A 64,074-nucleotide genomic window follows, 5' to 3' on the forward strand; every position below is an offset into this window, starting at 1 on the left:
CCAAACCTGAAATGGTCACCAAAAAAGCCTGTATGAATCGACCAGTGAAAAGAGAGACAGAAGGAGGTCAGAAGACTGAAAAAGAAGGAGGACAGAATACAGAGACTGAAAAAAGGAATGAACAAGATAAAGCAAGAAGAGGGAGTGAAGGAGAGGGAGAGAGGTAGATAGATGGAGAGGGAGAGAGAGAGAGAGAGCAAGACCAATAGAATATGAAAACCAAGCTTTTGTTCTACAGAACTGGGGCACATTTCATAACCTCCTACCACAGCCACCACAAGAAACTATCTGTGTAATGTGCAGATTCACTACCCAGTGCCGAGAACAGACACTGCTCCACAGAGAGAAGGAGAGAGAGAGAAAGATGAGTGTTTACTTCAACCAAGTGCACAAAGATGTTTCACCACAACACCACCCCAAGACAAACACTCCTGTCCAGAAGACAGAGAGGAAGAGGATTAGTGCAAACACCACAGGCCAGGCAGGCTAGGCAGAAGAGGTTAATTCAAGGCATAAAAACACACAACACCACTACTATGCATGTGGCTAGAGAACCCTGCACAGATACCCATGAACTCTATAGTCAAACATGCATGTACATGCATGTACATAATTGTTTGATTGAGATCCGCTGGTAGGTAAGTATTTAGCAAGTATTATTTGAGAGTCAAAGTTTCGGTCTGCTGGGGCCTGGCAATAAAGAGGTAGGGAGAGGCCCACAGTGCAAAAGGTAACAAGGGCACAGCACACCCCTCATGCAGACGGACTCACAGATCAGAGCCAATAACGTTCTCATTCCACTGGCTGAGTCGCTCTGTGGTTCTCACATAGCTAGAAAGAAAAAAAAGGGGGGTAAAGGCAAGTACACATACTGCGCTGTCGCAGTGGAGACGGTAGGTGGTTTTCACACTGGTTTGTGTGGAATCCGACGGATGTACTGCGGTGGTGGAGAGACGAGCGCTCGAGCTCACAGGACTAGCGTTGATTCAGGGGTGACTCAGACAGATACTTTCAATCTCTGTGCCTTTCAAGAGGGTCTGCCCTCATTCAGTCAGGTGAAATAACAGCAGCACACAACCACAATAACGCCTAAGGGCTTCAAATAAGTGTCAGCCAATATGGCCATCTCTGACGTGCTGTGGGAAAATAAAATGACAGATTTCTATAATGGATGGACACAAATGGGACATATGGACCGTGGCAGGAAGGGTAGTAGGGACAGGAAATAAAAGCATTTCTCGCGTCATAAGGCAGCAGGCACAAACAGCCATCAGAGGGGCTGGCAAGCAGCAGCTTAGCAGAGGGAACTGAAGCTTAACAATGTCATGACTGAGTGGTCATGTCAACAGTTGTTCATCTGTGGTCTCAACCTAAAACTTGATGAAGAACTGAACTAAGGGAATGCATCACTTCCTCAAAAGTGAACTGACGACTTTCTAGAAGATTCTACTCACGCATTTGAGGTCTGGACGTCCTGCCAGCCTTTGGTGAGGTTCTGTTTGAGCTCAACGAGAGGGCTGAGGCCTAGCTTCCTTTTCAGCTCGGTGGAATGCTTCTCTTTTGCCGAGAGCACCTGGCGCAGGGTAACAATCTCCTCTTCCACCTAGCAGAAGCAGGAGCAGATAATTATATTAACCAACAGGCCTAGGATATTTTCAGCATAATTTCAGTACTTTTACTTCTCAACTTCTATCTAGGTCAATATAAGAAGTAGCCATACATGTAATAGGTTGATTTTTTTTAGGACAGTCAGGGCTATCCAGAACTGCCATAATTTTATATGATATTACTTGTATACGTTTTCTATTAGCCTTCATATTAAGAACAAATCATTGGCACCATGACTTAGCAATTTGAAAAAAATATGTCTATGCATATGCAAAATTGGATATATTATGCAACAACAATTTTGCTGTAGTTTCAAAACCGGATCACTCAACATACACCATGCACAGATTAGCGACTGGCATCACGGTAATGGTGCCTCTTACCTTGGTGAGCTCTGTGCGCAGCTCCTCCGCCTCCTCCTCTGTCATGCCAGGAGGCAGCGTTCTTTCAGCATTCCCGACTGCTCCTTCAACGGGGACATCCGAGAGGTCATTTGTGCCCAGACCTTTGTTGGGGGAGTTAAGATTGATGTCTGTAATCATTGACCACGAACATAGAAAGAGAATGTGTTGTATTACAGTGTAACACACTGTGCAGATATGCAAGAAAGATGCTTGTTCATTTGAGCTATGCATCTGTTTAAGACAAAAGAGGAACAATTACTGAACAACAACAAAACTGACTACTGACATTTAATTACAAAGGGTTGAAAAAATTGTGCAGAAAGTATTTAGCGGGAATCTCTGGGTCACAACAGGGCTGAATAAGTCTGTGTTATAATCAGTCACCGCCGGACTGGCCATCTAACTCAATGCAACACTGAGCTATTGTATGCAATAGTAAATGGTGATGTTTCAGTGTAAATGGGAGATGACAATAGCTACTGATGTGGATAAACAGGACATTCCAGTCACACATCATTGCCAACATCTGTATGGGTGTTTGTCAACAGGTTTAAGGTAGGTTCCTCAAGTTTGCCACGCTCATGCTTTCGACTGGAGTTTAAACTGCTCTTTGAGAAAATCCTTCCAGTGAGACATATGTTGGTTAATGTCCCCCTTTATATCTTTGAATATTAAAATAGCTGCAATCGTCACAATACCCCTGACATATTAAACTTCCAACTATGAGGCGCCTCCAATGCTACCACAACACCATGGCCTTGCATGACGATGCTGAAGTCGAAGGCCCCTACAGGCGCAATTGCGTCATTGCAGTCAGGTGCACTGCATTTAAGGTTGAACAGAAAATTCGAATAAGGAGCTAACTTCAGCCTCGTCCCTCAATGAACAGAAATGGAACATAATTCTACTGTACGAGTCACTTCACAGCACAAGAGCCGATAATACAACACCATATTCCATATAATGTACGGCTGGATGCTCATCCCACAAACAAATTGGTCATCAAATACATTCATAATGAGAGAAGGCTAAGCACTTGCCTGATGCAATGGTCTACCAAGCTCGCTGGGTGACTGCTTTTATTACTGCCGGATGTGTCCGTGAGTACAGTAGGACATCTTATCGCTGTGTAGGAAGTGCTTGCTAATACAGGTACCTCAGAAACATATGGGCGTACGAAAAGTACGAAAGATTGCTTATTGTTAACCGCTGGTATTTATACTCTAACACCCACAGAGGTAACATCTGTCAAGACGGCTAAAGCAGTTTATCAGCTCTATGTTTGTAAACATTCATGATGCATTAGTATTTTTCTGATAAAGAATCATAGTTTATGTGGCAGAAAGTACGGAATGGTTTCTCTTGAAAAGCAGAATGTAAATCATGACACTATTCATTAAAGATTCACTGTTGGCTAAGCAGCACCTTAGTTCATGAGCTGGCTAGCGAACGCTAGCTAGAGAGGTGTAACAACATTTCACAGTAACGTTACTTGTGACAGGTTGGTGTTCTGGCATTACTCTCGACAAGGTTGTAGGTGTTCGTTTATCTGACAGGCTGTACACTATACAGACCTGATGTGAGCAAAAGGTTGGTTCAGTTGATAACTCGGGATTTGGCCGTTTAGATATTAAGTTTGCATTTTAAAAATGTCTTGCTAATGGTAGCTAAGTTAGCTAGTGTTCCTTAATGAAGATTTCATTATAAGGACAATACAATCATACATTTCCCATTCACCAGCAGGAAAACATCCATTATTTTGTTTCGTTTTATTAGTATCCGAAGTAATTTAATCTCCTTTGACTTTCCTTTCTCCTCCTAGTGCTATTGAAGAAGCTATGACAGGGCCCATTTTGCTGCCGTGGTATGCAGCAAGGAACCTTAGAGCACGGCCATCCTCGCATACGATTCCACCACAACTGAATAACTGATAACAATGTATCGGACATGACAGCTATCGTGTGGTTCATTATTTACCTTGATTGGCTGTGTCCATGGCGTCGAAAAAATTAAGAGACGTTGAAAACGGTTTCTGGGAATAAACAAAATATTCGGTTTGTAATATTCGTATGACCGAGATTTCACTCCCTCTTCCTCTCCTCCTGTACCCTCGACTTGCCCACAACAACAATTCGCTGAGACAGTCACGGCCAGGCACACGGACGAGACAGCCAACTCAGCCTGATGAGCCTTTCGTTACCACCCTTTCCGGCGCAAATGGATGACGTAGAGACAGAGCGCAAAGCCACACCCACACCGGAGGAGAAAATAATTCGTCGCTCTCCATAAAGTATAGATATGGGAGTTGATGGGGAAGTTTGCAGTTTTTAGTAGCATTTTAACACCTGGTTCAGAAGAAAAAATCCCTATGGAAAAATGAATGGGTTTTTGCAAAATTGGTGAAAATAAGGTGTAACCGAAACAACGCCAGTAGAAAACCTCAGCAAATTATTTGGTGAGTTAAAATGAGTTGGTCTTCTGTAACGATCTGTTGTCTTGATTCATAAAAATAAAGATGTTGCTACCAATATGCCAAAGTAGAAAAAGAATGGACAGTGGACAGAACACAGATGCACACCCCACGGTTTCTTATGAAACTTAATGTTACAACTGCCTAAAACATCTGATTTATTTACAAACGCTAAGGTAATCGATGTGTTTACTTTAGCTATGCTAAGCTATGGGTAGCTTCTGTCGGTAGGAAAACTGTATGATCAGGGAAAGTGTATTAAAACCGGATGTCGTCACTTTAAGCCGGTCTCTGGTTGGATAAAGCTTTTCAGCAGAAATGGACAAGGACCTTTACTTTTTAGTTGAGAAGTTGTGTTGATCGCCTGGCATGCAAACGATCGGTTTTCTTTAAATTATTATTATTTTTGTGAAGTTATACGGCTTATGTGAATAAAGCTATCTACACAACTTTTTATATGTCTACATTGACTCGTTTAGTTGTTCATGTGGTACACGTAGGTCTTAACTGAAGCTAACGCTTAGACCAACAATCCATTGGAACACATAGTAGCTAGCTAGCCTCGCTGCTAATAAGTCTAACGTTAGCATGCTAATATGAATAGTCCCATTATAGTCAGGTGGCTTAATGCTCAATTGACTTGTTGTTAACCGAACTTTTACGAAGTCATACAACTAAACACACAAGTGACTTGTTAACCGAACTTTTACGAAGCTATATGACCAAACACAAAGCTAGCACTGTTAATTCCGCTATAGCTAGCCAGGTCAATTAGCTCGCCTAAGATACTGCAATTTAAGCTAACCAATTACCTCATTTCCCCCAAAACCCATCGATTACATGTGTTTGTGATGTGTAACATATATCCTTAATCAGTCATTCAAGTTATTAACGTTTATTTACCGCTAGCGATTACACGACACAAGGGTAATTCAATCGCTATTAATGTTGAACTTGAACTTCAACAACGTCACACAATATTAAAAGTCAGGCATCGGCATGGTTCCTACAGAATAAATCAAAGGTCCTTGTCCATTTCTGCTGAAAAGCTTTATCCAACCAGAGACCGGCTTAAAGTGACGACATCCGGTTTTAATACACTTTCCCTGATCATACAGTTTTCCTACCGACAGCTTCTACTCACATTAAGCTAAGTGACTTGCCTTGTACTGTAGTCTGATCATTTTCACTGGTAGCAAAGGGTTAGCAACAGACATTTTTTAGAGATATAGCTAATGGGTCTACGGTCTTTACAGAAACACCATACAAGTGCATTTTAATGAAAATAATCGAATATGGGGTCTCTCAAGCAGTTATTTAACTGCCACGGGTGTTTTTAAAGCCAGAATGTGCAAAAATGCTAATCCGCCACATTCAAAATGACAATGGTCACAACCACACCCTATTGACTTTGTATTGTGTGAAGGTGCCTCCTTGTCACTTGGTTCTGCTTACAAAAATTAAAAAATGCTTGTGGGGTGGGATGTGCTAAACCAACATGGTAAAGAATCCAGAACTACGTTTTTATAAGCTCCTGAATTAAGCCTTTAAGGAGATTTAAGCTCTGTCAGCTCTTAAGCTTGGTGGTGGCAGTGCTAGCTTGCTAACACAGCCGAAGCGGTCTCTTGCAAACCATAATAAAAGTTGTAATAAGGTATAATAACTATCCCAAACATTTCCTCTACTAGACCATCCAGGGCCCTATTCTTCGTACCTTGCTTAGCGAGTTACCAAGATCATTTTCAGGATAAGATAACATAAGTCTGCCTTTTCGGTTCCACTAAGCAACTTTGGCAAAATCACCATAGCAACACATCAATAAACTTGAACCTGCTCAAGCGCAGGCTAACAGCTTAAGTGAGCTGGATAAGCTTGCCACTCCCCCGGGAAAAAAATGGCAGCTCCCTTCCTCAGAGATCCCATTGACGAAGTAGCGATATTAGTTTAAATTAGCGTTTAATAGGGAGAGAGTTCTTCGAGATCGCCAAGATCCGTTATCACATCATGATGACTTCCTATACGAGCGCTATCGATTCTGTCGACAAGGAATAATTTATTTACAAGACCTTCTCGAGCCATACATTGCGAACACCACACACCGCAGCCAAGCATTGACTGTCTCACAGACTGTATGCATAGCCTTGCACTTTTTTGCAAGATGTACATTTTTGTACAGTCACAGTGAAAGCCGCTGCATGCCGTGCTGTTCGTAAAGTTTATTTGGCGCTTAAGAAACTTATGGATGTGTACATTCCCTGGCCATGTCCGAGTAAATGCAATCAAAGAGGGCTTTTATGGAATTGCAGGTAATTGAGTTATTCAATATTTCACCATTTAATGAAAATAATAATTCATTAATAAAACACTAGGACAGTTACACACTTGGTAAGGCGGAGAGGGGAATCAAACTAGCAACCTTCCGATTAATAAACGACTCCTCTATACAACTCCTCTAACCCCTGTACCACTGTCGGACATGTCGTAATACATACATACATACTGATCCGCCCATACACAGAGTCATACAAACATATTCAAACTCCTACTACACATACATGTATATACACATATATAGTACATGATACATAAGCGCTTACAGTACATATATCCTCATAAGTATCTATTAATTCGTATCAATTAGATACTTGTTTTTATCTACTTATTCTGAAAGAGTTGAGAGAATTATTTTATGCCTTGCTATATGCTAAATGCTGTACATTTTCCTCTCTGGTAGACATAAGGTGCTAAAATAATCTTTTGAATATTTTTTTAGCTAGCTACAGGTATTTTCAACAATGTTTCAGCCCTTGGTTGCATAGTGTGGCACTGATTGTTTCCCCTCCAGTAGGGGTGGGTTTGTCGCTATGCTTTAGACTTTGTTAGGTGTGAAATGTGATACATTTCCCTCTCACATCTCTCCCTAACATCTTAAGTAAGCGACATGAATCACAATATAGCTTGGCACTTGGGATTTGCTATGGTGTTTTTTTTCCTCTTTTCTAGTCCCCATCCTTGTTTTTGTATTTGTTCAGTTTTGTGATAAATGACCAGTCTGTCCAGTATTACCATCATTTTTAAAAGGGACCCATACACTTCTTCTCTTCCATCTCTCCCTTCTCCACTAAATCTGTCTAATATCAGTGCACATAATGCCCATAACAAGCATCCTGCTAAACAGGTGTAGCTCTGATTTCATGAAAACAAAGATAAAAATGTTAAAATGTAAATGTAGTGATTCATTCGCTCTGAATAGTGTCCTCAACCCCATATCGTGGAAGAGCAAAAGTTTATGGTTCATGCCCTTTATTCTACAATCACTGAATGACATCACACATTCAACATCTTGTACTGATAGACATAAAATCATCAATGAGAGTTAAGAGAAAATGTGTTCAAGGGAACTATTAATTATCAACTACGGTGTATGTCTCTAAAACAACTGAAAAATACTGGCCCAAACAGTGGGCCTAGAATAGCCATAGCTCAGAAACATTGAGACATATTGAACACAGCAATCAAATAATACATCTCGGGGAAGGTGCAAATCCGTACCTAATAATAGTAAATGTGCACATTGCATATGGATAGCTAAAAACTCAAAGATGTCATTTTTCTAAGGTCAGTCGGAAGAATAAAAAAGAAATTATTCGATTTGACAATTCATAATAGAGGGCAAGAAATAATCTGTCTGTTCCACTGTCTGCAGAAAAGTACAAGCATAGACAGGTCTTCTTCAGAACAAGAACTGGCTGGAATCAGCATACTTTCACCTGCAGGTCTTCATTTACAGTTTGCCCTTCATGGATGTCTGTGCGGGGCATTGCTTGACACAAGGCTCTCACTACTTTGCCTTTTTGGAGAGAGCGTTCAGCCAGGAGAATGAGAAGCTCAGGCGTGCAGACTCACTGCTGGCAGGAAGACTGGGCCTTGCCTGCACAGGGTATGCCGGTGCTAAAGACTGCACAGAGAATGAGGAAATAAACATGCATGCACACAGGGAAACTGACATACTCACATATATGGACATGAGCACATATATGCAGACGAACTGGCATAGTATGAACAGTATACGAGCATGCACACACACATAATTGAATGATACTTTTATGGAAAACTGCTATCTCTAAGGAGCATGTAAACTGAGTTAGATGTCCAAGGGCCACACAAAACTGCTGGCAGACACTCATATACATGAAATAACTGAAATAACTTTTCTAAAATTTAATCTATACTGTATGTAGAGGTCAAGATGGAGGTCGCATGCAACTCCACAACATAGTGGTTTATGGTTAGCTGTTAGGGCATATGAAGTGCTCCTCTACACTACAAATCAGTATAGGACTTGACTTGGAATGTATTAGCTGAAAGCATATTGCTTACCACATTGATCCTATTTTGATACCTACTCTACCTCATGCAAGTTCACGAAGACTTGAAATACTGTGACAACCTGTTTCCTTTCTTCCAGCTATACTGACCTGACTGACCTGCCTGTCTGCCCTGTCACCCTACATGTCCAGCCACAAGGGGTTACCAGGGCTGGGGTCAGAAGCTGACCCAATGCTCTGCTCCATCACTCTCCCGTCCTGGGGTCCCACTGAAGGGGGGTGACCCTAGAAAAGGAGGGAGGGAACAGACATTGAGTACCTTTACCTTCTTTCTTTTTTCATTTTCTTCCTCCTTCTGTTTTTTCCCTTTTCCTGATACTGATGTATCTGTCTTTGTATCGGTTTTCTATATATCTGGCTGGTTTGGATCATTTGTGCAAATGTTTATACCCTCTGTAAAACCTCCTCTCTGTTTTACAATTTTTTGCTGAGTCATTGTCACAGATATCCAGTGTGTCTGCCAAGAGTTTCCTGCAGATTGAAATGGATTAAAGGGGAGCCATTTCAGAGCATTACAAAACACAAATACTGGAAGTGTAATAGGCAAAATAATTTATGTGCCAAGATTTCTTCACTGGGTTCTCCACTGTGGCAACAACACATGCAGTGTGTGATTTCTTTGACCAAGAAAAACAATCACAATACAACAATTCAGCTACAGATAAAATCCATACTATAAGCATGAACCTTTTTTTCAATAAGAAGAAAATGCCTGTGCTAGTATTTTGTTTTACATGCTAAAATATTAACTATGCTGGAAAAGCCTTTTTTCCAAATTGTTATTTTGGATTTTCATAAAGCAATAAGACTATGACCAGTAACACTTTCCTTTCCATGGCATAGAGACAGTTTTGTTTATCTTGGCCTGAATATGACTGTTTTGTTACAATGTGTCTGGTTGGGAGGTGAGAGAATAGATGTTTTGTCACAATGTTTAACATTCTATTGTGTTTCCGTTATGGTTCGTGCATTTCAATAAGTGTTTTTATTTCAAGTTGTCATTTTACAAATCAAGCCTTAACTGTCAATTCGCGTGACCCGTTTATAACTATAAATAAGACAAACGAACTAATCAGTTCAGCCAATTCAAGCGTATTATTTAATGTTCGTGTTATCTACAGCTAACCTGCATACATCTGGACCTTAACAAGGCATCGTTGGTATGTTTTATCCTTTGTTGTGAATTTTGTGAGATACAATATATGTTTATTTAACCTATCGTAACTGTATGCAATGACTATATGTTTATGCTAGAATTTATTTGTCTATGTCTTTTGTAAATTTCAGTTTACACTTCCTATCTATTATCATTAAACCTGTGGACTACGTACATCTTCAGAGTCGTGATTTGTAGGAAGAGTTTAGCTGGCTGTCAGCGTAGAGCTTACCGAAGACGGCAAAGTAAACAACGAGCTTTCAACAGGCAAGATAACGCAAGCTAACAGCTAACCGCCATGTCGTTGCCAAGGGCAACCACATCTTTAAATACACGCTCGGAAGCCCAGTGCTCAGTGAGATCCAGCGCATCATCCATAAGGTCTGCGGCAGTCCAAGCTAGAGCAAGAGCCGAAGCAGCAAAGGCACGTCTGCTCTACTTTGAAGAAGAGGCTAAATTGAAATTGAAGTTGGAATTGCTTAGGCATAAAAGAGAGGCAGCTGCAGCCATTGCTGAAGCGGATGCACTTGAGGCTGCTACTGATGAGAATAGTGAGGGAGACAGGTGTGGGCTAAACATGGACTCTGTCCCATTGGTGGCTTCAGAACGCACAAAGCGATATGTGGCTGAACACATCAAAGCTGAGTCGTATCTGCATCAGAACAACACTACTCCACATCCTCTCCCCTCACAGCAGCCTCTCATCCACACAGAAGAGTATATCCATGGGCCACTAGCCAGGATGTGTGAAGATGCTGATCCGCCTCGCGTCGGGTTCAGCGGTGAGCATGTTGATCCTGCACGCCATTCCAGGCCACATAGTTGCAACAGTCCTTCTCATGCATGTTATGCCATACCACCGAGCTCTGATAATGGCTATTCACATGTAAATGACTTTGTAAGATATTTAGCCCGCCGTGAACTTGTGGCTACAGGCCTACTTCATTTTAACGACAAGCCACAAAACTACAGAGCATGGAAACGCTCCTTTCTGAATGCCATCAGTGGCCTTAATCTGACACCGAGTGAGGAGATGGATCTTCTGTTTAAGTGGCTGGGCAAGGAGTCAGCAGAACACATTGAACAGATAAGAGCAATCCACATACACCACCCAGAAGCAGGACTGGCCATGACATGGAACAGGCTCGAGCAAACGTACGGCTCAGCAGAGGTAATAGAAAATGCTCTGTTCAAACGCATTGACAGCTTCCCAAAAGTAACAAGCCGAGATGGATCTATGCTGACGAAGCTGGGCGATCTATTAATGGAACTGCAGGCAGCTAAGGGTGAAGGAGACCTGCCCGGCCTCGCTTTCCTTGACACGGCGAGGGGCGTCAACCCAATCGTACAGAAACTCCCATCTCGCCTTCAGGAGAGGTGGGCGACAGCAGGCGCAGCCTACAAGCGTCAGCAACAGGTGAATTATCCTCCCTTTGCCTTCTTTGTGGATTTTGTCTGCCAGCAGGCATGCATTATGAACGATCCCAGCTTCAACTTCATCGCCAGCACAGACACGGCTCCCTGGACAGAGAAAACAGCATGGAAGCCAAACAGACAGCGAGAGGTCTCCGTTCACAAGACAGAGGTATCCCCCAGAGCCACATCTGACATGGGTGAGCCACCTACAAACAACGGTGATAAACTGTGTCTACTGCACAACCTGCCACACCCTCTGCGTAAGTGTCGGGCATTTAGAGAGAAGCCCATTGAAGAGCGCAAAACACTGCTCAAAGATAACAATGTGTGCTTTAAATGCTGCTCTTCATCGTCCCACATAGCAAAGTACTGCAAGATCAACGTACAGTGTTCTGAATGTAAGAGCGACAGACACAACACAGCACTTCACCCTGGACCTGCACCCTGGAAACAAGAGGTCGGCCATGCTTCTGAGCACGGCGGGGAGCAGGAGGGAGCTTCACCACAGTCTCATGTCAACAACAAATGCACTAAAGTCTGCGGTGGCGAGCTCACAGACCGCTCGTGCTCGAAGATATGCCTCGTCAAAGTGTATCCGACTGGCCATAGAGAAAAAGCAGTGAAATTGTATGTGATCCTGGACGAACAGAGCAACAGGTCACTGGCTCGTTCACAGTTCTTCGACGTGTTCAACGACCAAAGTCCAAGCGCTCCATACACACTGAGAACATGTGCTGGAGTGAAGCAATCAGCAGGCAGAAGAGCCAATGCTTATGAAGTAGAATCCTTTGATGGAACTGTTCGCATACCATTACCAAGTCTCATAGAATGTAATGACATCCCGAACAACAGAGAGGAAATTCCAACCCCCGAAGTGGCTCTCCATCATGCTCATCTAAGGTCATTGGCACACCGCATCCCAGACATCGACCCCCAAGCCCCAATCATGCTTCTCTTAGGACGGGACATTATCAGAGTGCATAAAGTCCGCAAACAGGTGAATGGCTCTCACAACCTGCCCTTTGCACAGAAGTTGGACTTGGGGTGGGTCATTGTTGGAAATGTGTGCCTAGGCAATGTCCACAAACCACTGACAATCAGCACGTTCCACACGAACACCACAGAGCTGAAACGCCCCACTCTCTTTGCTCCATGCCCCAACGTGTTCCATGTGAAAGAGAACTTCAGCAGCGTCAACATCACTGGTCAGCCCCCAGCGTATCCTGCTGACCACCTCACCTGTGAAGCCGATCACCTTGGATGCACGGTGTTCAAGCGGACCAAGGATGACGATCAGGTGGCTCCCTCCATTCAGGATGCCACTTTCATGAAGATAATGGATGAAGGCCTATGGAAAGACTCAAACAACAGTTGGGTGGCACCATTACCTTTCAAGAGTCCACGCCCACGGCTCCCAGACAACAAGCCACAAGCGCTGAGGCGCCTAATGTCTCTCAAGCGGAACTTTGACAAAAAGCCTGAGATGAGAGAACACTTTCTCAGTTTCATGGACAAGATGTTACAGAACAGCCATGCTGAGTTAGCTCCTCCTCTCAGTGAAGATGAAGAACGGTGGTATTTACCAACGTTTGGGGTGTATCATCCGAAGAAACCAAAGAAAATTCGTGTGGTGTTCGATTCCAGTGCCCAGTACAACGGCGTGTCACTCAATGATGTGCTGTTAACGGGACCTGACCTAAACAACACGCTGCTCGGAGTGCTGATCCGGTTCAGAAGAGAGGCTATCGCCTTCACAGCCGACATAGAACAGATGTTCTATTGTTTCGGGGTAAGAGAAGAAGACCGGAACTTCTTACGTTTTCTTTGGTTCCAAGACAATGACCTCTCCAAAGCCATCGTGGATTACCGCATGAGGGTCCACGTCTTCGGAAACAGCCCTTCACCTGCAGTAGCTATTCACGGCCTACACAAGTCTGTTCAAGTCAACGAGTTCCACATCGACCCAGATGTGAAACACTTCGTGATGCGGGACTTCTACGTCGACGATGGGCTGAAGTCCCTGCCCACAGTTGAGGCGGCTGTCGACCTGCTAAAAAAGACACAGGAAGTTCTCTCCAAGTCAAACCTGAGACTGCACAAGATCGCAGCGAACAGCAAAGAGGTCATGGAGGCCTTTCCATCCAGTGACCACGCAAGTGACCTCAAAGACCTTGACCTCGATGCAGACATGCTTCCGCTCCAACGCAGTCTCGGACTCGACTGGAACCTCCAAACAGACAGTTTCCTGTTCAACGTCTCCTGCGAGACAAAGCCTTACACCCGCCGCGGTGTCCTGTCAACCATCAATAGCCTCTACGACCCGCTTGGATTCGTCGCACCTGTCACAATCCAAGGCAAGGCTATCCTGCGAGAGCTCACCGCTGAGAACGGCGACTGGGATGCACCCTTGCCTCAAGCCATGGAGGATGCCTGGACATCATGGAGAGCCTCTCTGTCCGAGCTCTCTAAGCTTTCCATTCCCAGATGCTACACACAGGCTTCACCGTCAGCAGCAGTAAGAAGAGAACTGTGCATCTTCTGTGACGCGTCAGTCAAAGCCATCGGTGCTGTGAGCTACCTCAAAGTCACAAACGCTGATGGGAACCACCAGATCGGATTTGTCATGGGAAAAGCTAAGCTGGCCCCCCGCCCTGAACACACAGTGCCAAGACTTGAACTTTGTGCGGCGGTGCTTGCTGTTGAGTTAGCAGACTTGATTTCAGCAGAACTAGACCTGCAGCTTGACACCATAACCTACTTCTCAGACAGCAAAGTGGTCCTGGGCTATATCTGCAATGAGACCAGGCGCTTTTATGTCTACGTCAGCAACCGGGTGCTACGCATCCGAAGATCCTCCCGCCCAGACCAGTGGTGCTACGTGCCAACAGACCAGAACCCGGCAGATCACGCAACACGTTCTGTTCCTGCTGGCCACCTGAACGACACCAACTGGCTGAGTGGACCCAAATTCCTGTATAAGCCAGAGCCCAGCCTCTCTGAGAGTGCCTTTAACCTTGTTGACCCAAGCTCAGACCCAGACATCCGCCCTCTGGTGTCTACTTTAAGCACCATAGCCTCGTCCAAGCAGCTTGATTCTCAACGCTTCGCCAAGTTCTCCACCTGGAAGTCACTGTCTCGTGCAGTCACTCGCCTCATCCACATAGCTCGTCACTTCAAGACGACTCAGAGAGAAAACAGTACATGCAAGGGCTGGCATTACTGCAAAGCAGAACTCACAGTTGAAGAATCAGAGAAAGCTTCAGTCATAATCATCCAAGCAGTTCAACAGGAAATATACAGTCAAGAGATAAAGTGCATTCAAAAGCAAGAAAAGATGCCAAAAACAAGCCCTCTCAGAAATCTGGATCCGTTCATTGACACACATGGCCTTCTCAGAGTCGGAGGTCGCCTTCACCTTTCAAACCTTGAACAGAGTGAAAAGACTCCTCTGATTATTCCCGGTCAGCATTGCATCGGCACTTTGCTCATCAGACACCACCACGAACAAATCCATCATCAAGGCCGTCACTTTACAGAAGGGGCGGTCCGCTCAGCTGGCCTTTGGATAGTTGGTGGGAAGAAAAGAGTGAGCAGCATCATCCACCAGTGCATAACCTGCAGAAAACTCAGAGCTCCACTCAGCATCCAAAAAATGGCTGATCTGCCAGCTGATCGTCTGTCAACAGACCCTCCATTCACAAACGTGGGTCTGGATGTCTTCGGCCCTTGGAACGTTTCATCACGCAAGACCAGAGGTGGCTTCGCACACAGTAAGAGGTGGGCGGTGATCTTTACGTGCATGAGCATAAGAGCTGTGCACATTGAAGTCATAGAATCCCTCGACACGTCTAGCTTCATCAACGCGCTACGGCGCTTCCTTTCGGTACGCGGGCCAGTCAAACACATTCGTTCAGACCGCGGCACGAACTTCATCGGTGCCTGCAAAGAGTTGAAGATACCATCCAACATTGACAGCTCTGCGGTAAAGACTTACCTGTCAGACAAGGGCTGCACTTGGACCTTTAATCCTCCGCATGCATCCCATTACGGCGGAACATGGGAAAGAATGATAGGACTGACAAGGAGAATTCTGGACTCAATGTTCCTCCAGCTGAAAGACAAGCTCAGCCACGAAGTGCTGGTGACTTTCATGGCAGAAGCAGCGGCGATCATCAATGCCAGGCCACTTGTTCCAGTGACAACGGACCCTGATGACCCACTCATACTCACGCCAGCAGCACTTCTCACGCAAAAGATGAACATTCTTCCTGCTCCTGCCGGTGAGTTCGGAGTTGCTGACCTCTACAAGTCCCAGTGGCGACAGGTTCAGCACCTGTCAAACACCTTCTGGGACCGCTGGAAGAAGCAATTCCTCCCAACACTACAGGCGCGCAAGAAGTGGCAGTCCACCCAGCCAAACATTCAGCCAGGAAGTGTTGTTCTCCTTAAGAACAGACAAGCACCCAGGAATGAATGGCCTCTTGGACTGATAACACAGGCCTTCCCTGGCAAGGACAGTAAAGTGCGCCAGGTCGAGGTGAAGACCATCAAACCAGGAGGGACTAGTCTCTTTCTTAGGCCAGTCACTGAAATAGTGCTCCTTCTACCTCCAGAGGCCCAGTAAATTAATTGTGTATGGACTTTTGTTGTGACGTGTATCCACGTCAGGTGGGGAGTGTTTTGTTACAATGTGTCTGGTTGGGAGGTGAGAGAATAGATGTTTTGTCACAATGTTTAACATTCTATTGTGTTTCCGTTATGGTTCGTGCATTTCAATAAGTGTTTTTATTTCAAGTTGTCATTTTACAAATCAAGCCTTAACTGTCAATTCGCGTGACCCGTTTATAACTATAAATAAGACAAACGAACTAATCAGTTCAGCCAATTCAAGCGTATTATTTAATGTTCGTGTTATCTACAGCTAACCTGCATACATCTGGACCTTAACAAGGCATCGTTGGTATGTTTTATCCTTTGTTGTGAATTTTGTGAGATACAATATATGTTTATTTAACCTATCGTAACTGTATGCAATGACTATATGTTTATGCTAGAATTTATTTGTCTATGTCTTTTGTAAATTTCAGTTTACACTTCCTATCTATTATCATTAAACCTGTGGACTACGTACATCTTCAGAGTCGTGATTTGTAGGAAGAGTTTAGCTGGCTGTCAGCGTAGAGCTTACCGAAGACGGCATAATGACCTTAGCATTTTACAATCTATACTTCATTGCCAAGAAAAACAAAGCATGCCATGGAAACGTGATAGGCTGCAAGCAAGACTTTGTATACACACACTTAGCCATCTGCTATATCTGGTCATGTCTATCCCTGTCCCAAAACATCCCCTCATTCACATAAGCCCATTCTCAGACCAGTACCTGGAAAATTGGCTCTTCCTTCTCTGCTATGTACAAATGATGCACTGAATGTGCCCCCAAACCCGCTGAAGAATGACCATCAAAGCCAGGAAGTAAAAGAAGAAGGTGACAGCCTACAAAGAGATGGAAGTGATGGAGGAACATGGCAATGAGATTCTCAGAGTGATGTTTGTACACAGTGACATGGCAGAGGGAAAGACCATTAACAGGTGGCTTCACAACACAGTTTTCAGCTGCACTTAATGATTCCCAACATCACAAGAGTTCTACAGTAATTACCCCAAATACTTTGCTATACATTTTTCCATGAGCATATTATTGTATTTGTCAAGTCACCTAAAAAAGGCCCTTCCCTTAACTGAGAAGAAAAAGAGGATGAAGAGTGCTGAGGAGGTGACAGAGGCAAGGCGGTGGCCATGATGCAGAGGTGACTTGATGAAAAAGAGCAGCAGCAGCGATGGTGATGGTGAATGGTGGTCACGGCGTGATAACAACTACCACCTAGACCGAGAAAAACTGACCTGTGGAGAGATGGCAACCATACTGCCTCGGTTGGCAGAGTGTTCGCCTACATCAGAGCCTCTATCCCCTGCCTGATGGAGGAACCCTTGAGAGGTCTCAGAAGAAACCCTTTCAAAATGACTTGCTGGGATTTCTGGGGCCATGGGGATAAAACCATTGCTCATCCATGCGGGTAGTGGAAAGGTCTGTTGGAATTGCGACTGGGGCGAGGAATCCCTTACTACTGGGGGAAGGCAGTCAGGCACCTGCAGTGGCTCGCTGGTTAAACCCATACTAGGACTAGCCACCTGCCAGCTATTGGCTTTGTACCAGCTGGGGTAGAGCTTGGTATCTTCGCTAGCCTCTGCCAGCAAGCTCTGGATTCCCAAGTCACCTGCATCATGCTCCTCGCGCCAGCACTCCTGCTCATCCTTGTAAGGTAGGCGAAAGGAAAGACTTTCTTAGAGATGTCAGAAGAGCTAGTCGGATGGTGTTATACTCACTGTTCATCATAGTAAACAAAAGAACATTATGTATGACCATAGTATTATATAAACCAAGTTGAAAAGCAGGAAATCAAAGCACACTGAGGAGATTTTATGGCTGATTGGGCCTGAGAGGAAAACAGATTGGTGAAACAAAGAGGACGAAATGGCAACATATTGGAACATATTGGAACATTTCACAAGCAGGACACAAGAGCAAACTGGTTTTACCTGCTGGGTGCTTATCCCTTCTTGTATACAAAGCTCCGCCATTTTAGGGTCTGAGCAACCCTCGGCCTCGCCCCGAACCTCCTCCCTAGCCTCTTCCTCTGAGTCCTTGATGGCCCACGTCTCAGGCTTCAGCTCCAATACTGGTTCGGTATCGTCTGCCTCAGGGGGAAGATCTAAGATGGGATCAAGGTTGGCTTCAGGCTCTGGTTCTGGTTCCAATTCTTCCACTGGTTCTGGAATGGGTTCAGGTTCTGTCTCAGGCTCTTGCTCTTGCTCCTCTGGCACCTCCTCCTCTTCTTCAGCTGTTGAAGATGGAAGTTTCATTACGCAAATGAAAACAAAGTGTCTCAATAAACTGTAATCAGTACTGGGGTTTGCTTAAAATATCACTATGTTTATCACTCAAAAAATATATTTTAAAAAAACTACATTTTGATGACTCACTCTTGACGAAGTCAAGTTGGGAGAGAGCCCTCTCCTCTGCATTGAAATCCGCCTTGTAGTGGTCCATGTTTTCATAGCCAGGCTCAAGTTTTTCCACAACATAGGCGTTGGCAGCCTCATTGACTCTTGAAGGGTGAGTCATGGCAGACACGAGGAGAACAAAGGCTGATAAATAACCAATGAGTTCCCCAAGATAAAAACCACAGCTACTCCAAAGGGTGGATGAACAAAGCGGTAACACTTACCTCTCAATAAGAATCTTTGCGTTCTGTGGTGGTGAAAAAGACACTACTGTTACACTCAAGCTCAATAACACACAAATATCCTATCCAAAATCCCTTCCAGATTGGATACCTGAACAAAGGCAGCCATTTCAGGCTCCTCCATGGTGTGCAGGGCAGTCTCCGCCAGCTTGGTGTTAGCGTCCACATGCTCTCCATAGGTCCTCACCAGAGATCGAGTATGGTTTGTCTTCTCATCCTGTTCATAAGTGATGTGTTGCATCATGATTTTCCGGCGCTCTTCTAAGATAGTAGACAGACGTTCAAACTTCTCACAAAGAGCCTGCTTCTGGGTTTTGCTGTTCTCCTGTGACAGTGAGGGCATATTAGTATGCATTGTAGTAAATTCCGTATTGTTTAAAATTACTGAGATTGTCATGACATGCTATAATGTCCTTTATCTGTAGTGAAGTAATTGAGATTACATGGCCCCATTGGCACATTATTTGCCTATTCAAAAACGGGTTTGAACAAACCTCTACTGTCTGACAGATCTCCTCTATTTCACTGATGGCAGCCTGGACTTGGTCATTTCTGGCCACGACTGAGACGATCCCATCATTGAGTTCAGCCTGTAAGGGATTTCACTTGAAATGTACCCATGTACATGGAAGTCTACTGGAATTTCTGACATTGATTGTTTAGTTTTTATTTTACATCCAGACACTTTTGTTACAGTATGATGTGAACAAATAAGATATGCTTCCATAGAGCGGTATGAGCATTGGCACACAGACAGGCCTCTGTTCGTTCATTACTGTGACTAATAATAGATGATACCTGCTGCCAAATGACCTTCCTTTAACCAGTTGTCCATGTGAGTCCTCACCTTCTGCTGCTGGTAGACCTCTGCCAGAGGGGCTACCTGGCAGGTCTTGTGGGCTCCAAAAACCTTGCAGAGAGAGCAGGTGGGAACTTTGCAGGAGATGCAGTAGATGTTGACCTTCTCGCCCTCATGTTCCTCACAGGTCAGTTGCACTGGAACTATTGGCAGGGGCCTGGAACTTGAATCATGGAGTAACATTGCAGTAAAAGTGATACGCAAAGCAAACAAAACAATCACGATAAAACAAATCTTTGTTAAAGTTACTTTTTTGACCTAACAATACAATGATAAGTTAACTTAATCCCTCACCAAGCAGATTCCTGGTTGTAAACATCAATGATGTTCTCCACCAGTAAGTTGCGCTGTAGTCCGTACACGCCATGCCGATCCAGAACCACCTCATGCCGACAGGAGGGACAGCGGAACCGCCCACCGGTACCAACCTGAAACAGAGACGGCTACATCTCTTACTCAGCAAGTCTGTTCTCCAGCAGGGAATTTATAGAACTAGCCAGAAAAGGTCAGCTGTCAGGAACAAGACTGCTGTAAACAAAGGCATGTTTTAAATCATTAATGCTCATGCTCTTGGGGTATAAGACATCATCATCAACACTTGGCATGTGTTAATTATAACTCTTGCCTCACTGAGCATTTGTAGTCAGCTGCTACTCCAGGGACATTTTTGAGTTTTTATGTGGAATATTCACATAAGTGACTATCAGTGTGGGCTGATAGTCACTTGCCCCCCCCCCCCCCCTCAATTACCCCTGCTGTTTACCACACTCTGCCTGTTTGCACCACTTGCCATTTGAGTTTTTGTCAACAAGCGAGGGTCACAGTGGTGTCAGTGAAGAATTCAGAAAGAGTCAGAGAACTTGCAGCTGCCCTCAGCGCCCTCTCAGAGGTAAAGCAAAGGGTAAACAGGAAGAGGAACAGAGACCGGGGAGCGCTGGGGAGAGAAGGCAGATGAAAGGTGAGAAAGAGAGGACCCTGAAATAGTTGCGGTCTTTAATAGACCTCAGCTGCCTGGTTGTTTGGGGCGGACAGGGCGTTCTGTGGCCTCTCGGAATTGATCCACACGGTGCGAATCAGGGCTAGCTTAGAGGCTTAGGGAAATTGGACAAGGCCCCCAGAAGGGTCCTCAGTCAGTTAACAAATACAGACGGCACCAGCATGAAAGAGGGAGAAGAAGTGTAATAGGTCCCTGTCCACAGCCAGTCATCCATATAAGCCCATGCAGTTGCTGCTGTAGCCTGTGTCGCTCTCATCCCTCATTGACTTGCAAAGGATCAGAAGTGAGACAGTTGTGGGTATCGAATAGCAGAATCACGTGCCAACTTTTTCCATGTAACATATAGAGTTGGTTAGCCCCCCTCCAGATCTATGTTGCTAACAAACAGTCTGTGACCATATCAGGTTCCTATCTACTGTCAGCAGTGGTATGTTTATTTGCCTGCTTGCAGTGCAGTCACGGGGTTATTGGGCAAGCTTGATACACAGACGATACTGAATCAGTCGGGGTGCCAGGTCAAATGGATAAATTGCTTTATTTACTCCCCTGCACAGCGGGGCCAGGGTAGTATATACATTGTAAGTCGCACATATGTAAGTCGCTTTGGATAAAAGCGTCTGCTAAATAACTAAATGTAAATGACTCACCTCTGTCATCCTTTGCTAATGATAGCTTATAAAGGGGGGGGGGGTTTGGTTGTGAGCTCATTGTGTTTGAGATAAAGATTTGGCATAGCCACAGATTGCAAACAGAGACATTTGGCAAAGTGAAAGGTTTGTCTATCTGACTGGCTCATCCTCACAGTTCTCCTTTCATTGTTTGCATTGGGTAAAGAGCACCTTAAAAAAATTAATATGCAACTATAAATACACACACAGTACATAGGTATCCAGCATCAACTATAAATACACACACAGTACATAGGTATCCAGCCTGAGCCCCGGTTTAGCCATTTCTGATCCAGACACCTGTTTGGGATTTGTGTGCTACGCCTTTGAATACTTTGATGCTGTTAAACCAGCCTATTTACCTTATCTATTTGTATGCATGTATAGAGACATACAGTTGGCCCTGAGTATATTAACACTCATGTGTACATACATGTGGAAATGTCTGTGTATGAAATTATGGTCATTGCTGAATACTGAAGTGAATATGGATCTACTATACTATACTACTATACTATATGCAGCAATTTGAGGTACAGTGTGCTATTCCAGCGTGGTCTTGTGCTGACTCTAGCCCATGTATAATCCACAGCTGATCCTCTGGCATGCTGGGGTACGAGGGCAGTGCTTAGCTAGTAACCTCCGGCCACAACCACAGTCATCTACGCTGAGGCACAAGCACTTATATTAGCATTGTAAAAAAAATTTGTCAGCCTGCTTTGCCTGGACTTTATGTGCCCCAGTTGGAGGTTGAGCAGGAGGAGTATGGCTTACAAAGTCGCTCAAATGTCATCTGCTGTTTGTCCGTGGCCCAGATATACATTAAAGTGCCATGTCAGCCGTAGCTTTGAAAATATTTACTGGAGATCATCTAGCCCTCCAGTGCTTCCAAAACAAATACAGTATAGAAAATAGAACTACGGATATATTTGCCTAAAGATCACCCAAAATTCCCCATACACTTTTAGTAATCTCTTCACAGATTCTGAGCCAAACTGTTTACCGGAATAGTTTATGATCTGTTTCTGAATAATTAACAGATTCTCTGAGTAATTATGTCATAGAGACAGATAGAGTACATGGGTGTCCATTTACAAAGGCAGACTATTTTCAGATTTTAAGAGCTTCCAGGACAGTCACACAGGCACTGATTTAAAGTCTCTCCCTCTTTCCTACACATGTGTACACACAAAATCATCCTTTTGTAATGCCATTCTGGACATACTCTTGCATGTATTTTACAGAAAAGACTCCATTCCCTCTTTACTCCCTCTTAACTGCACCACGTGGCTGGGACACACCTGGTAGAGCTCGTTGGCACACTTGCGGCAGAGGTTGTGCTGGCAGGGCAGGATGACCACAGGCTTGGTGAAAACTTCAAGGCAGATAGGGCAGATGAGCTGCCTCTCCAGTGTGTTCAGGGCCTGGTCCCGGTGGTAGGGGCCCAGCTCCAGGGGCAGCGACATGGTCCTCAGCCTCTGTGCTACACGTTACAGAAGACCCCGAGAGAAACAAGAGGGGATGGAGCAGTAGGGTGCATACAGATGTGACTGAGAGAGAAGGAGAGAGAGAGAGAGAGAGAGAGAGGAGGAATCCACTGGAATGGTAACTGGTTTGGCAGTCAGTCCTCTTCCAGTCGTACACACTTTTTCTTCCTTCCTGCCTCTCTGTTTCCCTTCTTGCCTTTCGTTCCTCCTTGTCCCTCCTCCCTTCTCTTCTTCTTCTCTCTCGAGGCACAGGAGAGTGCAGTTGCCTTGTACCGTAATCCTCCCCGGTGACCTGTTGGTGGGTGAGAGGGTGTAACGGCTGCAATGGTGGCGGCAGGCAGCAGCGCTGCTTGGCGGGTGGGTGTCTGGTTACTGGCAGGCACCCAGGGGCTGCCCCTTTACCACTCTGTCCATATCAGGCAGTGGCTGGAATGCGGGCAAACTATGGCAGTGCTCTTTCTCCAATTACGCCGCTGCTCTGCGCGCTTGCCTCCGAGGAGAACAGCCAGTAGCTGATGACTGTGCTGTGTCCATGGGGTGTACTGTACTAATCATGGCAAAGCACAGTGTGTGTCTGAGAGGGCTAGTTAACCTGGCTTTTACTGTTCCTTGTCTATGAGTTAAGTTGTTGATCGCGTTATGTATGTGGAGTGAGTAGGGCTTGTGTGTTTGCGTGTTATCTTTTGTGACTAAATCTTTTATTACTGTGGTGGATCGTATGACTGGTAATTGGGGATGTTTAGGAAGAACACATGGAGGTAAAAAGGGAGCAGAAGGAGAACATGCTGCTATTAAAAACAAACACTGACCAGAACCTTTCTTAATTTCAGAAACATTTATTTGAACAACATTAATACAGAATGCAACGTCTGCCTTCTCTCAATATACATACAACTGACTGACTCATTCTGAGTATTCTTGAACATTCTGGTATCTCCCCAAAATCTACATGCACACGATTTGAACTAATGGTAATTTATTAAAAACATAAGAAAAATAGAATAAAGAAAATTGTGTCGCAAACTATGTACTTCTGTTTTGTATCTATTTGGTTCATTTTGACTAGTTTTGGTATAGACGTTCACACTGAAAATGTGCCTTTGCTCTCAGGGCAAAGCCACAGCAGAGACAAAGACATGTGATGGGTTTGTAATTCAACCAACCAAACCAGCGGACATCCACAAAGATCCAGATTACACTGAAAATAAAAAAGAAACTCTTTTGGCTCTGCTAAAACTTAAAACAGGACACAGAAAACTCACAGCTAAAACTTCCCTCGTCAATGTAATGCCAGAAAATCAAATTGTACAGTACACTTTTCAAATCTATAAATTCTAGTCTAAAACTATGAAAAAAAATAGAGCAATGCAGCATTGTTAAATGAAATTGCATTATGCAAACCAAAACACTTATTAGGAATGTACTATGATAGCATGTATCTTATCAGATTGCTTCAAAAAACTCTAGTGACATAATCTACAATTTCTTCCTTCACTGATTGTCAGTATCTTCATTTTCAACACTCATGCAGACAACATAAATAATTTTATGACTAAAGGAAAATATAGGAAACACTGTAGGTCGTGGAACCAAAACTCACACACTCACAGACAGAACTCAGACCTAAAACAAATATGACAAGTAACGTACATTTGAAAAGATAAATATTACAGAGACAGTCGTAAAGGGGTGTTAAGAGTGTTCCCATTGCGAATTTCTACAACACATAGGAAATGGATCAATACACTTCCAACTGGAATGAGGATTCCTAGAAAAGGCTTGATCCCCCCCATCCCACACATACACACATAGATATACATCCAGACGCATACACGCAAGCATACAAACTGGCACACCCATGTTTAGTAATGGAATGTGACCATGCCATTCTTTTATATGTCTAAAAAATAAATCTTTTGCTATTCAAACTCTCCTTCGGGAGTTTTTCTATTTTCTAGTAAGGAGCCCAGTTGAACTACTCTGGAGGAAGTTGTAAGTTTAATATTAATGCTTTTGTTTATTTGGGAAAAAAAGAACACGGCAGAGGTGAGGACAGTGAGGAAGAGGATGGTAGATGATTTGTTGATGAAGAGTACCAGGGGTTGTGGAAGTATAGGGCACGGCATAGCATAGGGCACGGTAAAGAGAGGACAGTGTGAGCCGTAATACTGACTGATACCTGCATTCCAGCACTTGTTGAGGAACACCTTTGTCAACACACACACATACTTCACGTAAAAGCATGTCAGGTCTATTATACTGGAACAACAAAAACAGCTGAACAAAAACAAACTACTGATACATAAATAAAATCAGTGCAAATCTATGGGCATCATTGAAATGTGGCTTAGTATTTAGTCACCTCTTAGTTAACAGAAAGGTGAAAACACAATAGCATGGATCAAGCTACCGAAGTCTGACAGTGATCCTATTGAGGAGTACAGTAGTGTGATTAAATCTAGTTAATCCTCATGTTTTTTTCTCCAGTGAGCTCATCTAAATAAGCCAACCAAACAGATGATGCAAATTTCAAGCTCAGCAATGTGGTGCCAGTTCATGCATTTTCAATGAATGATCAGTCATTCTGATAGCATTTAGGAAGAAACGAGAACAGGTACCACCACCATAGCCAGCAAACCACCCACAGCACACCGCCTCCAGTCTGCAACAGCAATTAGTTAGTCACACATGCATAGATAGGCTCATCTGGAAGCCACGTTTTGTGGTTTGTTGAAGGCTTAATGTTCTTCAGCAGTGTCTGAGGGAAGCACTTGTTCACATGGTAACTGTGAAGCACCTGTTGGCATGGTAACAGATAAGAAGCAAGTGCACGCTTGAATACTGAGGCATCCTCTCTCTCGCAACAATGTCGCACATCGCGGCTAAACTGGGGGCTACCTCTGGCGTCAACTACCAAAACACAGCAATGGACTGGTAATCGAAAGCACACACTGTACAGATAAAGCCTGACGATGTCTTGCTGAAATTAAAACTCTACCTGATTTCAAGTGTAGCTTCCTTTTTCTACTGTAGTGACTGGACAGACGGCCAAAGTCACACGTTCTCAGCATGTCAGCTGCCTTGCAAACCACATCGGCAAACTTTTGTTAGCCACAACGGCTTTGCACAATTGTGTACGCTCTAGAAAAACTGAAATCACAAAACACACGAAAGATTTGTGACAAATGAATTAGAAGTGCAGGCTTGACAGCCACATAACTGACAACAACTTGGGCAGAGGAGGCAACATCAACCACAAGCAAAACCAAATGCCCCACCTGACACAAGCGCACATCTGTTTATGCTGCAGACTGTACTCCAGAGGATATATAAGCTGAAGAACACAATGCTTGCGCACGCTTTACATTCCTGCAGCCTCCAGCTCAACAGCATATGCCTTCCCTGACCTACTTACACACACAGGAGGAGCACTGAGTTGGTACGCTGGAAGAAACAACGGCTCCTGACGGCTCTAAATGATCTACAGTGCAGTCTGCATAGAGGGGTTAACAGTGGTTAATACAAAGAGGATCTATGCACAGTGTTTCTGTGTGTTTTCAAGGGAGTAGTGTGGATTGCAATACAATTGGACAGCTTGGCTAATATTGACTGGCAATGATCAACCTGAGCAATATCTGTTGTTTTGGCTTTTTTGGTTCTCACCGACTACTGACTATAATCAGCTCAGCTACAGCTTTTGGCCATGAGTTGCTCATTTGTGTGTGTGTGTGTGTGTGTGGCAATATTATGTTCAGTCCACATTGGGCGAGCGGCAGCTCCTAACAGCTGAATAGCTCGTTCCTACACATTAATGAATACTGTTTCACATATAGGTGAAACGCTTAAGAACGCATTGAGTCGTAGATTTATTGTATTGCTCGATCTCTTTTCCTCCCAATTACAAGACAGACGACAGGTCAAATTCAGCATCGGGCTGTAATACAAGTCTAAAGAATGAAAAAGAACATTATTTTTCCAAAATGAAACTATACCAGATGAGAAGCCAGTGTTGACTTTATTGGAGTGGTATGTGTTGTGTGTGTGTGTTATAAAGAAGCAAAGTAATGACGTGCCCAGTATTTGCAGTCTGTCCAAGTGAATCTGTAGGGCCAGTCACATGACAATGGAGTTCTAGGGTCACAAATCTTTTACATCTTCATCACCATAAGTCATAATAATCATTATAATCATCATCCTCCTCCTCCTCCTCATCAACATCATCATAATCAGTTCGTGATGGGTCAGACTCCATGGAGGACATGCATTGCACTAGGTTAAAGAAAGCCCTACAAGTGCAGAATATGCACAGCTGACAGGACAAACATCTCACATGGAGCGCCGAGAGCGATATGGAAATGAACAACACAATAACCTAACATATAGTGACAATAGAAGGACAAAACATAAATATTAAAAACACATACGTCATTTGTAAATTAAAAACTACATTCTAAAAACATAATGAGTTATGCAGGAGTGAGTGTGTGTATGTGTGTTCTACATGTGCTGAATTGGTGGTTGAGGGATGACAACAGGATCTGGAACAACAGGAGGGAAAAGGCGGAAAAAAAGAACAAAAACCTCTCTCCTTTTTTTTCCCCTTTCAAAAAGGCGCTGATATGTTTTGCTCTCAGTGCAGAAGCAGATGGAGACTAATTGGCATCCTCATTCAGTCTCTATCCTTCTTCTCTCCGTCTTGCTCAGCGCGTCGTCTCCAGTGTCTGATTCGGATGCTCCTGTGCTAGAATCCCCCAGCATGGTGGCTCGTCCCGGGTTGGGAAAATGGGTTTGGGAGTGGGGGGTGGGTGGGGTTGGTTGGGGGGTAATGGGAGTAGAAGGCTCGGGTAAAGGTTCTAGAATGGTTCTAATTGTAGCCCGTGTCGGTCCGGTAGGTGGCATGGTGGCTGTCGGATGTCAACTGGGTAGTTTCCGTGGCAGAGGAGGGCTGCATCACGATGGGGCTGGTGCCATCTACAAATGGATGACATTCAGACCACAGTTTAGTTACCAACATCTCCATAGATGATGCAATACCTGTGACTGCATACTAACTTTATTGAAGGACGTGTCTATAATCATGATAGCGAAAGGAAAACAAAAATGCATGTTTTTCAAAAACATCGTCAGCAGCATAGATAAATGTAGCAGGTTGTTCTGCATCAGCATACATATAGAACTTCCATTTTCATATCCATATTCTCTTAGTAAAATCGTATCTTGGCCCACATCGGAAAGTTGGTGAAATAGCTTCCCCAGCTTCCATGACATTTGCTTTGAGATAAACTTTATTGATTCTGGTGATAGTTCATTTTCAGTATAAATTTGAAATGTTTCAAATGTTTTTGTAACAAGGTGATAAGGAACTACAATGAATATGTTGTATAGATGAAATACATGTTTTGCTGGTTTGCACGCCTCACCGAGCTGATCAAAATACCAATTTGTATTGCTTGGCTGTCTGAATGTTTTTGTAATGCATACCACATGGTGATAACCACTCAAGGTCAGAGGTCATGTGGAGCAGTGCCACTACTCAGAGGGAGAGTTGACAGGTGGAAACAGGGCTAACTGATTCACTCAGGGCTAGCAAATACTAAAGTGAGTAGGGCACATGACTTGAGCTGTAGTTTGTTTATGAAATGAAAATAAAAAATGTAAACTTCTCCGATATGGCTTTGTAGTATTTTTTTGAAAATATGCTCTCTGGGATTTTACATGTAAACTGCTCTCAGATCCCAACCACACGTAGGATTTCACTTTCCCTCAATATTTGAAAATACACATTCTGTCCCCTCCATAATATCTAGTCCTGAAGGACACTCGCTCATCTCTACCTCTTCTTGACTACTCTAGTCCCTTCCCCTCTCGTCCCTATGCACTCTTCTGCCCCCTCACTCAGGTCTTGCTCTGCTCATCTCCAGTACTCTCCATCAGCCTCTGACGCAGCAGGGGGCCTCACCTCCTTTGTCTTCAGTCTGCATCTGGGCCTCCAGGTCCTCGGGGGACACATAGAACTCGGGCTCCTGGTCTGGCGGGGGCCGGGGTTTACACTTGCCACAGCAGCAGTTACAGCAGCAGCACAGGCAGCAGCAGCAGTAGCAGCCTGTGGCTACGCCGCAGAAGATAAACAAGGCCTGCAGGGGGCACAAGAGAGCAGCAAAGGGCCATCAGAAATGTGAATGGTTGGACACAGAAAATCAATTTTGAGAAATACATTAGCAAACTAAAGAACAAAAAAGTATGGCTGACAATATATCGGTTTCTGGACTCTAATCCACCAGTATGGGTGCACACCATAGCTACGCATGATATCTTACACCTCTACCTACAATTTCAAACCAAAAATCAGCTCTTGCTTTTCTTCTAGACTTTTCCACCATCCCACTGCACCCCCTCCAGCACCTGATTCCCGTTCCCTTGACCCTCCTGCCTACCTTAGCCCACCAGCTGGACAGCACAAAGTAGGTGTTGACATTCTCCTCGCCAAACTGTTCCGCCACGTAGAGCCCCAGCGAGCCGTACTGGTTGTATATGTTGCGCTTGGTCTCGTCGCTGAGAATGGCGTTTGCGTTGTTGATCTCCTTGAACTTGTCGGCCGCTTCAGGATTGTCTGGGTTCTTGTCAGGGTGGAACTTTAGCGCCAGTTTCCTGAGGTGGGTAAGAGGGATATCAAAAAGGCAGTTCGGACATATAGAATATAATGAAGTAGACATCTTACAGATGCTCTGAAATATCATGCGCATACACCATGTCAGATATCCACTGTTGCCCTATACCATATTTAGCACTTGTCAAACAAACTTCTCATGTTATAGCAGTCTGCTGCCCTCTTGTGGATCTTTCTAAATAACTGCATATCTCCAACCCCATTATAGTCTGTTTACCTCATTCCTGTCTAGACATCCTTTTGGCATTTCTGGTCAATAGATCCTACAAATCTGGATAACTGGGCCATTAGTGTTATTGATTATCCACATTGTCTTCACACCTGAGTCAACAGACTGGGAAAGCTAACCCACACCAACACAGTGTGAAGGGAAGGGTGACTGGAGAGTGAAGCAGAGGTGAAGAAACCTCATTCATCCACCCATGGACACAGACGGAGGCCTGTGTTGGGCTGGCGTGTTTTTTGTTTGTTTGTTTGTTTTTTAAATCACCTGTAAGACTTCTTGATGTCCTCGGGCGGTGCGTTCTTGTCGACGCCGAGCACCAAATAGAGGGACTCGCCCGATGTTGAGAGAGAGCGCTGCTTCTGCTGGTCCGCCATCACTCACTCTCTCACTCCCCTACCACAGCCACAGACTGAAAGGGAGAGAAGAGAGAGATTTATGAAGTACATTTTGTTGTATTGTATGTACATTGCTTTGGTAATACCGTTACATCGTTATGCCAGCAAAGCTTGTTTGAATTTGAGAGAGAGAAGGAGAGAGAAATAAATAAATAAATAAATAAAGGAGACAGAGAGAGAGATGGAGAGAACAGTCAGTATGTTCATATTAAAAATGACAGGTGGAGTTTTACGTAGTTGTTTTTTTTTCATGGCCAAATGTAGTGCAAACATCCACAACACAAACACAAACGTCCATAACTTTACTAGCGCTTGACCTGCCCAGTTCAGGAACAGAAATGACACACCCTAGTTCCACACGAACACAGGTACGCCTCAAAACTCAAACACAGTAATAGTGGCACCATCATCAAACAACTCCAAGCCTTCATTTTCAAACCATCTTCATTCATTGCATGAATATGTAACTTAGAGGTGCCCTCCACTCAACTTTTTAGTGTAGAACTATAAGTGTTGTTCAGTTTAACTACAAATATATTTTAAAGGCAAAGTCCGTGATTCTGGCGAAAGGCTGTTGATATTTGAGCTCAGAGCACAGCCTTGGTCATCTGCAGTCAGGGAGAAAATGTGGCTGAACAGCCTGGGTGCACCCTGGGTAATTAAATCATGTGATAAAGTGTGTCCACTAGAGGCGTCACCCTAACAGTATAAGAAACAGGAGGGGAAATGAAACGACTTGTCTCACTTCTAATACATTCGGTCCCAACCTGACTGCCTCTCAGTGGACTACAAAATACCAAACGTCTACCAAGCATGCAGACTCCGAAGCCACATGGGCAGACCTGTATAGAAAATACACCTTACACAGTCACTCTCTCACTCCCTCTCTGTCACCCTCTCAGCCACTTCTCGTCAGGTGGTGTGAGGCCGTACACCCCCAGCTTGTGTCTAATTGCGCCTAGCTGTCAGGGGACATTAGCCGATTAACGTGAGCAGCGCGGCACCTCGTCCCTGAGGGGGTTATTTCTGCTCGCGGGTAGGCGTTGGCCACTCGCAGCACTCCTCCAGGTCGGAAGGGCTTCAATTAAGTCACCGTGTCCATGTTGGAGGCGAACGTCTGCCGGTAGAGAGGAGGGAGGCAGGTAGATGAAGTGGGTGAAATACAGGAGAGGAATTACTATATTTCTACTCAGATGTTTTTGTTTCAGCTGCAATGTTGCTTCATGATCTTGTTTTGTCGCCTCTTGTTTTCGTCCTACACTTTGCAGCCTCTCTCTCTCTCTGTCTGTGTCTGTGTGTGTGTGTGTGTGTCTGTGTGTGTGTCTGTCTGTGTGTGTGTGTGTGGTGATCAGACAAGCCCAGCTCCTTCTCCGACTGAAGAGTGAGGTTAAGCCTGATTACACAGGGTTCCCCAGTGCAATGCAGACAGAGTGCCATATGGACGTGTTACTCTTACTTACCATTATGTGCCCCTCATTCCCAGTCATTCATTAACCCCTGCCTTCATTCACTCTTTCCTTGTTTTTCTATGGTACTTGCTCTCATTTGACCTCTCTCTTTCTTTCTCAGTGTAGCAACACATCCTCCTACTTCTGTGTTTCACAAGCTTACGCTAGTGAAATGACACCACACTTCTCTCCCTCACACATACAGACAGAGAAAGAAGCACTGTCTTTCACTCTTTCTCTCTAATATCCATTTATCCTTCAACTCGTCACGCTCAGGCAGCTCACGCTCTGGCCTGCCCAGCTACACTCACTCGGTCTGTCGTTTCTTAAGTAGGCCGGCTGAATTATGTGGAAAGCAATAATGTTCCTTGAAAGCCTGTCAACACCAAATACTCTTACACCTAGGAGAGTGAGAGAGCAAATGAGAAAGAGCGAGACAGGGCAAGGCTTTCTGTGTTGCCACGAATGACACGGCACACCAGCGAGTTGCTGAGGGACGGCACACAAACCACCAGATGGCCGAGATCACCATAGCAACTCCAAAACGGGCCCAATGACCTGTGGGCGAGACCTGTGACCTGTGGGCGAGAGCCAATCAGGTGCTTTTGTCATGGTAAAGTGAATTCCGCCCTTCTGTCTCCATATCCTGCCACATGAGCTCTTAAGATACTCAACAGTCATTCACAAACAACAGCCTGACCCCTGCATCTCCTTCTTATGGCCGAAGGCCTCGTTCTGTTAGGGCAAGAGGGGGGTGAAAAGGATATGTGCTTTCATTGGCGAGAGGTGACGGTTGATAACGCAAGGGAGGAATGTGGGGGTGAGTTAGGAATAATTAACAGTATGCGATCTTAAAGACGTTATTATAATACACCAGCACCCTCAAAAGCCCTGCAGATGCTGTGTGCTGTGCAAAACCCAGTAGGCCTACATAACACAAGGTTAAGCCAGCGTCCGTGTGGCGGGTTGTTGATGTGGGTTGAGACTATGGGCAAAATATAGTGGGACAGGCCCCCTTTCTTGATACTGAGAACGAGGTGAACTCGCGGTCAGTCAGGCTCAGTGAGCGCTCTGTGATGCTTCTCTCCATGAATCCGACACCCTGCCCGCCGTTGCCCCACATCTGCCTGACTGGAACATGCCCTTCGGCACCGCCTCAGAGGCCGCTTGAAGATGTCTAGCCGTCTGCAACCTCATTCTGGACACACTACTGTTTCCTCAAGGAGCTGAATGTTACAGGAAAACACAGGCATGACAAGCAATGGATGCCTGGTAACTCCTGGGTGGTCTCAGCCGTCCAAGAAGATGTTTCCCTGAAACCTGGAGGCATGCTTTTCCAACTGAGTTCATTTCCATTTGGAGACTTTGCAGAAAGTTTCTCCAAACCATAGAAACACTGATTTATCCAACTCAACTGCATTGCAAATTGCAAGTTGCATGTGGGACATTACAGCCTAAGACTGCACTCAATGCTTTTAATAAACACAAAAAACTGTGCAGCCATCCATGCAGATTAGACAGACTAATGGACTAATGGACAAGACAGCCTGATAAGAACAATCTGCCTCAATGAAGCTTCAAGCTGGGTGTCAGCATCATGTTGCCAGGGGTAACCAGTGTGAGATGCATAGAAGGTTGCTGTGGTGAGCAGTATCAGAGAGCTGGATAGAGATGTCAGGGAAGCATGCAAGGCTACTGAGAATTGATGACAGCTGGGTTGTGGTTAAAGACATAGTGTGATTAAATTAGCTAGGTGATTAAATTAGCAAGCATCATTTTAAAAGGCCATTGCACTGCATTGCCCTCTCCACATCCTTTATAAAAAAAACACCCTACCACACACACACCTCCAGCTGTGTCCTCCTTTCCTGCCAACGAGCATCTGCTAGTCTGGGTGAGGCCCTCGTTCTCAGCCTTGCCTCCCCCACCAGATTTCCTCCATTCCTTCTACCCATTCTCCCAACAGACAGGCCATAACTCAGCTCCCAACTCCATCAGATCAGGGGTGTGCACCACTCTCAAGAGTTCAGGCACTCTTGGGGAAAAACCCCTCTTGCCATCTTGAAGGGTGTTCGTATTGGCAATCTTACAAGCCTCTAATCTAATGCAGCATTCCTGGATCACATCAGACTAGTAGTACTGGAAGACGGTTCTAATACGTCTGTTATTTCCCACAGATCAGCATGCCACTAATCCATCTACCAGCTCACTCCACTTTAATCCTCCTGTATTGGAGATCACTGCCAAGAGATCACTGAAAGCATCAAGACCTACTATAACTATATGATGAAACCTACTATATGACGACTGTAATACGACTTGTTGTTACAATAGAAATCCTTGTTAAAATTAAAACGTCAGTTTTGTGGACGTGCCTTTCCTGTCTTGGTACACATGCATACACAAACAGTGCTAATGCGTGTGCAAATATATGAGGTGGCAGAGATGAGGCAACAAAAGGTTGTGCGGGGCCTGCCAAAGACCTCTAACCTTCCCATGAAAGTGACGCTGTGAGAGAGAGAGAGAGAGAGAGAGACCTGGCGTGGCTACAACACAAGGTTACCACTGATCCCCAGGAGAGGGATGCACTTCTCTCTCGCCAAACACGACGCCCTAATGAACAGCACGACAGAAGAATGCATGCACCATACCCCAAGAGGCGCAAAATAACATAGGCTGAACACTGGAGCCAGCATTCTTAAAGCTGTGATGTGTCAGGAAGGTATTATCTCCAAAAAGAGTGTTTTCAAAAATCATAATCATTTGCATCCTGTTGAGTGCTCATTACAAGAATAACTTCTGTGGAGACAGAAATAGACAATTATATGAAGGGATGATGGCATTTGTTTTCTGGACACACACACACTTAACACTGGTGCTGCAATGCATATTAATAGAGCCATGGTGATTGATCATTTCCTTTCTATCCTTTGAACTGAGAGTGCTGGCACACCAGAGCACACTGACTAACAATCACTACTTTTACAAGACCTAAATAAAATTAAAAAAAAACAACAACAAAAACCAGACACACACCCTGTATGTAGAGAGCCAAAGGACTGACTTGTGTCATCAGGGTTTGCCACATATTACAGATCAGTTGCATTGACTTAACTGTCGCCTATGGGCACTCCATGAGAGACTAAGGGTAGACCAAATCAAATTGGTATGCTATCAAACATTATGTGAAAAAACAAGCACCAGGAAGGATGCAACTTGAAGAGAATGTCGGGCAATCTGCATATCTGGTGATGGGCTGATAAAACTTTAACAGCAGAGCAACTGAGGTCAGCTAGGTCAATTTAACGCTACAGATGAGAACCCAATTTTATTGCAGATTTGTCATGTGATCAGTGGTGGCTCACAGCAGGCAGTTTACCAGAGGCATCTCAAACCTGGGTGGGACACAACAATTCTGTCTTCGGGGGTGGGGTGGGGTGGGGTGGGGGGGGGTGGGTGGGTGGGTGGGTTGACACAGACAGACAGACAGACAGACATACAGACAGACAGAGAGAGAGAGAGAGAGAGAGAGACAGGGGGTGGGAGAGAGAGAGAGAGTAAGGAAAAGGGTTTCCCTTTCAACGCTATCTTCTTTCACACAGTGCCTGGCATTCCACTGACGACAATCAATAAGCTTGTAACACGATCGCAGGGCTTCAACTACAGCGAAAGTAAATACAGCTGCCCTGCTGTTCCACAAACATACGCACACGGGCACACAGGGGTTACACATCTTGTAAAACAGTGACAGACAATTCATTACATGGGAGGAAGAGGCAATCAATTGCTTGGGTCTACAAAAAGGGTGCGATAGCGGGGTTATGTAAACTCAATAAGAATAGGCTGGACTGGACAGATTCTGAGTGGACAATTCTGACAGATGGCCTCTAACATGACAGACTAATTTGAGTGCAGAACTTCTCAATGGCTTAAACTGACAAATATTTCCAGTGAGACCCATGGCCTGATCAGACTAGTGGACTTAAACCACTAAAAAGGTGTGGATAATCAAAGTATTTGGAATAAACTTTGTCTACCAGCCTTATCCTGCAGCCTTAGTTTGAGGAGAGCAAAAGACCACACGTGATCACAAGTGCAGAGACAGATGGGATTCAGTCATCAAAGAAAAAGTGTACACATTATGTGATTTGGATTACAGCACCTTTTGTTTGGCACCTGTGCAGATTTTAAGATCTTTATCAAAGAATAAACTCAAAGCTGCAGTTGCCTTGGAATGGAAAAAAGAGAAGACAAATGGCTGTTAGGGCCAAGCCAAAGATGACAGTAAGGTGTTAATTCACATGGGGTAAGAGGAAATTCACAAAAACAACTGTTTGAGGCCTCTGATGACACCCGGTTACACAAAATGGGAGATTATTATCACAAGCACGAAAAATAGAGGAAGCCTTAACTTGTGATCTGTGACAAGCTGGTGCAGACCACGAGCAGCTAACCTGCTCGTTATGAGGCTATGGTAGCGTAGGGACATAGACCAAATGTCACCGGAATGACTCACAGTGGTGCCCTAGGGTTTAGGCTAAATAACCCTTTCTACCCGTAAAACCTATAACATGGATGTATTTATGCGTATCTATACAGGTTTTCAACACAATTTCATTACACACGGACATGAATAAAAACAACAACACTTTTATCCAAAGTGACCGAAAACACAAGAAAGGCAAATCATCCTCATCAGTGTCACACTGGGAATCAAAGCAATACCCTTTCTGTTCATATCATCTTCACATCACCAACAACCGCGGGAGCAGGTAACAGACAATAAACAGCATCATGGTTCGTCTGAAACAAAACTTGCCGTCCGCAAATACTCCCCACCTCTGGCACATGGCATGGTTTATTTGTACTCAATTCTGAATCCACATAAGCAGTCACCGTTATCTTGTAGCTAGTAATTCTCCATCAAAGACCAGTTTTAAAAATAAGCAGCATTCAAGAAACAATTACTTCAACTTGATCTACTGCTATCTATTATATTAATTTGAAGAATCAGATGAATGCTGAACAGAGATTAGCGTTCATTTTAAAGGGATTTAGTTGAACGTTAACATTACAGTTTCGACTAAACCGGCATCGACCAGACTGATGGATCACAAACCTGAGACTACATCAACTATCAACGACTAGTTAGCTATCGTTACATTCCTGACCCCACAATTAAAATCGTATCTTGCTCTAAGAGTTCAATCGCTTCGTTCATGAACCAACAATGGTGCACAGCAACGATAGTAGACTGCTTGGAATTAAGGCGGCTAATCTCTGCATGAACAACTCATTCAGCATCCATGTTGGTTTGCTAGCAAGCCAAAGTTAGCTAGCACCGGGTAGCCTTGTGACTATAACATTAGCTAACGTTAGCAGCATTAATCCAAGGGCAGCTAAACGGAAAGCGAATGCTAGCTCGTGAAGTATTAAACGACGTGAGGTTACTTATAGTCCTTGTGCTGATGCACCTGCTTACCGTTTAATCGATATTCTTAGGCAATGTCTTGATAGATTGTCGATGATGAAAAAACTACATAAACTAACTAACTAGTCTAGCATCCCAAGAAGCACTCAGTCATTCGTGTATCCTAACCTCGCCGATTACATTTACAGTTAGACCAATCCAAATGAAATCGCCGAAGAGCTTGCCCCTTCCGAACTGACGTAGTGTTTGGTGTCTGTCACACGCAATATGCCCTCTGGTGTTCAACGTAAGGAAATGCATTTCTTTACGGATAGCCTCAAAAAGAGTGCTGATGTGTTTCAAAACGTGTTTAATTAACTATTCCTCTTTTATTAGATTTCTAGCCTAGGTGACTGTGATTTTTATTTAGCAAAATAACTCACAATGTGAGTTTATAATTCACAATGTGTTAAACTAGCTAAAGTAGTTTATTTTTCATTTTATTTTTTATACAATGACACAATTTGACTATCAACATAGTCAAGCAACTGAATTGAATGAAATAGACTGTTTTCACAACGTAGGCCGGACAGAAGAAAACGGAAGGAGGAGTTTTGCGAATACAGATCAGTCAAAGTAAAAATAGACAGTAAAAGAGGAGATCACACAGGCTCCCGTAGAAATGAAAGGGCTTTCGGTTGACACGAACGTAGACCACACAAAGCTATATGGAAAGGAAAGCCTTCAGGAATGACGCAATAAAACATGAAATATAGGTTGCTGTAATGTTAAATCATGATAATCGAACAAAAAAAAACAACAATACTTTGTCACATACTGCAATCTTTTATCAGTATATGCACTTGTAGTATACTTGCTGCTCAATAGTTTCCAGTGTTGATTTTAAAATCATGTCAAATGTAATTAACAACACAGCAATATCCCAGAACGACTTTTTTTATTGGTCTTTTGTCAAAGCAAAATACATGTTACGTCAACCAATCATATGACAGTGGTTAAATATCGTTCGCAAGTCACGCGAGTGTTTGAATACGGCCCTGCTGTGTAACTGAAGAAAACACGATTTCAGGTACGTATATACCTCATTTATAGCCGCTAATAACGGAATATATTCCTTTAAAGTATACTCATCACCCTTGTACCATAACATTACGAAACCAGTAGCTTTCATAAGTCAGCAACAACAACGAATAACAGTCCATTTTCCGATAATTTAGCTACAGCGTACACAGGCTTCAATGTTGTTGTTTCGATAAGGGCCATGAAAATTAGGACTTCCGGTGTAAACAGGCGTTGTAGTCTCAAAGCAGCAGTGAATAGCTACGTTTTGTTAATTAAAATCATCGATCCATTTCATTTGTAAATTACGTACTCTTCTCCGTTTAATGTGTGATTTGATTTTACAGCCCTAATCACTTTCAGGTTGCATTGGACATACAGTAGCCTAAGCTAGCCAGATACGTTATAAGGGAGGGTTTACTGCTTAACTTCTACTATTACTTTTGGTTATTAGCCTAACTTACATTCAAAATGACTATTTACATAAACCTGTTTCACCATGCTGAGCTCAGCGTGTAATTTGCGAAAGTCAACCATGCAACAGGATTGTAGGTGCATTTTAGGGGTCTAAACCACGTCAACGTTTATCATTGCAGGACACATCACAATGAGTTATGCAGACAAGCCGGAGGAAATGACTAGAGAAGAGTGGATGGAGAAGATCAACAATGTTCACATACAGCGAGCAGATATGAACAAACTCATCATGAATTACCTTGTGACAGGTAGGGTTTCTTGACTGGTTGATAACTGATGAACTTAGTTTAGTCATTCAACAAGGGAGATTAGAGATTTAAGCCTTAACTGTGTTTTTCATCAGAGGGTTTCAAGGAGGCTGCAGAGAAGTTTCGTATGGAGTCAGGAATTGAACCCACCTTAGACTTGGACTCTTTAGATGAGAGGATAAAGATCCGGGAGATGATCCTGAAGGGGCAAACCCAGGAAGCCATCGCCCTGTTAAACAACCTCCATCCAGAATTACTGGATACAAACCGTTACCTTTACTTCCATCTTCAGGTAAGCCCAAACATTTACTCTGCACAAACTGAAGAACATTCTCAGCTGAGAGAAAAGCTATCATAAATTCTATATGCATTTCATGTCACCAAAACTGCAGTTTACCTTCTCATCCACACCCTACCTGTGTTTACCCCCTTGCAGCAGCAGCACCTGATCGAGCTGATACGTTTGCGGGAGACAGAGGCTGCACTGGAGTTTGCACAGACTCATTTGGCGGAGCAGGGTGAGGAGAGCCGTGACTGCCTGACAGAGATGGAGCGCACTCTAGCTTTGCTGGCCTTTGACAACCCAGAGGAGTCACCCTTTGGTGATCTGCTCAACATGATGCAACGGCAGAAAGTGAGTGACATACGTATTCATCCTTTGTTATATGTCCAGCCTTTCAGTCAGGTCATGGAATATTTACAATCATGTTTATCTGTGGATTGCCACAGCTCCATTTGCTGTGCAGGTATAGACAGTGCTATAGTGAGACAATTACTTTATCAAACTGGATAAGTCTCTCTCCTTTTCTCTGACAGGAGGGAAACATAGGGCTACTTTAATATTGCCTGTCAGGAAATATCAAATATATATGTTATAGTTATAGTTAAAGTTCACCTTCTGCTCAAAGCTAACTCTACCCACTGCAACATTTTGAAAAATGCTAAGAAGGGGGGCTGAGGGGCTGTAAACTCCTGTGAATGATAAGTCTCAATCAGCAAATTAAAATAAGACTCATACTCACGGGCAGGGATGTGGGCATGTGAGTTGGTCATCAATTATAAAGGTAAAGGTACTGTATTTAGAAGCATTCCAAAGCAACTTACATAGGCACCCTGCAGTCATTTCATTATCATTTCTGACCCTAGTCATCCCTGCCACAGTCTTTTCTCCCTCCTGCCTTCTGGAAGGCGATACAAGAGTATAAGGTCCCGTACCAGCAGATACAGGGATAGTTTTTACCCACATGCCATCAGGATGCTGAACTGTCCTTGAAATATCTTTTTGCACTACAATTTTTTTCTCTTTTTCCTACCCTTTTTCTCCATTCTCCAGTATTTATTTATTTATTTATGCTGGATACTCCATTCTCCATTTATTTATTCTCTTGTTGAACAGACATTTATTCTCTAGTTGACGGACATTGAGCACAAAGAATTTCATTACTGATAAATGCTGTTTATGAGTAAATGATAATAAACTTGAACTGAACTGAACTGAACAGTGGCCAGGAACCTGGGTCAACCATTTATAGCGCAGCGATGCTAACCACTTTATCACCAGCACCTATGAAGATTAACCAAGGTGGATGTGAATATGTTGTGGGATAAACGGATTGCCGGGGAATACCAGGAGCTCAGTTTTTCTAAAGATTGAGCTGAAGGTGACAATCCCTCATTCAATCTGAAATATCACTGAAGCATTCAGAAATTCAAACCAATATTGTGGAGTCATGCAGGGGGAAGGACAAGTAAATACTGAAAGTTCCAAAGGATAGAAATTAATATTGTAGTGTTTGATTGCTTAGTAGCTCCATGGATCAGAATCAGAATCAGAATCCTGTTATTGGCCAAGTAAGTTTGCACAAACAAGGAATTTGACTCCTGCTAAACTGGCTCTCAGTGTACTTACACAAAATATACATCACAACAAAACAGTACAACGGTGTAAGAAATCTAAGAAAGTTTATACAAGGAGGAATGGCTATATACAGGAGCTGTGAATTCAAAACACAACAATTAGTGCAAAGAAGTGGAGAGTGCAAGAAGTGCAGGGAAATATTAAACGGTAAGAGTATGACAGTTATACAGTAAGGGTGGGATGTATTTTGTATTTGAGAATAAAATAAATAAATATGATTGCAGGAGTAATTGTACAGTGGTAATTATATTGATCCAGGGTTATTGCACAGTGCCACAGTGGGTTAGCTGTTCAGTAGTGAGACGGCGAGGGGGAAGAAACAGAGGGGAGGAGTTGGAATAGGTTGTGTCCTGGGTGTGAGGGGTCTGCAGTGATTTTTCCTGCCTGTTTCCTGACTCTGGAGGTGTACAGGTCTTGGATGGTGGGCAGGTTGACACCAATGATCTTTTCTGCAGACCTGACTGTCCGTTGGAGTCTATTCCTATCCAGTTTGGTGGCCGATGCAAACCAGACAGTTATGGAGGTGCAGAGAACAGACTCGATGACTGCAGTGTAGAACTGGATCAGCAGCTCCTGAGGCAGGTTGTACTTTCTGAGCTGGCGCAGGAAGTACATCCTCTGCTGGGCCTTTTTGATGATAGTCTTGATGTTGGGTTCCCACTTCAGGTTCCAGGAAATTGTGGATCCCAGAAACCTGAAGGATTCCACTGCCAACAGAGTGCTGTTGAGTATGGTGAGGAGGGGCAGTGCTGGGGGGCTCCTCCTGAAGTCCACTGTCATCTCCACAGTTTTTAGCGCGTTCAGCTCTAGGTTGTTGCGACCGCACCACAGGGCCAGCTGTTCGACTTCACGCCTATATGCAGACTCGTCATCATCACGGATGAGGCCGATGACTGATGTGTCGTCTGCAAATTTTAGGAGTTTAACAGATGGGTCTCCTGAAGTGCAGTTGTTAGTGTAGAGGGAGAAGAGCAGTGGGGAGAGCATGCATCCCTGGGGTGCACCAGTGCTGACTGACCGGGTGCTGGATGTTATTTCACCCAGCTTCGCCTGCTGCTTCCTTTCTATCAGGAAGTTTGTGATCCACTGACAGGTGGAGGCGGGCACAGTGAGCTGGGAGAGTTTGGTGAGGAGGACTTCTGGGATGATGGTGTTGATGGATGTGGCTGATTTGGTTACTTTAATATTTGTGTAAATTACCCATGATAGGTGTGGAGCGAGGTGAACCAAGCAGTGCTGGACTACGAGAACAGAGAATCCACACCGAAGCTCGCAAAACTCCTGAAGCTCCTGCTTTGGGCACAGAATGAACTGGACCAGAAGAAGGTGAAGTACCCCAAAATGACCGACCTCAGCAAAGGGACCATTGAGGACCCCAAGTAAAACACAGTAGCCTTGTGCAACTTTACTGTGGATAACAACATGGAACACCATTTTATTTATACACAGTCTGTGACTGAACTTTAACTATCTTTTGTGATTGCTACTTCAGAGACTATGAGTTCAACATGAGATTGTGAACTGGATTTTTTTTTTTAATGTTGAAAAGTGACTTGCTGAATAATGAATGGCCAAAATAGAAACACCTGTATGCTGCAACATTGGTGACCTTCAATTTCATGATGTTTGTAGATCTTTAGGTGGATTGAGTTTCACTGTTTGCTCTGTACTTCTCTAGTACTGTTTCTGGAAATGTAAAGAAACCAATCAGTGGACTGTTTAAGCCTAAATTAGGCTCCTTATAAGTTGTGTAGATGCCTGTCCACTGATTTGTCAAGTGAAGCACTGTATACAAAACAGTACTTTCAATTTGTCAGAGGTTGAATGTACTTGGGTTTAATATTGATGGAAACCAACTGGTTGTGTTTGCTTTTTGAAATTTTCTATTTTATAAATGTATTATTAAGGGTGAATATAGGGAACAGCTGCCTGTGAATATTTAAAAACTATTGCATTGTGACTTTCTTTTTGCTGTTTCCTTAATTTAGTTTAATGACGTTTACATTCTTCACACATTTAATGTGATTTCTAAAGGCTGTTAAGCTGGTAGTTTCTGCAGTCAGAGGCTTTACAGAAGATTAATTCAATATTGTTTCAGGAAAAAAAAACGCTAAGTGGAATTTAATTGGGTTGCACATTATAATAATTGAGTGTTATTAAATTATGAATTTGCATTAATCCTTTGACAACATAGTTCTGCTGTTGTGATTCAGCAATCAAGAATTCTTTCAAGGTTAACTTCTCCTTGTAAAACTGATCAGGTCTAGTCATTAGCATAGGCTTATTTAACAAGTGAAAAAGATCACCAGATAGGATGACATTTGAACAGATAATGCTCAACAAAGTTTTACTGTGAAGCTGGGATCGTAATTAAACATCACAGATAAAGTTAAACGAACTTCTTCGATGAATGCCTGGGTTAAGAGTTTTTAAGAACACATCCCTGCACATAACAGAAGATGATTGATCTTGAACTTACATTTATCTTACATGACAGTTGTTCAAATAAAACAGTTTCATTTTCAAATCTAAAATAGAAATGTAACCTATTTGGTATTTTAAACGCCCCGGCCTAAATACCAGACTACTGCAGTCTGAAATATTTCTTGTTCCACTACATGGTGGGGAGAAAACCCCTGATAATGGCACATTAAACACGTGGACTAACAACAAACCCTACCATGCCATACGCTTATGCAGCACAAGCAGGAATGACGACCGCATAAAGGACCAGCAGCAGTAACGTATTCCCCGCGCAGCATATTGTATAAAGCTAGCTGGTCGTGGGACATGGACTAATGTCTAAAGTGCACAACCTTTGCCGTGGATCACCAAAGGAATAACTTATATCCGAGATAGACGGTCCTGCTGTGTCATTCGAGCATCCGGTTCGCGTTGTTTTATCAAACGTTAGCTAGCAACTGATGGAAACTCGCTGTATCACCTTGTGATGGACGCATCACTTTCTACTGTGTATTGAAGGAATTCATTACAATCGCTTGTTCACCATGAAGGACAGACTCGGCAAACAGAATAAGGTTACGTCGTTGAACACTGTGAGCATGTTTGTTTCATGGATACATTTGCGTTGTTTTGGAAGGGGCTGAGTCACGATACTTCCTGATTGAACCTACCGTTGGCAGGAGGAACTGCGTGGCTAGAAAAAAAAACTGACACGTGGATTTACCATCACTTGTAGGGAAAGGAAAAGAGGTGGCACTCTTGTTGAGCTCGTCTCTAACTTGTGCCACAAGATATGCGTTCTTTTGCTATGTGAAATACTGTTGTGGAAAGTTCAACGGTTTGGAGGGGATGCCACGGAATCATTTAAGAAGAAGCAAAGCATTCATACCCCTTCTCGAAAACTAGCTATCGTTACCTGCGCTGAATCTGAACTGTTGTAGTGGGGGTCGCAAAGAGGAATATTTGTCATTGAATGGCAATTCTACAAAAACATGGAAAGAACTCTAGTCCAGACTTGGCAAGTCTTAAAGAAAACCCTGCCGATAATTTCGGGGCAGCTGGATGTCAGAAGAAGTGGGCAGAGTCAAGTTCAAATTGGTCGAGGTGAGAATTGTTAGCTTGCCTGCTAATTAACTAACTCGCCAATTGCCCATTTCGAATTCCTTAATCTTGTAACGTTATTTTATAGACAAATGTTAATGTTATTATTTTTAAGGGGAGGGTCCAGGTGTTTTAGTTAAGACCAAATATAAGTGCAGTTGCATTGATTTATTCGAGGAAAGCAATTGTGAATTCATCTGAAATAAGCTATATAAGGATGTGGCTTGCCTAACTTGAGACCGAGCTAATATTGTGCCACGTAAATAATAACGTAAGTTGGATTCAAAGTTATTGATAAGATCCAACTGGCAACCTAAGTGTAACCTATAGCCATGAGTTTAGGTTAGAATCCAGTGTTTTGCTTACCAACTGTCAAGGCGAGTATTTGTGATACGATGAGTGGCATGCCGTGCCTCTCAATTTGTCATCTGTTTTCTTCCAGTTGAAGGGAATGCTTGTCCTAAAACTAAAGTTGTTTTAATAATATGTTGTCATGTCGTAAATTATTCAAGTTCTGTGTCAAAATTATTTTGAAATGTGAGTGCGCCATGACACATTTCCTGTGTTTCTGTGAACATGCACATATTCACAAGACAGTAATTTATTAGGCCAACCGCGAGTAGTCTTCTTTGAGTCTCATTTATGGTACAAACCCAGGTCAGACCTCTCAGGACCGAATTCATCAGTGGAGAAAGTGTTCATATAATTTAAGATGTGACATGGGGATAACCTCAATACATTTTAAACCCCTTAAGTGTGCTCAGTCAGAAAGCAGTCTTAATAATCTATTTATCATTCACAGAACTAAGGACTTGTCTGTCCACTTTTTTCACAGCCATGATTATACTCTCCTGTCATACTCTTGAAGGTTGAAAGTATCTTTTGCTGTCTCTTCCCATATCTCTGCCAACAGACCGGTAGCACGAGTATGGACCGTGGTGCTTCTGTTGGGCACCTGCCTGCTATACTGTGCCCGTGTGGCCATGCCAATATGTGCGGTCACCATGGCGGAGCGGTACAAATGGACCAAGAGGGAGTCCGGCATGGTGCTGGGCAGCTTCTTCTGGGGCTACTGCTTTACTCAGGTCATCGGGGGCTACATCAGTGATCGGTGAGGCTATCACAGTGTCTCATGTGAGAATGTGTAAATGTCAGATACAGGTGTTAATGTTATGGGTGTTATAGGTGTAATGTTATTTTTAAGTTAGTGCAGTGTGCCCAAGTTCCTCTTGAAAGAGGTTGCCAGCATATTTTTGAGAAAGGGTGTGGCAGTCAGGGCAGGAAAATTATCACATCAGTCCCTCTGTCTAGTTGGACTTGCCTGTATGCAGGATGTGGCTTAGTCTTCTTGGTCAGCTTTTGACAGCTACAGACTGCATTTGCATTCAACATTTTTTCTTGGCCGTCACAATGCGCTAGTATTTATGAGTAACCCAAGCATTCAAAACAACATGAATACAAGCTTTCGACTGTAGGCCTGCAGGTTTTCAAAAGTTTTTTTTTTTTTTGCTTCTTTCTACCACAGGCTATTGCTTACAGTTGTGAGGTTTTTAACATTATGCTGCATCAAGGTTTTAGTTCATCTTGTTTTTATTAATGCTGACGAGCCAAAATATATTTGTCTTTTTATCAAATTATCAAAGCTAAGCCCAGAGACTGGGAGGGAGTAAAGCGCAAATTTTTAGGTGCTGGTTGAAAAATGCCTAAAGATGTAGATCTGGTCTTGTAAGTCACTTATCTTAGGTTAATGTGTTAATCAGAGATTTTTGGAGAATACACTGTGTTTTAAAGAGAAGGAATGCCTTCAGTCAATAGAACATGCTTAACAACATTCCTCACATCTCTCCTCATGTCTTTTACATTTGTTTTTAAGCTGCTTTATCATTTATTGGGCTAATCCCTTGAACAATTGTGCTCACTGAAAATATGTCAGTGGATAAGTTCAAATACTTGAATGTATTTCAGTCAAAATAAGTATTTTCTCTACTGTGGTCACATAAAAGTGGACTTACTCATTCTGTTATCACAGCAGTGGGCTCTATGCTGCTGTAAGTGGTGAACTTGTTCACCATAGACATCTATCCCCCTTATTTCAGTGTGTGCATGTAGAAATGATAGTCACACATTAGAGTGTTCAAGCGTGTATTTTTCTCCGAGCAGCTACTTTCATGATGACCAAAAATAAGTCAGTTAGGCTAGCATACATGTTCAAAAAGTGTCATTTCACATCTCATGCAATGTGGTAGGCAAGCCTGTTTGATTAGTCCTTATTGTCAGAGAAGAGATATTTTGATTAAACACATAACTTAATTGTAGTGTAACAGCATACATTTTCTGTTAAATAATTGAATAACACCCACTGACAATATTTGAATGTATGCATGTGTTGCCATCTGCCCTCTGATCATGGTGTGTCCCTCTCAGGGTGGGTGGTGAGAAGGTGCTCCTGCTGTCAGCTGCTGCATGGGGGGCCATGACTGCCTTCACCCCAATCCTGGCCCACTTCTGCTCCCAGCCCATTGTCTCCATGACCCTGGCCCGCTTCCTCATGGGACTGCTCCAAGGTGAGGTGGAAATGGCGGGGGAAGGGTGTGAGGTAGGGTGAGATTTGTGAGAAAGGCCATGTATTGGTTTAGGGTGCAGAGCTACATTGTCTGTATTATGGGCACTAGTGGATTTGAGCTTTACCACTAGCTTCAACCTTCACTGAGACATAGGCTATCGTATACAGGCCTGTAACTGCCCTGTGGGTTAACTTCAGAAGATGTCCAGTGTCACTTGGTTGTAATTGTAAACTGTGATTGGCCTAGTTTTTGTTTCCCTCTTTATGTAATCTTGTGTTATAAAATAATCACTGCAGGAATTCTAGCTTCCCAAATCCACTTGAAGAACTCTCCTTGAAGCCCCAGATTAGCTGGTAGTGTTGACTTGTCTGGCAGCAGTACATTAACTCTAGGACCCAGCTAGCAGAAATTAAAATGCAGTCAGAGAGAGAAGGAAATGTGTTTTAAAATAAAGAGTACAATTATTTTAAACTGAGACAATAATGATGTAGTCATTAAAGTAACACTATAGAGTTTCTGGAGCCGCCAGCTAGGGGGCTACTTTCTGCTGGACTATTCAGTAACTTATTTGCTGTCTTGCTTTGTCTTGTGTTGCACTTGCTTGATGTTTGACTGTGTTAGGAAAATTGTTGGCAAGCTAGCCAACATAGCTATCACAAATAACATTGCAAGGAAGCTGACGCGAGAGCGCATATTACTAGCATCAATGTCCAAGCGTGTTATAACAAGCTTGCTTTGTTTATGACAAACTAGCGAGTCAACAACTTTCCTAACACAGTCAAACATCAAGCAAGTGCAACAGGGCTCTGTTTGATACGGCCTGCATTGTTTTTCGTTTTTTACCTTCAGGGCTGCTGGCCTGTTGTGAGGCAGCTGTGCAGGGCTTTTCTTTTATCACATGATGTTGATTGCCTTCAGATTGAGTCAGAGTTGCAGGCACACATGTAAAGCAGAGGAGATGTGTGTAAGCTCTTGAAATCTGAAATGGAGAACAGCCTACCAGATCTGCTCTCTGTACTAAACGTGCTTGTTAAGAGTTCCCAGCATTTCTCAGTAGCGACCGTAATCAAATTGATTAGGTGTAATGAGATGGAGCATTGGTGTTCTTGCCTGCTTTACTGCCTGAGGCGGTATGGCTGTAGTGAATGTGTGTCCTTGTCCTGTGTAGGAGTGCACTACCCCTCGCTGGCCAGTCTGTGCTCTCAGAAGGTGGTGGAGAGTGAGAGGGGCTTCCTCATGAGCACTGTGGGAAGTGGCTCCTACCTGGGGTTCGTCATTCTCACTCATGCTCTCTAACTGTCAACACACACACACACACACACACACAATCTCTCTTTCTTTTTCTTTCTTTCTTTCTTTCTTTCTTTCTTTCTTTTGCTCTCTGTCTCTCTTTCTTTCTTTCTTTCTGTAGTTGCACATGCATAACAAATCTACAGTAACATTGAGTGTGTGCTGAAAATGCGTATCTTCTGAAATTGTTATCTTACAATGTAAAATAGTCCCCTTCAGTGGCTCACTGTGTGATATGACGCTGTCTGGTGATCTGTGCCGTGCAGGACCCTGGTGATTGGAGGGGCAGGTTCACTCATGTTGGATTTGTATGGCTGGGAGAGTGTGTTCTATGTCTCCGGCCTGCTTTCTCTTCTCTGGGCCTACTGCATGTGGAAGTACCTGCTGAAAGGAGAGGGTAAGGACTTTGTGTATGTGTATGCCTGTTTGTATGGGTAAGTCTGATGGCCCAGTGTCTCTAGTTAACAGATGGGGCCCATCCCAACACTTATGCATGTGTTTTTGTGAGTTTGTGTGTTCATGTCGTGCCTTATATTACTGCACAAACGCGCACCAGGTTAAATAGCAATGTCTGTACATTACATACATAGCGACATGCTCTGTTTTTTAGGTGACATGTATGAGCTCATGTAAAAGCTTCCTCTCTGGCTGGTGTATGTGGGTGAGCAGGTTTGTGGAGACTGAGGCTTTCATCGTTGTCTACTCCCTCAGGTCCCATTATCACTCTGGAGTCCCTGGGAACTCGAGGCACCCAGTCCAAACTGTCCCGGAGGAACTGGCTGCGCCTTTTTAAACAGCCTGCAGTGTGGTAAGACGAGGCGTGTGCGCGCGTGTGTGTGTGTGTGTGTGTGTGTGTGTGTGTGTGTGTGTGTGTGTGTGTGTGGTATGGAGGAATACTGCAAGTGATTGCTGAATTTTCAGCAGAAGCACAACCTACAGCCAATAGTAGCACAATACTATGAGCCTGTAGCTTTGATTTACATTTAGTCATTTAGCAGACGCTTTTGTCCAAAGCGACGTACAAGGGAGAGAACAGTCAAGCTAAGAGCAATAAAAAGCATGGTGTAACAATAAATACTACTTTACATGAGAATTAGAAAACAACGACCTAGAAAAAAGGAAAAAGAAGTGCAGGAATGTAACTGCTGAAGTGCAAGTTAAGCGCTAGTCAGGTGCCAGTTAGGAAGGGAGGTGCTCTCTGAAGAGTTGGGTCTTCAAAAGCTCCTTGAAGGTAGAGAGGGACGCCCCTGCTCTGGTAGTACTAGGCAGCTCGTTCCACCAACGTGGAACTACAAATGAGAATAGTCTGGATTGCCGTGCTTGCACAGACGGCAGTGCCAAACGACGCTCACTTGGTTGCATATGTGAACTGCTCTTCTATCAGAAGTTTGTGTAGTTGTTGAAAACACATAGCTAACCATGCAGAGCTCATCCCAGCAGATGTGCATTACTCATAAAGAGGCCCTTATTCTCATGCACTATTTATAGCATCCAGCAGAAATGCTACTGATCTGCTAAGCCTCCAGTGACTGAAGCGGTAGGACTCCCCCTCCCTCCCCGTGAGAATGGCCGCAATGCTTTTTCTGCTGAGCCTGTGCACATTGGACAGACTGTATGTCAGCACTGTATCATGTGGTATGCACTTTACTGTCAGGACGTGCTTTGTAAGAACAAATTGAGTCAGTTATTTAGATGCAGTTCCACATTAGAAGTTCAGGGTCGAAAGCCTATTGTAAATATTTTCAGTCATGCTTGGCTGAGAATAAAGGTAGCTGCCCTTTAGGGTGAATGTGTTTAGTATTGACCTTTGACCTTGCCTCTGTGGTTCTTACTTTTAGTGCTGTCATTGTCACACATCTCTGCACCGCAAGCACTTTCTTCACGCTGTTGTCATGGCTGCCCACCTACTTCAAGGACACTTTCCCAGATGCCAAGGTTACCATAAAACTTATCACCTGATTATGAGCACAATGGTTTACTTAAAAAAATCATAATTATAATAATTATATTTCTTTAAATATGTGTAGTTACTAAGTATGGTACATCTTACAGTATAGAGTGCCCAGTGTTGGAGGGTTGGACTACCAAATGTGAGCAGTGGTAGAGATAATGAAGTCATGATTACTGTGATTGGGGTTACACCTTGAGGCATTTGTGTGTGTGTGTTTGTCTTCAGGGCTGGGTGTTTAATGTGGTCCCATGGTTTGTGGCCATTCCCTCTTCGCTATTCAGTGGCTGCCTTTCGGATCACCTCATCAGCCAAGGTGTGTCCTCCAGTTCCTTTTTCTGCCTGCCTTTCTGTGTCTGTCTCTCACTCTCATCCGTCTGTCTATTTCATTGTTGGGCTGCTTGTTCTGTGCCCTCCCATCTGTTTCCTCTCTGTCCTCCTGCCTGTTTACCTGTTTAGTACTTGCTTCTGTCTGTCCTGCTCACTCTCTCTCTCTCTCTCTCTCTCTCTCTCTCTCTCTCTCTCGCTCTCTCTCTCTCTCTCTCTCTCTCTCTCTCGTTTTCTACTCATCTGTGTTTTACTAGTACATTAGGGGATTTCCCCTACTGGCAGCAGTGTAAATTACTTTATGGGTGGTTGGCCCTCAGTTGTACTGAGATATAATGGTAATTAGAGTGGGAGTATCTCCCTTTTGTGGACTTCTATCAAATGTAACTGTGTTATGGTCCATTACCTATTAACTGTCCCATAAACAGTAGGCCTGCACAGCTTTAACAGTCCCATAAAAGCTGCTGAGACTGAGTTTTACTGAGCTCTCCTCTTTCTTTCTCCCTCTCCTCTTTCAGGCTTTGACACCGCCTCAGTCAGGAAGCTGATGCAGGTAAGCCTGGATTGCGGATGTGTATAAGAGGTACTGTCACTGGGTAGAAGAGGTCCAGACAGACCAGCTTTCATAGCCGTCTCCCATTTGTCTGTCTTCCCCACCCAGTTCTTTTCCATGGGTGTCTCCAGCGTGTTTACCCTGCTCCTGTGTGGCACCACCACCTTCCCCACAGCCGTGGCATTCGTGTCGGCCACCATGGGCTTCACCACCTTCAGCCACAGGTACACCCACACCCCCTGCACCCGTATGACGCAGCACTCGGATTAGCAGTTAGACTGAGACGGAGAATCACAATGCATCACCAATGCAAACAGAAGCTGTAGGTACACTGCCAGAAGAATTTGATAAAGAGGGACCAACGGTATTGTGCGTCTTCATCCATTCATACTTCATAGCTTGAAGTATGTGACCTAGAAGACATTCAGCTTAAGTCTCACCTATGGCAGACTGACTGTATAGATTAAAGCTGTCAGCTTTTAGAGTGCATTGTAATGACAAGGAGGCAATGAAATGGCTGAAGGGACGCCTTTTTGCAGAGGCAGCATGGTTTTAGTGTACAAATGGAAATGCTGTCTGTTTGCAAAATACTCACTCTTTCTCTGGATGTTATCAGCGATGATGTATATTAATAATCCCTCTCCCTCCCTCTCTTTCCCCCGGTGCATCCCTCAATCCCTTGCTCCGTGCTCCAGTGGGGTGTCGGTGAACGTTCAGGATCTGGCCCCATCTTGTGCGGGAGCTCTTTTTGGTGAGTTGGTGCCATCTGTGAGGCACATGTTCCCCTCGAGCACACGCTCCCACTCAAGCAACCCACCCCCCCACCCTCTGAACAAGGCTGCCTTTGTATGTTCCTTATCCTGCGCTTTTCATCATCGCTCCTCTGGCTGGCTTGAAATGCCTGTCTAAATATGACTCCCTCACTGTTTGTATTCCTCTATCTCTTTTAGGTGTGATGAATACCTGTGGTGCGTTTTCAGGTAAGAGCCAATCAGCCGAGGAGGTGCGGCGCCAGACGTGCCGTGTCACGGACGTGTATCGTGGTAGTCATAGCGCTAGAGAACAAAGGGAGGTCACTTCATTTCCATTTCCTCCGGCTGAAAGATTCTCCAGTGCCGATAAAAAAAAAAAACAGAATGATTTCACTCGGATGAAAAATTAAAAGAGTCTGAAGGAGCACATGGCTGTCTGTGGGAAAGCCACCTTTCCACCAAACAGCCTTTTCTCACGAATATTTAATTAAAGCAATTTCCAAAACTGAGTTAAATAAACTGATTCGATTTGGGCTACAGTGACGAATGCATCAGAGATTTAATTTTGAGCTTTCATGTGGGAAGCACTCAACAGAATCTCGCTTTACTTTGTGTGTGTGTGTCGTATTCCGTATGTACTGTGTGTGTGTGTGTCGTATTCTGTATGTAATATGTGTGCGTCTGTCTTTTGATGTGTATGCGTGTGTGTGTTCCTGTTTCTACTTATTTTCATAATAGTATAACACCATGAGCCTATGCCTAGGTATTCCATCAGTATTCCCCTCTCTGTTTCTGTTGATGACATCACTCCCTCTTCTTTGCTGAACTCAGTCTGTTTTTTTTTTTTAATCTCCTCAGGGGTCATCATGGTGTATTTGGCAGGGTATCTGATCGAGTCCACAGGCTCCTGGTCATCAGTCTTCATGCTCATCACGGTAGTGAACCTCCTGGGCCTTGCCATCTTCCTGGCTTTCGCCGAGGCACGGCGGGTTGACATAGATGGAGCCAAGCCCCGGTACCACAACATCCACATCTGACCTGAGGGCCAGGCAGGATCCATGGGTAGGACCCCCCCCCCCACAGCCAGGGGAGGTCACAGAAGACAACGCTGGGTATTTGTGGGATCTGTTAAGTTTTTTTTCCCCCAAGAGCGCTAGATGGCAGCACTGGGAGGGACCCAAGAACTGCTGTGGTAACAGTTCACATAATGTTTTTTTTTTTTTTTTTTTGTTTTTTTTTTTTTTTTTGTTAGACACACACATCAGTACATCTTTCTTTGTAATTTTCAGGAAACGAAAGACAATGCTAAATGTAATTCCGTTTAAACCTAGTGTTAAACCTAGCCAAGTGCTGTCTGTTTAGATGGGCTTGGTTGAGGTAAATAGAGTTCAGAGCTGGGTAAAGTAGATCAGAGGGACTCGAATGTGCCACCATTTCAGACTCCAAGAGTCGTTTTAGTAGACAGTCCCCTCAGAACCCCAAATGCACTCATGCACACGCACACGCAGTAGACAGTCCCCTCAGATCCCCAGATGCACTCATGCACACGCACACGCACAAACACACAAACACTCACACACACAACTCGCATGTACAAACAAACCACATACACCTGTGATCCAGTGATGAGCATTTGATCTAAAAAGCTCTATCACCCACACACATCATCACATACTTTTTGTTACTTAATTTATTGCAATATTTTAAGGTAAGATTTAGGAATGAACAGATTTCATTAATAATAATTCATTATAACATATCTATGAACTTAATTACTATACTTTAGATTGTTCTTAGGATTCATTATTATATCAGATAATCATCACAAGTGATTTTATTATGATTACAATTGCATGATATTCACAAATACCTCAATTATATAATTATCATTAACATGAATGATTTTGTAATGATTTAATAAGAGAAACATTTTTCTTTTCTAAGACCACAAAGTCTGCACATTTATGTTTATGTTTTTGTGTGAGTCAATGTAAAATTGTTTACAAAGCGCACACTTACAAGAAGTTTGTGTTTGTTTGTGTGGATTTGAAAGCAGGAGGCCTGATATTTCACCCTGGCAGCAGTGGCCTAGGATTATTCCCTGGCCTAATGAGGCCTCTATCTGGAACTCTCTTTTCAATGAGGAAAGGTCACAGTTGTGTTTCACAATGTGATTCTTCAGTTAGCTATAACTGTGGTCAAAATGGACTGAATGGTTGTTCAGTTGTCAGCCAGTTCATGAAAGATACATAAGCATCTCCTTTCATTAGACATCTGGTCATTGGTCGGCCATCTTATGAGTTAATTTTCGTCAGAGAGTAATGTCGCCTTTTCAAATAATGGCCTTTTGAATGCAGTGGATTTGGGGGGTGGGCTGGGGTGGGGTGGTAAGGCAGTGAGCTGAATGTGAAGAGCTTCGGTATTTAGCTTTACACCAGAGCCTGGAGTTGTTGGCTGCCTTTATTAGAGTGAGTGGGATTGAAGTGATTTTTCAGGACCAGCTTATGCAGTGCAGCGACTGTTGACATGTCCAGAGGGTGGAATGGTCGAGTTATAGAAGTGGAGTGCAGATTCTGTCTGTTGGATAAATAATGGTTTGTCCCAGTAGCATCTGTTGTATAGGCAGTAGGCTTTGTTAACTCGGTTAAGAGAAAGGATCCCCAGAGGGATTGTGCGTTCCATTATTTGAGTTGTGATTTTTTATTTTTTTTTTTTACCAAAATATATGTATTCCAAATCAATGTATTTATTTTGAGTTAAGTTAGAGAAGAAATTTATATATATATATTTATGGTCAAATCCAAAGGTGTCAATCAGAACAGTAAAACGTTTTTCTTTCTTCTGGTGTTTTGTTTAGCCTTCAGCATCTAATACTTTCTAGCATTCCTAATCAGATGATCAGAGATTTGAGGCCAGTATATTACATGGCTGAATGTTCCGTTTTTGCCTGATTTCAGTATCATTGTTTTTGTATCCCTTAGAGCCTCTTGTTCAGTTGTGTAACATTTTACATACATGTTAATTCACATGGCACATACCTATTGCACCAAAAGCTGTCTGTTTGTAGAATATTGTAAAGCAAAGCTATTTAAGGTCATGAACAGATTGGCCAGCTGACCAAAGAGTTACTGAGTTACTCAAGAAAAGGGGGGAAAACAAAGATGGTCTGTAATCTCACAGAGGAGTCTCTATACAACCTGAACTGTAACATCTATAGTGAACTGAAATCCTAGTTCCTGTCTCGGTTAAGTAGACCGTATCAAAGGTTATGGGGAGCAGTGTAGCACGATCCATGTTGAAAACCTTGTTTGCCATTGGCGCCATTTTGGCCACGTCAGCTTTGGCATTTTAATAGAATGGGAGAGTTCAGTGAATGTTTTTTTACAGAGCCTTAAAAAGCGCAAGACACTGGACACCTCATCAAATAATTACAGATTTCATTTATTCTCAGATATATCTCTCACATTCAGTTTTCACTTTGCCATGCTCTGTTATATTTAAACTCACTTGTTGATGCTTTGATCTGGCTCTTAATTGCCCTCTGCACTTCTGCTGTCACTCTAAAGGTCAGCATATCGGAGGACTGAAGTAGAGGTCACTTAGTTTAACATTGCATTATGGAGTCCTCTCTGTTACAGTGTAAATGATCCAATAGTGAGACAGGAGACTCATTTCAGAAATCAAACTAAGAAGGCTCAAGGGTCATTCCATGTCAAATCAACCAGGGGATCCTACCTCAAAATTTTAAATAGGTACAGCCTCAAGTGTTACATTATTTATGCACTAAATTGTGTTCTGTATGGGAATTGAGTGGAAATGTGTTCAATTTTTGATTGTTGAAAATAAGCTAAATTTGACATTTTCATTCTGGAGCCCTCTTTACAGGCCAGTCTCTGCCAGATTAAATCACCTATTGCCTTGAAACGGCACAGGTGCCCACTGAAGCTTTTTTTTTTACAGCACAAGACGATATTAATTGGATATATTTAAACATTTCTGAACCAACTAAAGATCTGTCACAATGTGTTTTTGAGTGGCTGTATGTGACCCAAATCCCAGTATACCAAACTGACTGGAAGCTTGTAGACCAAGTACATATCTGTCCCTGTATGCAAAATGATAGGTATACAACATTTTGTATACATCATAAGTTGAATTGACATGAAATGACCCTCAGGGGGGTTTCGTGGCACTTGCCACCCCTACACAGTAAATGCCTATACTCACCCATGCGTGCGCACACTCACGTGGTAGACTGTGCTAGATTTCTATATAGATTACATGTAAATGTCTATGTACATTTATTGATAGTACTGACATATAGGGTGCTATTTGAGGTATTTTAGACTTAGGATAACCACCAATATTGTTCTACACATAAACCTAATGACTGATGGCAAATAGAAATACTCTTGACCAATTCTTTGTATAATTATTTTCACATCTTCAGAACTGTGCTGTTTTCAGACCATTTGGATCTTCCTTTTTTGCCATATGGAATTTTTGCCTATTCTTTTCATCTGTCTGTGAGTCTGGTTGTATGTTTAAAATGTCTTTGATTTAAAAACATTCCATTCCATGTGGATACTTGTGAGATCTTATGCCCAGTCTGAAGGCCTTTGATATGCACTGTATCACAGTTTAACACATGGCCATTCTGCAGAGCCAAGTTATGTTCAGCTATGTAAAGAATAAGTGCTTATTTGTATTTGTTTAAAAATATTGTGAATGTGATGCATAGAATTATTCTGAAGATGTATATAAAAAGAAATGCAGTATTTCATTGCTTTGGAGGGAGAAATATGTATTTGTATACATATTTTGAATTTTCAATAAATAATATCTATATTTTATCAGCTGTAAAGCATTGTTTTATTTGTGAAAACATGTACCGGTATGCAAAAAAGACAGTTCTGAAAATCCTGTTAAGTGAACACTGCACGTGTGGCACTCAGCTGCTGCCACTGAGGGGCAGTATAACGCTATAAATTAGAATGAGCGGAAGACCGGCCATTATAACTTAAGAATGAAGCTGCTCAGAAATTAGCAACAAACCCTGTGAGAGAAGAGAAGCCCGTCATGCACTTCCAGTTAGAGAGGCAGCCAGTCATGGACTTGAAAGTATGAAGGAATGCTTGCTTTCACAAGGAACTGGAAGGGCAAACATTTTCTTCTTCTCATTTCTTCCTCTTCTCACTCTCACTCTTTACATCTTTTATATATTTTCTTCCACCTTGATTTGTCCATGATCTGAAAATGTCCATCCTTGCCAAAGGTGCAGCCGACCCCCATGCTGCAGGTATAATGCATGTGGATGCATGGTGTCTTAAGTGCAGGCAATACACTTTACAGGGATGAGTTCACGTTATTCAAATACTCCTTATTATCTCTACAAACATGCTATGAAATGGGCCACTAACTCTGGCTGGCCATTTACATTGTAGTCCAATAGCAACTCAGTGAGGACAGTGCTGCCATACTGCAATTACCGTGCAGTCGTGCTGTTGCCATAACACTAGATGGAGATCAGCTGCAGGTCTCCCCTATTCGCTCCTCTGAGATGCCCAGATACCCAGCCTCCCAAGGATGTATGGGGTGGCACCATATGGCAGGAAGCTGTGTGCCATGTTGGTGAGCTGGCACTGCCCGAGTGTGCCAACGGCCAGGCGTCAGTCACCCCTCTCACGGGACCAGCTCAGGTTACCATAGAGACAGATGGCGATGCCCGTTGTCGTGGCAGCGGGGACTGGAGCGAGAGCAGGACCCCGTACCGGACAGGAGCGGCTAGTGCCAAGGGGCCGAGACGAGGTGTGTTCTGTCTCCAAACATACAGCAGAACATGCAGGGAGGAGTGTGTCACACTGGGGAACATCATGCACTTCAGGGGAAAGAGACTTACCCATGAATGGTTATATTCTAAGAATGAATTATAGCCATTTCCGCGTGTGTGTGTGTGTGTGCGCGCGCGTGTTCAAATATTAATAACAAGTGGATATTTCAGTGTATTTTCTTGTATACTATCTGTGTGATGGTGTGTGTGTATGACAGTTGTTTAGCAGGTTGGAGGAAGAGCTAATAAGATGGTTTGCATTTCAGAGTGTCTGTCTGGTTGTCTCTGTGTGTGTCGTTTTATATCTATGTGTGTACGTGTTTGTGTGTGCGTGCCCTAGGCCTATCAGTGGATAGGAACAGTAGCTGGGAGTGGAGGTGAGGGACTGAGGGCTGGGCCCCAGCAGGAGCGGTCAGCCCTTCTCCACTGGACTTCTGTCCCACTGTCTGTGGGGTGAGTTCAACAGACACACACACACACACGCACACACACACACACACACATACGATAAATTGCATGTGCATAGAGCCAAGTACATGCCATAGAAACTATGCAAAATCAATAACATTATTATGGTTATGTTATGTATTCATGTGATATGTGTAAAGGTAGTATTCAGCAGTGATATGGACTGTACTAACAGTCATTTACAATACTGAACTGACAAAGGCGCATAAGGACTCTTGAGAGGGCATACACAGATACACAAAGATATGACTAAAAGCCAAGGCAGGTGGAGAATAATCTCACAAACACACAAGCATGGAGCAACAGAAGGTGTGAGTGAGCCAGAGGAGAAAAAAGGGGGGGGGGGGTGTTGGGCAGGAGGGAGGATGTGGTTGGATTTTTCAAGTGGCCTGAAGGAGAGCAAGCTGGTATCCTCATCACCATACATACGTCACCACTGACCACTCTCAACCTCAATCAGCCCTGCATCTTTTCTCCCCACAGCTGCGTCTTGCCACCCTCTCCAACCCACCGCATCCTTCTCTCAGTGTCTGTCTCTCTGTTCTGTCCATTCCCTCACTCCTCTTTTCGCTCTTGGACATGAACACAATTGTTTTTGAACAACAACCTCCTCAGGCGAGTCGTGGTCTAATCATGTTAATATCCAGGCTGAATGACAGACAGCAGACAACATCCAGATCTCTGTTGACAGACACGTGTTAGTAAAGGGGGACTGAGGTATGTGGTAGCTATATGCATTTAATTGTTGTGTCCCTGCAGCAGTCCAGTTAAATCAATCAGGCGAGTGCACACAGCACAGGAGTATAAACATATTCTGGGAGTATCACCTCTCCTGTTCAAATGCAGGGGCTGTCAAACATACTGATAGTTAGTAGTCTACAGACCCTACACTGCAAGTTTATACACGTGTTGGACAGCGTGAGCGGGATTTTACTTCACTTCTAACATTGGCCACTTAAACCCAGTAATGCTGGGCCAAAAGGATTGATATAGTGTAGCAGGCTATATGCTTACATTTGATGTGGGCACCACACTACTGACGCTACAGTCTTAACCTTACATTTTTAGCACCTAAACTTAAACCAACACTTACACATAAATCCCTGGGGCAGATGGCAGGGTATGGTTAGAGGCCTTATTAACATTGATCTATCCTTGCCGTCTGTAGAAGCTAAATGTTGTGGTATATCTGGGTGTGAAGATGCAGGCCATCACAGCCTACCGTGGGGCGCCAATAACTAAATTTCCGATAGGTTGCGGCTGCTAAGGGCTTAATTAACTGGGGTGGGAAATGAGAGGGGAGCCTCCTTCGTGTTATTGGTTTTCAGCAAGGCATAGTTGTAAAGAGCCCTGTCGGAGACACGGGTGAATGAAATAGTCCCTTTAATTAGTAATTAACATCAAACTAATGACAATGTCACCGTGTCACAGTCTCAACCAAGGTCCTCTCCTCGATAGCAGCACCCCCTCCTCAAGAGATCCTATTCAGCATGCTAATTATGTGAGCACGCACGTCAGTGTTAGTATTCATAAAACCTTTCTGAAGGATCGTTACTCCTAAACGAAAAGAGGCTACCATCTCAAACTTTGTGTAAATTACGAATTTAATACTCCGTTGAATTGTGAATTTAAAAAAGCACTTTAAGTGCCTTTCTCTCCTGTCTCCTGTCTTGGTTACACCTGCTATTAACAGTTGACAGAACAGAGGAAAGTACTTTGACATTGGTCGGAGACACCATGAAAACCATAGGTTATGTACCAACCTGCCAACAAACTTGTGCAGTAGCCTAACCTTATACCTTATACTTCTATTTCATATACAATGAATATAAAATACTGACTGAATATAATGAAAGTGGAACACAGTGAGGTAGAAAAGGTATAGGCCACAAAACACATTGAGTGGATAAATTCATGTTAATAAATATAAAACGCAGCTAGCCTAATAGAACAGAATTTCTATTAAAATGTGTGTGTTGTAAGTCACATCCATCCACACAATTGTTGTGTCAATCTGGCCTGTCAAGGCAAAGGCCTTGGGCTGGAAGTGACTTTTCCCTGACTAAAGGAGGGTTGCTTTAGCCTGCCTTTCCCTGCGGAGTGGCTCGAGTCCTGCTAACAGCCGTTTATCTCTTGTTGCCTGCCCTGAGCCGCACACGCCCAGCCAGATATGTTGATTTCTGTCAATTAAACACCATCAGCTGTTTGCCTCCTGCTAAGCATATGGCCAGTGTTAAATCTGAAGTACAGCAGCGGAGCGGGCAGCAAGAGGGGCAACATTTTAATGGAATCCTCTGGGACCGGACCCCACACCTGTGCACACAATGCCACTATATCAGCACGCACATGGCCATTATAGAGGGGAGGGGGGGTCTCAATGATAATCTGTGCTTCACCTCCAAGCCTCTCTAGCTGAGTGCTTGAAGCCTTTCTTTGCAAAGGGCTCAGACCACTTAATATGACAGGGCATGTAGTCACTTTTCCATCCGGTTAAAATGGCCAGTTTGTGTTGGTCATTGTGGAAGAGTGAGATGGGTGAGGTGGGTGTGTTTTGACTCAAATGGGTGAGGTTACAGTGAGAAAGTTCTCCTAGTCTGATTCAGACTGCTCAGTTGACTCAGGATATGGACTGTGTGCCCCCATCCTCTTTCTGCGAGAGTGTGATCATGGGGCACATGGAAGAAACCCTTTAATAGGCTGAAATCTTTACCTTAGCATTTTTTGGCACCATGTTTTATTCTTATTGTCCATTGCTAAAAGCTATCAAGCAGGTTCCCTCACACAAGAGCTTCAAAATAACATCAGAAATATATATAAAATAACTACTGGTTTGTTACCCCGGCAACAGTTCGTTGACATTGGATGCTTTTGTTTGTTCTCGCGCAGACAACAAGAACACATTCTATGTTCATCACCGCGACAGGCACCGTGTCCCCCGCAGCCAAAACGCAAACACATCTCTTCTCATTCCACTCTACCACAAGATGACCCAGGACAAGCCCCCCCACCATAACCCACACATGCGTGCACATACACATACACACACACACACACACACACACACACACATACACATACAAATGTACTGCCACAAATGCTAAAGAAATGTAATTTTAGAAAACAATATGGTGCATTGCCTGTGGCAGAGAGTCATCATATGCTTGCTTTTATAAAAAATATATTTTTATGACTTTTTTCCCCCCCATTCTGACTGAACATTTCAAAAGGCTCCAAAAAAACAATGAATTCATTGCCCAGAGCAATTATGCTTCTTTTACTCTCGGTCTGGCATTTTTTCTAATTGATTGGAGCCTTTTAACTATAGCGGGATTTGTTTAAACAGTACTTAATTAGAGCTTACAATTCTTAGTTCCTTTTTACTAGACTGGATTAGGATGTTGTGCTATAGCTATGAGACTTTGTCTCCAAATTCCACTTCCCTGCTCTCTATACCAGACCCATTTCTGTCCCGTTAAACAGACTTTGAAATCATTTGAAGATTAAATTACATTAAAGACAGTTTAAGTTCATTCATTGTGACCTAATAATAAATAATAAAACCTAACAGTGTTCAAATTTGAAAAGAGTTTAAGTTTAAATGGAAGGTGTTGAACAAGGTATTGAAATAATTCTATAGTATAGAAATACTATGTACAGATATGTTGTATGTATATGTAGATATTTTAAGTGTCAAAACCTTAGGATGTTTACATACTCAATTTCAATAGTTTTAAAGAAATGTATCTACTAAAATATATTTTTGCACTGTTCTAATATATTGAATTGAAAATTAAAACAATGTTCTCGTTTTCTTTCATTGCTTAAGAGCGGCACGTTATTATCGCTACCATCCTCCTCTCTCTCTCTCTCTCTCTCTCTCTCTGTCTGTCTCCCTCACCCCCTTTCTCCCTTTACAAAAGTTTGGCTGTCAATCAGTGCTAGCCTCAGGCCATGTGCAATGATTAAAAGACCCCTGAGATAAGGAGACCTAAATTAGATTTCAATAAGGACATTGAATATTCATAACAGGAAAACATCTAAAGGTAAATGCTTTTTGATCTCTGCTCACAAATATCACTTGTGTGCATTCCCAGGTCCTTTCGTGCCGGTTCCAAGTGTCGTTCCTGCGAGCTGGTCCAGCCGCGGCCGAGGCTCTGTGCTCTCCTCCAGGGGATGCGGCAGAATAATGATGACGGTCTCTACAAACGGAGAGGCAGCCATAATGAATGTTTATACCAAAGGGACCCAATAGAAAGGGCACCCACACTAAGTATTCATTAATTAGTATTTAGCAGCAGTTGATCACGCACACATGCGAGCATGCACACACGCACACACACACACACACACACACACACACACACACACACACACACACAGAGGCATCATCAGGACTGCACTGAGGCTTGAATTGATTACTCAAAACTTTACAAGGCAAAAACTGAAACCCCTGGGCCCCAAAGCCAAATCAGTATAATTTCTCCTCCAAGCTTGTTTACCTAATTTTAAAACTGACTTTACTTCAGGAAAAAATAATAATTTATGGAAATGTCAACAGAATGAAAACTGTTCTCTCTATCTATTTAATCATCTGTTTCTCCCAGATCTAGCTGATCATTAAGGCTAATTAGTGCAAGGAGACAAACATAATTCATATGGATTTCTAAATATGTGTTTTGCTTTTACACAGTACCATAACGTTTAAATGCCTGCAACTCAGGACATGAGGCCTTGTCTGAACTCCAACTTAGTACCACACTAGTCACCCCAAATGAGGTTCTGGCCCATCTAATGAGAGGTGACTGATATGAGGAACCGAATGAAAGCTGAGGAACTTCCCATATCACACACACACTCTCTCCCTTCGCTCTCCGAGTCTGCCCTGTGTAGAGAGGGGGGACACACTCCAGTGCCCGAGGCGGTACTGCTACAATCGGCTAAACGCTCGCAGATCCTTCCCTCGACGAGACAGACGAGAAGCAGGGATGTCACCCTGTGATGAAGCCAGCAAGAATTCTAGTAATGGAGGCGCCACATTTAATTATGATGTAACCTCTGGCCTTTTCTATCCTTTCAGAAGTGAGCCGAGGTGATGAACCTCGCAGAGAAGTGCTGTACAATCTGTGCAAGTGACCGAACATTGAAAATGTTAATGTGCCACTGTTTCTTTTTTTGTGTAGGGGAAATCTGAGCACAAATGAATTGAATCTCAGGCGTGCACACTTGTGTGCAGTGTTGGCAATAAAAGAATCAACACCACCACAGCAGTGTCCATCTTCTCTTTTTTTCATGCTCCTTCTCTTTCCCACTCTTCGTTCTTTCTCTTGCGCCAGATGATGGTCACTCCGTTGCCAGGCAATCTGCTCTGTCAAAATCACACTTGCATTTACCCGAGACAGACTTCTTTCTCTTTTTCCCCTCTCTCTCTCCCTTTTTGTGTGTGTGTGTGTGTGTGTGTGTGTGTGTGCAAATGTATGTTGTTATGCGTGTGTGTCTGTGTATGGATGTGTGTGTGTGTTTGTGTCTGTGTGTGTGTGTGTCTGTGTGTGTGTGTGTGTGTGTGTGTTTGTGTGTGTGTGTGTGTGTGTGTGTGTGTGTGTGTGTGTGTGTGTGTGTGTGTGTGTGTGTGTCTGTGCATGTGCATGTGCATGTGCATGCATGAATCTGTTATCTAAATGTGTGTATTGTGTAGTGGAGCTTGGAAGGCTAGTCAGCCCAACAGGAGCCCCACTAGACAGAGCCATCGGTCGGTGTGTTGGTGCCTCCTGGTCCAGTGTGAGGGGGAGTCTGGCCTGCGCTGCCTGTGCAGCAGCCTGCTGGGAGGGGCAGCTGAGAGGTGCAGTGGGCAACAGCCGGAGAAAGGCGGTGGAACTGGAGGGAAGCTGGATATGGGAGAGAGTGCAGGAGAATTCAGGGCCACTGAAAAGGGCTTCACAGCATCTGGTTTACAGAGAGATGAGGTGAGTTTGTGGATTTACCTGTTGTTGTTGTGTGTGTGTGTGTTTGCGTGCATGCACGCATGTGCTTAGAGGGTTGGGGAATGTGTGTGTTTAGAGGGGATGGTGTGTGTTTAGAATGGAGTGTTTGTATTGAAAGGAGATGTGTGTAAGTCAGCCTCTATCACTCTCTCTTTCTTTCTGTCTGTGTGT

At 43.6% G+C, this 64,074-nt stretch overlaps 5 protein-coding genes across 17 annotated transcripts in view; 2 read left to right on the plus strand and 3 right to left on the minus strand.

The window, feature by feature from the left end:
• The window catches only part of tpd52l2b (tpd52 like 2b), a 12,711-nt gene extending 8,268 nt beyond the window's left edge, over positions 1–4,443 (minus strand). Inside the window, exons 1-4 of one of the 9 annotated variants that reach the window (XM_031566093.2) lie at positions 3,990–4,443; positions 1,992–2,113; positions 1,455–1,603; positions 772–831 (exon numbers count right to left, since the gene is read on the minus strand). In XM_031566093.2, coding sequence (XP_031421953.1) covers positions 772–831; positions 1,455–1,603; positions 1,992–2,113; positions 3,990–4,008 — 350 coding nt within the window. In that variant the 5' untranslated portion in view covers positions 4,009–4,443. Of the gene's footprint in view, positions 1–771; positions 832–1,454; positions 1,604–1,991; positions 2,141–3,989 lie in introns of all 9 variants that reach the window. The other 8 variants (XM_031566092.2, XM_012835045.3, XM_012835047.3 and 5 more) reach the window with 8 other exon arrangements.
• A 3,325-nt stretch (positions 4,444–7,768) lies between these two features.
• trim101 (tripartite motif containing 101) lies at positions 7,769–24,430 on the minus strand. 3 transcript variants are annotated; one of them, XR_001162691.3, is made up of 11 exons: positions 22,575–24,430; positions 19,903–20,051; positions 19,597–19,771; positions 19,244–19,339; positions 18,841–19,074; positions 18,732–18,754; positions 18,487–18,611; positions 18,043–18,344; positions 16,826–16,938; positions 8,961–9,095; positions 7,769–8,440 (listed from the first exon to the last, which is right to left on the minus strand). XR_001162691.3 is itself a non-coding variant. In XM_012835044.3 (10 exons), exons 1-9 carry the CDS (start codon positions 22,737–22,739, stop codon positions 16,852–16,854), a joined length of 1,341 nt encoding a protein of 446 aa, XP_012690498.2. In that variant the 5' UTR covers positions 22,740–24,430; the 3' UTR covers positions 7,769–8,440; positions 16,826–16,851. The 3 variants fall into 3 exon arrangements, 2 of the variants coding, with proteins under 2 accessions (XP_012690498.2, XP_012690496.2); XM_012835044.3 differs by lacking the exon at positions 8,961–9,095 and having other exon boundaries at positions 19,903–20,036; XM_012835042.3 differs by lacking the exon at positions 8,961–9,095.
• A 2,326-nt stretch (positions 24,431–26,756) lies between these two features.
• dnajc5ab (DnaJ (Hsp40) homolog, subfamily C, member 5ab) lies at positions 26,757–37,142 on the minus strand. Its single transcript, XM_012835086.3, has 5 exons — positions 36,979–37,142; positions 29,918–30,062; positions 29,195–29,408; positions 28,720–28,894; positions 26,757–27,731 (listed from the first exon to the last, which is right to left on the minus strand). The coding sequence occupies exons 2-5, from the start codon at positions 30,025–30,027 to the stop codon at positions 27,625–27,627; spliced, it is 606 nt and encodes a 201-aa protein (XP_012690540.1). The 5' UTR covers positions 30,028–30,062; positions 36,979–37,142; the 3' UTR covers positions 26,757–27,624.
• Positions 37,143–37,919: 777 nt separating this feature from the next.
• Positions 37,920–42,815, plus strand: gid8b (GID complex subunit 8 homolog b (S. cerevisiae)). Of its 3 annotated transcripts, none has more exons than XM_012835083.3 (5): positions 37,920–37,996; positions 38,578–38,711; positions 38,807–39,003; positions 39,148–39,345; positions 41,839–42,815. In XM_012835083.3, the coding sequence occupies exons 2-5, from the start codon at positions 38,594–38,596 to the stop codon at positions 42,010–42,012; spliced, it is 687 nt and encodes a 228-aa protein (XP_012690537.1). In that variant the 5' UTR covers positions 37,920–37,996; positions 38,578–38,593; the 3' UTR covers positions 42,013–42,815. The 3 variants fall into 3 exon arrangements, with proteins under 3 accessions (XP_012690537.1, XP_012690538.1, XP_031421955.1); XM_012835084.3 differs by having other exon boundaries at positions 37,922–37,996; positions 38,583–38,711; XM_031566095.2 differs by lacking the exon at positions 37,920–37,996 and having other exon boundaries at positions 38,014–38,711.
• Positions 42,816–43,165: 350 nt separating this feature from the next.
• On the plus strand, positions 43,166–56,480 carry slc17a9b (solute carrier family 17 member 9b). The gene is made up of 13 exons (XM_012835003.3): positions 43,166–44,196; positions 45,107–45,304; positions 46,618–46,757; positions 47,926–48,025; positions 48,314–48,444; positions 48,759–48,855; positions 49,886–49,982; positions 50,224–50,311; positions 50,841–50,875; positions 50,984–51,099; positions 51,571–51,626; positions 51,826–51,855; positions 52,486–56,480. The coding sequence occupies exons 1-13, from the start codon at positions 44,066–44,068 to the stop codon at positions 52,662–52,664; spliced, it is 1,398 nt and encodes a 465-aa protein (XP_012690457.1). The 5' UTR covers positions 43,166–44,065; the 3' UTR covers positions 52,665–56,480.
• Positions 56,481–64,074: the final 7,594 nt, after the last annotated feature.

The sequence above is a fragment of the Clupea harengus genome, chromosome 4 (assembly GCF_900700415.2).
Source record: "Clupea harengus chromosome 4, Ch_v2.0.2, whole genome shotgun sequence".
In the NCBI taxonomy this organism is placed as follows: Eukaryota; Metazoa; Chordata; class Actinopteri; order Clupeiformes; family Clupeidae; genus Clupea; species Clupea harengus.

What these genes read in the sequence shown, in the direction of transcription:
- trim101 (XM_012835042.3), bottom strand. Translation starts at nt 22,739, where the DNA reads ATGTCGCTGCCCCTGGAGCTGGGCCCCTACCACCGGGACCAGGCCCTG. An exon ending in AGATCTGTCAGACAGTAGAG is followed by an intron (nt 19,075 to 19,243) that starts GTTTGTTCAAAC and finishes TCACTGTCACAG; the next exon opens with GAGAACAGCAAAACCCAGAA. An exon ending in AAATGGCTGCCTTTGTTCAG is followed by an intron (nt 18,755 to 18,840) that starts GTATCCAATCTG and finishes TCACCACCACAG; the next exon opens with AACGCAAAGATTCTTATTGA.
- dnajc5ab (XM_012835086.3), bottom strand. Translation starts at nt 30,027, where the DNA reads ATGGCGGACCAGCAGAAGCAGCGCTCTCTCTCAACATCGGGCGAGTCC. An exon ending in GACATCAAGAAGTCTTACAG is followed by an intron (nt 29,409 to 29,917) that starts GTGATTTAAAAA and finishes TACCCACCTCAG; the next exon opens with GAAACTGGCGCTAAAGTTCC. An exon ending in TGTCCAGCTGGTGGGCTAAG is followed by an intron (nt 28,895 to 29,194) that starts GTAGGCAGGAGG and finishes TGCCCCCTGCAG; the next exon opens with GCCTTGTTTATCTTCTGCGG.
- slc17a9b (XM_012835003.3), top strand. Translation starts at nt 44,066, where the DNA reads ATGGCAATTCTACAAAAACATGGAAAGAACTCTAGTCCAGACTTGGCA. An exon ending in TCAAGTTCAAATTGGTCGAG is followed by an intron (nt 44,197 to 45,106) that starts GTGAGAATTGTT and finishes CTCTGCCAACAG; the next exon opens with ACCGGTAGCACGAGTATGGA. An exon ending in TTGTGCGGGAGCTCTTTTTG is followed by an intron (nt 51,627 to 51,825) that starts GTGAGTTGGTGC and finishes TATCTCTTTTAG; the next exon opens with GTGTGATGAATACCTGTGGT.
- gid8b (XM_012835083.3), top strand. Translation starts at nt 38,594, where the DNA reads ATGAGTTATGCAGACAAGCCGGAGGAAATGACTAGAGAAGAGTGGATG. An exon ending in CATGAATTACCTTGTGACAG is followed by an intron (nt 38,712 to 38,806) that starts GTAGGGTTTCTT and finishes GTTTTTCATCAG; the next exon opens with AGGGTTTCAAGGAGGCTGCA. An exon ending in ACATGATGCAACGGCAGAAA is followed by an intron (nt 39,346 to 41,838) that starts GTGAGTGACATA and finishes TACCCATGATAG; the next exon opens with GTGTGGAGCGAGGTGAACCA.